The sequence below is a fragment of the Stegostoma tigrinum genome, chromosome 4, assembly GCF_030684315.1.
Source record: "Stegostoma tigrinum isolate sSteTig4 chromosome 4, sSteTig4.hap1, whole genome shotgun sequence".
NCBI classification, from domain to species: domain Eukaryota; kingdom Metazoa; phylum Chordata; class Chondrichthyes; order Orectolobiformes; family Stegostomatidae; genus Stegostoma; species Stegostoma tigrinum.
In genome coordinates, this window is record NC_081357.1 from 39,903,966 (window position 1) to 39,976,054 (window position 72,089).

At 41.4% G+C, this 72,089-nt stretch overlaps 1 protein-coding gene across 10 annotated transcripts; it reads right to left on the minus strand.

The window, feature by feature from the left end:
• Positions 1-2,110: 2,110 nt before the first annotated feature.
• On the minus strand, positions 2,111-39,574 carry cnr1 (cannabinoid receptor 1). 10 transcript variants are annotated; one of them, XM_059645284.1, is made up of 5 exons: positions 39,443-39,574; positions 38,315-38,428; positions 17,264-17,301; positions 16,763-17,077; positions 2,111-5,917 (listed from the first exon to the last, which is right to left on the minus strand). In XM_059645284.1, the coding sequence occupies exons 4-5, from the start codon at positions 16,878-16,880 to the stop codon at positions 4,449-4,451; spliced, it is 1,587 nt and encodes a 528-aa protein (XP_059501267.1). In that variant the 5' UTR covers positions 16,881-17,077; positions 17,264-17,301; positions 38,315-38,428; positions 39,443-39,574; the 3' UTR covers positions 2,111-4,448. The 10 variants fall into 10 exon arrangements, 9 of the variants coding, with proteins under 9 accessions (XP_059501267.1, XP_048386853.1, XP_048386852.1 ...); XM_048530896.2 differs by having other exon boundaries at positions 39,364-39,470; XM_048530895.2 differs by lacking the exon at positions 39,443-39,574 and adding an exon at positions 38,775-38,882.
• Positions 39,575-72,089: the final 32,515 nt, after the last annotated feature.

Below are 72,089 nucleotides of genomic sequence, written 5' to 3' on the forward strand. Positions count from 1 at the left end.
GCCTTGCAAGATACTCAGTTCCAGGACAATTAGAAAAGAACAATAAATGCTGGTCCAGCCAACAATACCAAATACAACAAAGTGATGTCACAGCAGTTTCAGCAACGACATCCTTACTGAAGGACAGTTGTTGCACGTACTTTTCCTCCCTGAGGTTTAGGTAGGGTCACTGGCCCCTGAGTATCCTGGGTGGAAATGGCCTCATTCCAAGAGCCATTGTCGACCATTAACTCAGCCTGTTCCTGCCCCACCGAACTCATCTCCACCTATCTAGATTCCATTTTCTCCCCTTTGGTCCAGGAACTCCCTACCTACGTCCGTGACATGACCCACGCCCTCCACCTCCTCCAGAATTTCCAATTCCCTGGCCCACAACACCTCATTTTCACCATGGACGTCCAGTCCCTACACACCTGTATTCCGCATGCAGATGGCCTAAAGGCCCTCTGCTTCTTCCTGTCCCACTGGCCCAACCAGTCCCACTCCACCGACACCCTCATCCACCTAGCCGAACTCGTCCTCACCCTCAACAACTTCTCTTTCAACTCCTCCCACTTCCTACAGACTAAGGGGGTGGCCATGGGCACCTGCATGGGCCCCAGCTATGCCTGCCTCTTTGTAGGTTACAAGGAACAGTCCCTCTTCCGCACCTACACAGGCCCCAAACCCCACCTCTTCCTCCGTTACATTGATGGCTGTATCAGCGCCGTCTCTTGCTCCCCAGAGGAGCTCGAACAGCTCATCAAACTTCACCAATACCTTCCACCCCAACCGCAAGTTCACCTGGGCCATCTCCAACACATCCCTCACCTTCCTGGATCTCTCAGTCTCCATCTCAGGCAACCAGCTTGTAACTGATAATAAAATGTGAGGCGGGATGAACACAGCAGGCCAAGCAGCATCTCAGGAGCACAAAAGCTGACGTTTCGGGCCTAGACCCTTCATCAGAGAGAGAGAGCTCTCTCTGATGAAGGGTCTAGGCCCGAAACGTCAGCTTTTGTGCTCCTGAGATGCTGCTTGGCCTGCTGTGTTCATCCAGCCTCACATTTTATTATCTTGGAATTCTCCAGCATCTGCAGTTCCCATTATCTCAGCTTGTAACTGATGTCCATTTCAAGCCCACCGACTCCCACAGCTACCTAGAAAACACCTCTTCCCACCCACCCTCCTGCAAAAATTCCGTCCCCTATTCCCAATTCCTCCGCCTCCGCTGCATCTGCTCCCACGATGAGGCATTCCACTCCCGCACATTCCAGATGTCCAAGTTCTTCAAGGACCGCAACTTTCCCCCCACAGTGGTTGAGAACGCCCTTGACCGCGTCTCCCGCATTTCCCGCAACATATCCCTCACACCCCACCCCTGCCACAACTGCCCAAAGAGGATCCCCCTCGTTCTCACACACCACCTCACCAACCTCCGGATATAACGCATCATCCTCCGACACTTCCGCCATCTACAATCTGACTCCACCACCCAAGACATTTTTCCACTCTCTCCATGACTCCCTTGTTCGCTCCACACTGCCCTCCAACCCCACCACACCCGGCACCTTCCCCTGCAACCGCAGGAAGTGCTACACTTGCCCCCACACCTCCTCCCTCACCCCTATCCCAGGCCCCAAGTTGACTTTCCATATTAAGCAGAGGTTCACGTGCACATCTGCCAATGTGGTATACTGTATCCACCGTACCCGGTGTGGCTTCCTCTACATTGGGGAAACCAAGCGGAGGCTTGGGGACTGCTTTGCAGAACACCTCCGCTCGGTTCGCAATAAACAACTGCACCTCCCAGTCGCTAACCATTTCCACTCCCCCTCCCACTCTTTAGATGACATGTCCGTCATGGGCCTCCTGCAGTGCCACAATGATGCCACCCGAAGGTTGCAGGAACAGCAACTCATATTCCGCTTGGGAACCCTGCAGCCCAATGGTATCCATGTGGACTTCACCAGCTTCAAAATCTCCCCTTCCCCCATCGCATCCCAAAACCAGCCCAGTTCGTCCCCTCCCCCCACTGCATCAAACAACCAGTCCAGCTCTTCCCCTCCCCCCACTGCATCCCAAAACCAGCCCAGCCTGTCTCTGCCTCCCTAACCTGTTCTTCCTCTCACCCATCCCTTCCTCCCACCCCAAGCCTCACCTCCGTTTCCTACCTACTAACCTCATCCCACCTCCTTGACCTGTCCATCTTCCCTGGACTGACCTATCCCCTCTCTACTTCCCCACCTATACTCTCCTCTTCACCTACCTTCTTTTCTCTCCATTCTCGGTCCGCCTCCCCCTCTCTCCCTATTCCAGAACCCTCACCCATCCCCCTAATATCATCCTATGGAAATGCCAATCAGTGCACACATGTCTCTTTGCAACTGTTTTCTGCTGAAGCTTTGAAGTTAGCAATAAACCTCTTCTGCAACTGTCATAGAATCATAAAATCCATGCAGTATGGGGGCAGGCCAGTCAGCCCATCAAGTCCACACCGACATTCAGAAGAACATCCCACCCAAATCCACCGCACTACATTATAACCCTGCATTTCCCATGGCTAATCCAACTAGCCCTCACATCCCTGGACAGTATGGGCAATTTAACATGGCCAATCCACGTAACCTGCACATCTTTGGACTATGTTAGGAAACTGGAGCACTCAACAGAATCCCAGGCAGGCACAGAGAGAATATACAAACTCCACATAGACAGTCACCCAAGGGTGGACTCAAACCCAGGACCCTGGTGCTGTGAGGCAGCAGTGCTAACCACTAATACACCTTGCCGCCTGTCATGCTACTTCCTGTAGAACTTGGAAACTGAATCACTAATAAAAAGAAGTCTAATACTTAAAAGAAACCAGAGGAGAAATTAACCACCAGCTAACATGCAAGCAGTTGATGATCCTTTGAACCAGAGAAGAGGTTGTGGTGGTGTAGCGGGGCAAGGAAAGCATACATTCAGATATGCAAGCTTAGGAGGAGCCTTAGCTCCTGCGTTGAGCTTCAAAAATCTACTGCTGACATCAGCATTGCTTGTGATTGATATTGTGACCTTTCTGCTCTGTATACTTCCAATGGATGCTCACTCGGTGCGTTAATGTCAGCACAATTCAGCTTGGTTCATGAGCACCACTTTGATGCTCTAAGGGAATTTCATTGCACCCAGAATTCAAGTGCGAATGAGCCCAATTTAGTAGCCCACCACACAATATTATTTTGAAAAACAGCTTCAAGTAACTTTTCAAAATAGCTGTGCCCCTGAATACAGAACCACCTGAGTATTTATTTCGATCGACAACCAAATTTGAAGAATAGTAGCATTTAACCATCATTGTGACATTTTACTGAAATATATCAATCATTGGACCATTGCTTATTTTTAAGATTACTCCAAATTAATGTAACTGTTTGATGCTACTCTGAATGCTTTTATCTCGGATATCAACATACCTAAATTCAAATTATAAATCAATCTGTGGCAACCAATAAGGAATAAAATAGTCCATTAAATGGCCCATTGGCACTGAAACCATTAGTTAGTTTCATAATTGACTCTTTTTTGTCTAAATTGCTTAATCCAATATTTGAAAAGTAATGGATCTGGCAATTAGGTTATGTCACACATCATATGACAAACTTGTGTATCTTTATGTGTATAGATATTATATATGTGCAACATGCACTGTTACACATTCAAAGAAATCAGCAGGGTCAATATCTGCTACATCACCAAGAATTAAAATTTTGCTTAGCTGCTGGTAGGCAGGGAATAAATTATTTCATTTTTAATAAGCAGATAATTAATTTGTGAATTTAAATATTAATTCAACAGGGAATACTCCTCTGGTTACATCAATAATGAGTCAATTAGTGATTTGTCTCTTATGATCACCATATATTGTAAGGGCAACTCACTGTGTTGCTTTATTCCGACAGTTATAATTGGAAAGATGTAGGCTTTGCCAAATTTAGTTCAGTCCTAACTAGGTGTGGGTAAACAAGCCAAATAAATTACCAGGACCAGGACAGAAAAGCAGCAACACAAAGATAGCATCATCCACGAAGTGAGTGCCCTTGCAATACTAGAAGTAGCCACATCAATATTGCATGTGACAGATATTAACTTCCTTGACATTCTTAAAAGAACATCCTTGTTTCAAGATAGTTCAGGGACTATCCTTGAGAATGGCTTTTTAGTGAGACCTACTATATTGCCACATATAGTTCTGTTTCACTTTTACTGTACAAACCAAGTTGTCAGTGAAAAGCTTGGTTTTGGTTTGCCATGCAAAAGCCAATTGGATGGATGCGGTTTCTAAATTGGCTTTGCTGCATTTCCAGAGCTACTGCTAATGATATCATTGCAGAAGAGCTGCCTAAGTTCTTTTCGATACGATCTTTACAGGAAAATAATTAAACCATTAAGAATTATTGTCATTGTGAATGGTCAGACTCCTCCATTCAGACAGCCTCAGCTGATGTCTCTGTGGAGACTGAAATAGCCACTTGAGCTACTTTTACAGTGCTCTTGATGCAGGTCCTGGCAGCTGTTTGCATGGTGCCGGGATGATTCCCTTGTTTCTGTTGGCAGTCTGACTCCAGGCTGTTTTCTAGTGGCTGAGCTGATGCCCCCTTGCAGGAACAGAGCATGCTGCGAAATGCATGCCTCAGATCTTTGCTCCTTAGAGCATAGATAATAGGATTAACTGTTGAATTAAGTAAGCACAGCATACTGCAAAAGGCAAATATCGTCTTTACCAGCTTATTCATCTTCCCAAAGACATCGTAGACCATGATGGCTAGGAGTGGACCCCAGCAGATGATGAGGACGACCAGAATAAGGACAAGTGTCTTGGCCAGTCGGATGTCCATGCGTGCTTGATCAAGACGAACAGTTTGCACTTTGCCACCCTCTGTCACCTGTACGATTATACTCTTCTGAGTGCCACGCTGGATCATGCGTACAGCATGAACATGTGCCTTCCACAGAATGTACACATAGGCGTATATGATGAAAAGCAGCAAAATGCTTGTAACACCGATCCAGAACATCAGGTAAGTCTCATCAATGAGAGGAAAGATATCTGAGCAGACAGAGTTCAGTTTTTTACAGTTCCAGCCCAATAGAGGAAGCACTGCGATCATGATTGATATGGTCCACATGACAGTAAAAGCAATGACTGCCTTTGGCCGTGTGACAATCCTCTTGTAGGCAAGGGGCTTGTGTATAGAGATGTATCGATCAATGGCCGTCAGGAAGAGGCTGCCCACTGAAGCTGTGAACGAAGCTGTAACACCACCAAGTTTGAACAGGAAGACATTGGGACTGTCTTTCCTTTGGAATACATGGAAGTCTACAAAACTATACACAAAGATCACACTGCCCAGGAGGTCAGCCACTGCCAGGCTGCCTATGAAGTGGTAGGATGGTTTGTATCTGAGACTGCGAGATCGGATTATAACACACAGAATCAATACATTCTCCAGCACTGTGAACGTTCCCAAAGTCAAAGCCAATACAGCAATTGCCATCTGTTGGGTAGGTGTCAGAATCATAAAGCATTCCATGTCCATAAAGTTTTCTCCACATGTTATTGTCGATTCATCATTTGTAACTGATTGGTTGTACATGTAATTAGTACCATTTATGGAATCATGGAGGTTGGCATTGTATAAAAGCTCCTCTCCTGCTGTCATTTTTTCTAGATAGGCGTTGCCTTTTCCTAGGGAAGAATGTAAATTCTGAGTGACATATCCAAGTTTTGTCATGTTGAGGTCTACTTTAGTGTCATCATACTGTACTTCATTGGATGCAATGTAAAGGAGATCAGTAGTGATGGTTCGGAAGGTTGTATCCGAAAGAGCTTCGAGTAGAGACTTCATAATAGCTTTCAGTTTGTGAAACGTGTAGGTCGTTTCTTTCCAAAAGGCTACAAGTTGAAGTGGGAAAAAAATTAGGAAAATAGAAATTACTGGACTGGAATTTTTAAAATAATATATTCATTTACATTGCTGCACAAAGTTTATTCTTTGCAAATCTTACTTTACACTTCTGGTAGAATGACAGAGAGAAAATTTTCATCTGAAGAGGTCAAACGTTTGTTCATCAGAATAACTGCATATAACCAGAGTATGCACGTAACTATGATTGATTGCACACACACAATTCATATACGAGACCATCCTCCTATGAGACTCACTGCATTTTTCTTGAGAGAAAAACAATTTCTATTGTGCTATTATCCTTTCCTCATCTGCTTGAAGTGTCACATTGCTTTTATCAAGAGAAATAATACCCCAATTCTTTCTGTATTTTGCAGAAACATTTTAAATATTGACTATTAACATTTCACTGTAATGTACTATAATCAAGTTTATAATACATTATTAATATTTGGGATCTTGGGTGCTAAACTAGAGGAAAATGGACTTAATGTTTCAGTCCTGCAATGGTCTGACTGCCCTTTTTAAAAAGTCGGAATATCATTTTGAACAGTGAATTCAATAGCATTTACAAGAAGTCAGGTGATTTGAGCCAAATGACCTGCAAGCCACCAGAAGAGATAATTGCAAAGGTGTTTGCTGACTTGAGTTTTACAATCCAGAGAGAGAGGCAAGCTGGCAGTAGGTTTATGTACAAAAAACAGGTCCATAACAGCAGAGGTGCAGTTAGTAGCAGTCTCCAGGTACTCACAGCTGGTTGGAAAGCCTGAGAAACTTAGAAGTGTGAGAAGAAAGATCCAAAAGCAGAAAGTGGTATCAGAGAGGAAGACATCTTACAAGACTTTTGAAAACATAAGTTAGTGAACCTATGTTAAGGAACAAATGAGCTGAGTTTGTAGACTTTTTTTAAAAGAATCTCGGGGAGAGACATTAGCGCAAGAAGATAGTGTCAAGTGAATGTGCAGCAATTTTACTGAAAGGAAATAAATTACTGATGTCCTTGGTGAGCAAGATGCTTTAGTAATGAGATAGGAGTGATGCTTCACTGGTAGTTGAACACGTGTAAAGTTATTGCTCGGATGAATGGGATGAATCTTTCTTTCTGACATTTGTATTGTGATTTATCCGAGAGCTCTTGTCTTGTGTTATACTGTTTGTGTTTTTCTTTTGTGCGATGAACCCTTATGTACTTCTGTTAAAAGTGCATTGGAATATGTTTAGTGTCTGATTTCCATAGTAAATCAAAAGTAAAATAACACTTACGGCATCTCAAGTCAAGTTTTTCACTCTGGGATCTGATGTGTCCAGTATTGTCATCAGCTGGGATAATACTATGCTGGTAGGTAGAAGCCATTCAGTTTGTGAACAGATTTTGCTGTAGACTAGAGTCCTTTCCATTAGTCTATTGTAAGTCCCAACACATTTTGAATTCATTGACAAGGTATTATGTGATAATTTAAAGTCCACTTCTTCGAGCATGTCTAATTCTAGGTCAGAAAATTGAAGTGATGCCCAATAATGCTAGAACATAGGTAAACATGTATTCTTACTGTGTCAGGCATGACTTGTTAGAAGCACTCTTGCCTCGTTCCAACAGCTTATCAATTCAAGTTTCGTTCCAGAGTTTGAGCACAGCTTTTTAAGCTGACAACCCAGTGCAGTATTGACTGAGATGAGACATTAACCATTTTGGAACGCTCAGACAGATCTAAAAGAACTCCTGCAACTATATTGAAGCAGAACAGGAGATTAATTCTGGTGACATGACTCCAGACATCACAAAACAGATATCTGATCAGTAACATGTTGTAACTTTACAACAGTGACCGCACTTCAAATTCACTTCATTGGTTGTAAGGCGCTTTGTGAGTTCCTGAAGTCATGAAAGCAGCTACACAAATATAAATTTCTTCTTTGTCTGTTATAAATTCTTAGAGAGAAGTAACAGCACAGAAGCAAGACAATTTGACCTGACAGATCTATATTATGTTTAACATGAGCCTCTTCCCATCTCATTCATCCAATCCCATAAACATTACCTTCTATTCCTTAATTGCTGATGTGCTTATGTAGGTTCGCCTTAAACATGTCTCTTATACTTGCCTTAATCACTCCTTATGGCTCTGGATGTGAGTTTGCTCGCTGAGCTGGAAGGTTAGTTTTCAGACGTTTCGTCACCATTCTAGGTAACATCATCAGTGAGCCTCCGACGAAGTGCTGGTGTTATGTCCCACTTTCTATTTATCTGGTTAGGTTTCCTTGGGTTGGTGATGTCATTTCCTGTTCTTTTTCTCAGGGGATGGTAGATTGGCTCCAAATCACTGTGTTTGTTGACGGAGTTCCGGTTGGAATGCCATGCTTCTAGGAATTCTCGTGCATGTCTCTGTTTGCCTTGTCCTAGGATGGACGTGTTGTCCCAATCAAAGTGGTGTCCTTCCTCATCTGTATGTAAGGATACTAGTGATAGTGGGTCATGTTGTTTTGTGGCTAGTTGATGTTCATGTATCCTGGTGGCTAGCTTTCTGCCTGTTTGTCCAATGTAGTGTTTGTCACAGTTCTTGCAAGGTATTTTGTAGATGACATTCGTTTTGCTTGTTGTTTGTATAGGGTCTTTTAAGTTCATTAGCTGCTGTTTTAGTGTGTTGGTGGGTTTGTGGGCTACCCTGATGCCAAGAGGTCCGAGTAGTCTGGCAGTCATTTCGGAAATGTCTTTGATATAGGGGAGAGTGGTTATGGTTTCTGAACCCGTTTTGTCTGTTTGTTTGGGTTTGTTGCTGAGGAATCGGCGGACTGTGTTCATAGGGTACCCATTCTTTTTGAATACGTTGTATAGGTGATTTTCCTCTGCTCTTCGTAGTTCCTCTGTGCTGCAGTGTGTGGTGGCTCGTTGGAATAATGTTCTAATGCAGCTTCGTTTGTGGATGTTGGGATGGTTGCTCCTGTAATTCAGTATTTGGTCCGTATGTGTTGTTTTCCTGTAGACGCTGGTTTGAAGTTCCCCATTGGCTGTTCGCTCTACTGTGACATCTAGGAATGGCAGTTTCTTGTTGTTTTCCTCCTCTTTTGTGAATGTTATGCCAGTAAGGGTATTATTGATGGTCTTGAAGGTTTCCTCTAATTTGTTTTGTTTAGTGATGACAAAGGTGTCATCCACACAGCGGACCCAAAGTTTGGGTTGGATGATTAGCAGAGCTGTTTGTTCGAGTCTCTGCATTACTGCCTCTGAGACTCGAACAAACAGCTCTGCCAATCATCCAACCCAAACTTTGGGTCCGCTGTGTGGATGACACCTTCGTCATCACTAAACAAAACAAATTAGAGGAAACATTCAAGACCATCAATAATACCCTTACTGGCATAACATTCACAAAAGAGGAGGAAAACAACAAGAAACTGCCATTCCTAGATGTCACAGTAGAGCGAACAGCCAATGGGGAACTTCAAACCAGCGTCTACAGGAAAACAACACATACGGACCAAATACTGAACTACAGGAGCAACCATCCCAACACCCACAAACGAAGCTGCATTAGAACATTATTCCAACGAGCCACCACACACTGCAGCACAAAGGAACTACGCAGAGCAGAGGAAAATCACCTATACAGCGTATTCAAAAAGAATGGGTACCCTATGAACACAGTCCGCCGATTTCTCAGCAACAAACCCAAACAAACAGACAAAACGGGCTCAGAAACCATAACCACTCTCCCCTATATCAAAGACATTTCCGAAATGACTGCCAGACTATTCAGACCCCTTGGCATCAGGGTAGCCCACAAACCCACCAACACACTGAAACAGCAGCTAATGAACTTAAAAGACCCAATACAGACAACAAATAAAACGAACGTCATCTACAAAATACCTTGCAAGAACTGTGACAAACACTACATTGGACAAACAGGCAGAAAGCTAGCCACCAGGATACATGAACATCAACTAGCCACAAAAAGACATGACCCACTATCACTCATATCCTTACATACAGATGAGGAAGGACACCACTTTGATTGGGACAACACATCCATCCGAGGACAAACCAAACAGAGACATGCACGAGAATTCCTAGAAGCATGGCATTCCAACCGGAACTCCATCAACAAACACATTGATTTGGAGCCAATCTACCATCCTCTGAGAAAAAGAACAGGGAATGACATCACCAACCCAAGGAAACCTAACCAGATAAACAGAAAGTGGGACATAACACCAGTGATTCATCGGAGGCTCACTGATGATTTTACCTAGAATGGTGACGAAACGTCTGAAAACCAGCCTTCCAGCTCAGCGAGCAAACTCACATCCAGAACCTCAACCTGAGCTACAAATCTTCTCAAAACTCGCTAACTCCTTATGGTATTAAGTTATACATTATAATGACTTTCTAGATAAAGCAATTTCCCCAGAGCTCTCTATTAGTTTTATGAGTGACCATTGTGCATTTATGGTCTCTTGTTTTGGTTTCACCCACGAATGGAAACTTCTTCATCATAAATATTCTAATCAAACCATCTCATTACATTAAAGCCCTCTATTTGATCGCTTCTAGAGAACAGATCATCTGCCTATTCAATACTTCCTGAAAGGTATAACCTCTCAGTTCTGATTGTATTCCACTACATCTTTATTGCATCTTCTCCAGTGCCTCTATGTTCTCTTTTATAACATGAAGACCCAAGTTGATTGCAACCAGATAAAAGTTGGAGGAGTGATGATAGAGGTGGATAAAGTAGCTAAGTAGTTGACAATGCTGGGGTGTAGTGCGTGAGCTGAAGTAACTGATGCTGAGTCAAGTCAGACATCACAAAATCTTTAGCTGTTACGTCTAAGTGAGGTAAGAGAGTATGGAACACCAGCAACATGGCTGAGAACACCAAATTGTGAATGAATAACCTGCAGGATATTCCTGCTCATTGGTGAGACCAGGGCAATGTGTACTAGGCAGGCGGAAAGGCTGAAGAGCTCCACCTTCATTATCTCAGGTGTCTTCTGAGCATCTCTTGGCCAAATAAAGTCAACCAATTCAGAGGGGTTAGAGTATGCTAATTCGATCAACATGCACTCATCACCAACCCAATACAATTTCTCCCCATTTCTAAATGATGTACTATATGTGCTAACTCACTTCGTCTGCTCCTTCCCATCTGCATCTCATATTCTAAGTCTGGTGAACTCTTACAATTATTCACTTCAAAGTTCAACTGCATTCCCAACAATCTATCATCTCTCAACCTTCCTGTAGAGGTTAAAAAGTTTATAATTGTGGTATCATTAATTATGTCCACGCCCACTATTTCTTTACTCTCTCTTTAAATCATTCATTCAATTTTCTATTCTGTCTAAAGCATCAGAACTACTGTTAACAAAATCATCACAAAGTTTGTTAGTAATTGTAGAGCTTAGATATGTGAAATTATCAACAACCTCAGAACTACATTGTCAGTGCTGATAGATAGCTCCGACAGTAGCAATATCCTGGACTGTGACATTTGCCTTCCTGATGCATATTACCAAACTAAATTTTTATCAGATTGCCTGTCTATTTGCTGGTGAATTTATTCCTCAGTATGGCATGCTAGTACAACATTGTCGATGGAAAGAAACTCCATGAAGAATATATGATGTACATCTGCCTTGGATCTTAAAGATAAAGGCTGTACAGCTTTCTAATTGTTTTAGTATGTGAGTTGGGATCCTTTGTAGATGACCTGAATGCATATGACAATGGCAAAGAGAAGAATACAGCAAACAGAGTAATTGCCAGAAAACAACTTTTTGATTCCACTGCAGATCTCAAAGGTTCCAATGTTGCCTGCTCAAATCTGATCATATCCATCCATTTATTGTGGAAAGAGAACAAATTAAGCAACTTTGGTAGGTAGCCAATTTTCTGCAGCAACTTAAAGAGATCGGCTCACATGGTTGACTGTCTCACTGAGATTGTTGAGGGCAATATGTCGTGGTCTCCTTTGTTCACAGCATTTCTGTTGCAGCCTGGACTGAGAAATTATACTAATTGCAGATCATTCAGTTCTGAAACCTGCTGGGATTCTGTGTAGATGTGTTCAGTCAAGATCTGCAGGCTGGCAAGCAAACAGGAGCGAGTACATTTTTTAAGATGGTCAGTGATGAGACTCCTCAAAGCCATTTCAATTGCTGTGGTCACCCTTGTTCTGGTTCTTTTACAGATCCATAGTCTTTCATCACACATAATCTGGGCACTACAGATGCTGCAGGAATGCTGGTTTCTTGCATTGTATGAGATCAGGTGATATATCTTCAGCATCTGAAAGATTTGCTCATGGATAGCAAGTGACTTGATTTGCTAAACTTCTGTATCATTGGTTTGATTGCTGGCTCTGCTTTGTCTAGAATATCCTCAGTGACATTCTTCTTCCCAGCATACAATTTATGGCATTTTACCGATTCTCCGATTGTTTATTGCAGATAATGACTACCTGTCCTCCCTCTATTTTCAATTGAGCCATTTTCTTTACCAATGGACCTGATGTCATTTTGATACCTTCATAAACGCCCCTGATAGTTCCTGCATCAAAGTATATCTGGATATCCTGGCAAAGTATCATCCAGTAGTCATTAGTTTATCACCAAGCAGTTTGTTGAATGTTGTTTTATGCAGTTCTTGGTTTATTTATCTCCATCTCAGTTGGAACCCTTATGACTATTAAGAGCAGACTACTTGACTTTAGTGACCAAAGTGATGTTAGTCTTGAATCAATCAGCTTTCCTGCTCCTCTGATGTTGCTTGGCCTGCTGTGTTCATCAAGCTCTACACTTTGTTATCTCAGCACTTGTCAGCTCTTTCGTGCCATATGTTGAGGATTTTGTATTATAGTTGGTGTCTCCAAGTATTTTTCATTTCAGTTTTGCATTCTTTGAGGAAATGCCTGAAAGCATTTGTTTAATTAACTCAAAGAATTTTTTCCTAATATAGGTAAGTGGTACAATTGATATTGATAGAAGGAAAGTATTGCTGCTCAGACTTAAAAATTCATGTGTTGCATCCTAACGCTGGTTGAGATTAGGGAGCAACCTGGTTTGCAGTCAGTGCTGTGGTAACTGTGAGAATGCCATTCAACAAGTCACATTGGGAATGATCAGCTCCAGTTGATGCCAATGCCCTGGTAGTGAATAACTACCTAGTTGTCTTGACTTGTTCTGAAAGAAAGTATATGCTGTATAAAGCTTTTGTCAGACCGTAATGCCCAGGGCAGGATGGCTGTGCCCCACAGTCCATGCCAACTATGAAATTCCCCAGTAGGTAATGAATAGGTTTTTTCCCTGGAGGATTGAAGGCTGAGCGGTGACCGTATAGAGGTTTATAAAATAACAAGGGGTATGGATAGGGTGAAGAGCCAAGGTCTATTTTTCCTAGGATGGGGGAATCCAAAACCAGAGGGCATTGGCTTAAGGTGAGAAGAGAAAGATTTAAACAGGACCCATGATGCAACCTTCTCACGTGGAGGATGGTGCATGTATGGAAAGAGCTGCCAGAGGAAGTAATGCAGATGGGTACATTTAAAACATCTGGATGGATCTATTATTAGGAAGGGTTTAGAGGCCCAAATGCTGGCAAATGGGATGAGGTCAGATTGGGATGCCTGGTTGGCGCAGAGAAGTTTGACCAAAGCATCTGTTTCCTTGCTGTATAACTCTCTGGCTCTATTTCCCAAATAGTAGCAGGATCAAACTTCTAACAGAATTGGTCTTTTGATTCTGTACTGGAGCATTTGTGATGTTAACTGGTCCTGCTTGAGTTGAGAGGCAGTTGTAGGGGCCACATTCTGAGCAGCTGTGAGGCTCTATCATCAAGAATAGTATATTCCATAAAGTAATGCCTACACCTTATTCTTTCATTTCCTCTGAACTCTTCCCTGCCAGATGTACATGTAATGTTTGTGTTTTGGCGATCTGCTCTCAGTGAGCCTGGCAATGAAGCTGTGTCCACAATCATTCTATTCAGTTCCATGTTGATTACATCTGCCATGCATGTCATTGATCAGCTGTGAGTTGTCTGTCGTTCGTAAGCTCATCCCATGCCTAATGTTCCAGTTTGTCGATTGAAGAGTTGGCATCCTCTTTTATTTTGTTTGTTTGCCTGATGTGATGGATCCTGTCCATTAGTTTGGCAGGCACTCTAAGCTCCAAGCACCCAACAGAAGCAGATGGAAACATGGTGGGTTAGCACCTTACTGGGTGGGACTACACAACTTGAGGTCCTAGCTTGCTAGCCAGTGGGACACAATGGTTCCTCCAACTGTCAGAGCCAGCTTGTAGCAACTGTTCCTCCACTGTTCAATTTGGGCATCTGCGGGTAATGGTCTTCAGCAGAGCTCAGAGTATCCTCTACAGGCTCAAGACTCGGCCAAATTTATGAAGTCCACAGGCTGCTCAAAAGATAGGGTCCTCTGCATGACCTCCCCAATTGAGTTTGCAGGAATTTAAAACGCAGAGTTGCCAGAAAAGTGACAAACTTGGCCCGAAACATCAACTTTTGTGCTCCCAAGATGCTGCTTGGTCTGCTGTGTTCATCCAGCTTCACACTTTGTTATCTTGGATTCTCCAGCATCTGCAGTTCCCTTCACCTCTGATCACAAACTGAACGATCAGTCTGGCTTTGGGCTGAACTCCAGCTTATTTGTCAGCATTCAACTTCCAAGGCAGTGAGGCCATTTACCATTTTGGTTGACGAGTGCCTGGGTGTCAATGTACAGTGGGCCTGCTCGCTGCATGTCTAGACGTGAAGCTTCCTCCTCCTGATTTCTTCTGAAGCTTTAGCCTGGGGCAATGAGGTGCTCAGTTTCTGTGGGTAGCTATGAAGAGGCACAGCCAAGATCTCACCAATGGAGATGCTCCAATTTCCTCGCACATCGCTGCTAGCCATCATATGGGTTAAAAATAAGCAGCAACTAGTGCAGAAAAGCAGAAAGCGTGTGAACACTCTTCACCCACACACTAAATGCATAACTTTGCTCTGCTGGGACACAGACGTATCAGCAATAAGACAAATACATGAAATTTATGATATTGATTTTTGTACTTACAATGTACCCTCAAAGGCTTGCAATCTAATCAAAGATGTATAACAGGAAGATTGCTGTTTTTGCATAATGTTAGTGTAGGATGCAAATCCTGCTCATGATTATCTATGTGGTAAATTTTAATTATAACTGGGATTTCAGGATAATAAATATCTTAAAAAAATAAGGAAACCATTGAACGATTCACTTACAGGCCCAGTGAAGGAAAGTGGGATGAATGTAGGAAGTATATTTTTGGCGATACAAGCTCAATGGGGCTCAACTGCCTCTCTGTGCCTCTCTGTGCTGTATGATTCTATGGTGACAGCAGATACGCATGGACCTGTTTTGGATCCTCACCTTAGTCATCTTATTTATTCGCAGTTTAGATAATGGAATGGAAAGTCATGTACCCAAATGTGATGATAGCACAAATGTAAGCAGTTTCAAAAGCAGCGTCAATGGAAGCTTAACCTTATTATGTGATTTTGTGAAATGATGTGAATGGGTAAACCTGTGGCAAATGAATTTCAAGGTCAGCAAGTGTGAAATTATTTATTTTGGATGTTGAGAGAACAGACTAGGGTACTTTCTGAATAGTGAAAAGCTAGAAGCAGTGGAAGTCCAAAGAACGCAGGAATCCAGGCGTGTAGAGCATTAAACTATCATGCGCAGAAATGGGAAATAATCAAAATAGACTAAAGACCAATAGAATTAGCACCTTTATGGGATGATACATGCAAGGAATAGATGTCATATTGCAACTGTTAAACCACGTCTAGAATACCGTCAGCAGTCCTGGACACTGCATTTTAGGATGAAGAGCAGCATAGATTTATTAGAATGATGCCTGGATCCAAGTATTAGATCACAGGAGAGATAATACAAACATGGGCTGTATTTAAAGGTTAATGGATGGGGTGGCAGAAGTTATCAAGATACTAAGTGGAAAAGACAGGGACGATAGAGAGCAAGTATTTCCACTGGTTGGCAAGTACACAACTGGTAGACATTATCTGAAAATTAGTGTCAAACGTGAAATTCGGCAATACTTTTACACGCAAAGTGTGGCAAAAATTTGGATCTCTGTCCCACAAACATCAACTGATGTTTGATGAACTGTTGATTTTAGATCTGAATTTGACAGTCCTTGGTCAACCGAATACATGAAGGGATATGGGGCAAAGATACAAAGAGCTCAGTTGCAGATCTGACATGATCTCTTGAATGGGTGGAACCAGTTCCAGGAGCTAAATGGTCTACTCCTGTTCCTATGTTTTGTAGAGTTGGAAGGAGCACGAAGGTAGAATCCATTTCCCTTTTCTTAGCTGGAAATGTGAAATCCTGCAGGGACACCTAAAAAAGGGACAGAGAACATATTAGTTTTGAGTGGGTATGTTCAGATAGAGCAAACTGCTGCTAATTGGCACTAGTTGCCATTAACTATTAATATTTTTGGAGAGGATAGAAGGAGTCTGAGAAACAAAAGCTCTGTTTTGACGTTTGGAGATGGTTGGAATTAGAGCATGTCATTTGTCAGATTGCAGGGTGTTTAATTTCATTAAACATATCCAAAGAATATGACTACCACAGCATGACCACACAATGGCCATTACCAAGCAAAAATTTAACCACTGACCCTTAATATTCAGTGGGACTACCATCACTAAATTGCCCTGCTATCGAGGTCCCGTCACTGATCATGATCTGGCTGGTCTGGAACAGCCATATGAGTACTGTAGCTACAAGAACAGGTCAAGGCTAGAAATCCTGTAGCAAGTAACTCACCTCTCGACTCCCCAGAGCTGTTCACCATCTGCAAAGCACAATTCAGGAGTGTGATAGAATACTCGTTATTTGCATGGAGGACTGTAGCTCCAGCAGCACACAAGAAGTTTGGCATCATCCAGGTCAAAGCAGCTGCTTAACTGGCACCACATACACTGCCATCAACATTCACTCCCTTCACCATCAATAGCAGCAGTGTGTATCGTCTATGAGAGCGCCTGCGGCAACTCAGCATGGATTTCCTGGATGCTAATCTGCTGGAATGGGTCACTTGTCACTTTATGGAAGCTGTTACACAATTTCCAATTACCAATCCTTAATAATCAAAATAATAGCAAAGAGTTACAAAGTGTATAACAGAACTGTAGGCATTCAAAGGGGAATAAAACAGGTTAGCATTTCATCGTTATTAAAAAAATTATTCACAGGGTTTGTGTGTTGCAAGCAACACCGGCATTTAGTGTCCATTTGTAATTGCCTGTGAGAAGGTCCTGTGGTTACCTTCTTCAACCTCCGCAGTCCTTGTGCTGTAGGTACATCTGTAATGAAATGAGAAGGGGAATTCCAGGATTGAGATTCAGCAACAACAAAGTAACAACAGTGACATAGTTTCCAATCAAGATGTGTATGCCTTGCAGTGAAATTTGCAGCTAGTCGTGCTCCCAGGTTCCTGCTGCCCTTGTCCTTCCAGTTGGTACAGGTCATAAGTTTGGAAGGATCTGCTGAAGGATCTATGGATAGTGTCAGCAGAGGCTCCAACTTGTTTCCACGATACGGACTGACCAGGAATCTCACCCTTTCATAACATTGGCCACTGGCATGTGCCGAAAGGATTTACAAGATGATTCTTAGCTTCTTTGATATGTCCTTGATGGCCCTTCCTTAGACAACAAGTTCTGGAGTGGGATTTGAACCTACAGATTTCAATTCAGATGCATGGATGCTCTTTACTCCACTACAAGACACCCTTACATAAGATTGAAGCAAATAAATTATATTGAAGTTTTAAGACTGCACAACTATCCTTGCTCTACAATCAGGAGCATCAGACGTGTCCAAAACCCATAGTTATATTAATGGTAACAAAGCATACATTTCAAAATAATTGATTCTTCAAAGGTTAATTAATGATTAATTATTGAACTCAGCCGTAAATCGAAGCTTAAATGTTTTGTCATTTTGAATTGTTATTTCAAAAAGGCTATAAGGCATGGGGAATAAATGCTGGTCCAGCCAGAGACACCAACCTCCTATGAATGAATAGGCAAAATAATATTCAGCACATTGTACCAGCAAAGTTACAAAAGCTGAAGTTTGAGAGTATTCAATTAAATGTTATTTTAATATATTTTGTGTAGTGTGTAAAAATAAGATTTGCAAACTCTGAAACAAGTTATTAGATGCTTTGCTTTCTTAATTTATTTTCCAGGAATAATCATTCTTTAGTTAACTTTTTATTGCTCATCAAGTGAAGGATGTCACTGCTGGGGAATGCAACACATATCCATTCTTGCATGATTCACTGCTGGATCACCAAGCTCAAAGTGCAACTACAGAATTTCTCAGCAGCAATTCTGGTGGCTCCTCTAGTGTGAGATATTTCTTAAAAGCCTGTCTAGAGATATTATTACACACCTCTGGAGCAGGTGAAACTTGAACCATGGTCTTTTGCCTCAGAGGTAGGGCCAATACCACTGAATCACAAAAGCACACACTCCCTTCCTGTTTCTAGTATTACAGTTCCTCGCTTCTGCTTAGTGTGTTTCATTTGTGTCAGTTAGTCAAGCTTATTGCAACATATGCACATACATAACTCTGAAATTCAAAAGAACCCAAAGCTGAATCATTAACAAAACGTTAGTAATGTTGATTGCCAAAGGAGTTGGATTCATGGTAAGTACAATGGTAATTTTGAGGCATGTGATAACCCTGTATTGCCTGAATAAGACTTTTCTACATATTTAAATCAGAACTGCTTATTTCATTGTGACGTCATTAGTGGACATTTCACAAACACTACAACAGAGGAGAGCAGTAGAATGTCATTCTGTCGGCTTTGTGCATGGGAATTTGTGTCTCGCTAACTTAATTAAGTTTTTTGAAGATGTAACAAAGAGGATTAATAAAATGTGAGGCTGGATGAACACAGCAGGCCAAGCAGCATCTCAGGAGCACAAAAGCTGACGTTTCGGGCCTAGACCCTTCTGTAATTAAATCTGTAATTAAAGAAAAAAGGATGAAGGGTCTAGGCCCGAAACGTCAGCTTTTGTGCTCCTGAGATGCTGCTTGGCCTGCTGTGTTCATCCAGCCTCACATTTTATTATCTTAGAATTCTCCAGCATCTGCAGTTCCCATTATCTCTAACAAAGAGGATTGATGAGGGCAGAGCGGTGGACATGATCTACGTGGGCTTTAGTAAGGCATATGACAGGGTTCCTCATGTTAGACTGGTTAGCAAGGATAGATCACATGGAATACAGGGAAAACTAGTTATTTGAATAGTGAACTGGCTCAGAGGTAGAAGACAGAGGGTAGTGGTTGAAGGTTGTTCTTCAGATTGGAGGCCTGTGACCAGCGGTGTCTCACAAGGACCAGTGCTGGGTCCCCTGTTTTTTGTCATTTATGATTAGTAAGCTTGCAAATGACACCAAAAGAAGATGGTTACCTCAGATTACAATGGGATCTTGATTAGATGGGCCAATGGGCCGAGGAATGGCTAAAGGAGATTAATTTAGATAAATGTGAGGTGCTGCATTTTGGAAAGGCAAATCAGGGCAGGACTTATACACTAAATAGTAAGTCCCAGGGAGTGTTGCTGAACAAAGATACCTTGGACTTCAGGTTGATAGTTCCTTGAAAGTGGAGTCACAGGTAGACAGGATAGTGAAGAAGACATTTGGTACACTTACCTTTATTGATCAGTGCATTGATTATAGGAGTTGGCAGGTCATGTTGAGGCTGTACAGGACATTGGTTAGGCCGCTATTGGAATACTGTGAGCAATTCTGGTCTCCCTGCTATATGAAGGATGTTGTGAAAACTTGAAAGGGTTCAGAAAAGATTAACAAGGATGTTGCCAGGGTTGGAGGGTTTTTGCTATAGGGAGAGGCTGAATGGGCTGTGGGGTTGTTTTCCCTGACCGTCTGAGGCCAAGGGCTCACCTTATAGAGGTTTATAAAATCATGAGGGGCATGGATAGGGTAAATAGACAGGGTCTTTTCCCTGGGTTGGGGAGTCCAAAACTAAGAGGGTATGGGCTTAAGGTGAGAGGCGAAAGATTTAAAGCGACGTAAGGGGAAATATGTTCTTGCAGAGGGTAACGAAGATAAGAGCAGCAGGAGGCCATTCAGGCCTTTGAGCCTGATCCACCATTCTTCACAATCATGGCTGATCATCCAACTCATTAGCCTAATCCTGCTTTCTCCCCATAACCTTTGATTCCATTCACCCCAAGTGCTACATCTAGCCGCCTCTTGAATACATTCAATGTTTTGGCATCAGCTACTTCCACGCCCATGCCTTATAGCCTATTTGAATTCTACAGGCTCACCATTCTTTGGGTGAAGAAATGTCTCCACATCTCTGTCCGAAATGGCCCCCCCGATTCCTCAGACTGTGATCCCTAGTTTCTGTAAACACCCACCAATGGGAACATCCTCCCTGCATCTACCCTGTCCACTCCTGTTAGAATTGGTGCTGTGTGTAAGGAATGAACTGCCAGAGGAAGTGGTGGAAGCTGGTACATTTATGACATTTAAAAGGCATCTGGATGGGTATGTGAATGGGATGGGTTTAGACAGAAATGGGCCAAATGGGGCTAGATTAATTTGGGATATCTGACTGGCATGGATGAGTTGGACCAAAGGGTTTGTTTCCATGCTATACAGCTCTGTGACTCTATTTATAACCAATTAGATAAATGCGACAGAAAAATTCAAGCATAACAAAATGTGACTGATTATCAGTGCAGTGCCAAGTTCTAGTTGCTTTGTAGTATGTAATTCTGCACAATAGGAAATGGTTGATTGAGTTGATGTAGAATCTTTATAGCCAACAAAGCAAGAGTTCAGTATTCACCACATTTGGACATAATCCCAGACAGTGGTTGGGGAAACTGAGCATGGCCATAATTGGAGTAAAGTGAACAATCCTTGCACGTGAGTGGGCAGGCCGGAGGCACACATGATATTGAACAACAGGTTTCATTTTCATCATGTCAGCAGACTGTGGAAACCTTGTAAATAATCATTGTTAGTTCATGGTGAAGATAACTGGTTTATTATAACATTAATGAACAGAAATATATCCAACACTAGCTATTAGGAAAACAACAAAGAGCAAATGAAATTTGTTTCTCTGAATATTTGCACGACTGTCAGCAGACTGAAATATTAATGGTGCCTTAGAAATATTGACAGATATGAATATTTTAGCAGAATATTGAAACTACAAGTACAAAACAGACTGCAGCAATGTACTCACGGCAGACACTGGAGAATAAGGCATACGTGTTTATGCATGAAAAAGATGTCAAAGTAGTCACAGAGTTCATTGGAATACCGGAAGAATACATTAAAGCACTATGTGAATGTATTATGAGGAACTCACAAGTGTCCACCAAGGCAAAGAGATCTGGTAGACCAAATTCTCATCAAAGGCAGGGCTTTTGTATTGTAACACAAAATTAAGATAATACAAATGCTGGAAATTTGAAATTAAAACCAAAAATACTGGAGAATCTTTGCAGGTCTGGTGGCATCGGTGGAGTTAGACACAAAATTACTTCAAGTGGATTGTGAGAAAGATGTCGTGGATCAAAGGTACAGAGGGCTTGGGTTAGAAATGCACAACTGCAAGCAATATGCCTCCTGGCTTGCTACACCCACGTAACATCTAGCATGAGGCACTGGGAGGGCACATCCATCTTGCAGCCAAGTTCAATAAAGAGAAAATACTGGCAGCACATATCAGATTGAACACATAACAACATGTTGTCAGGATTGGAGCTGGGATGGAGTGTTGGAAAGCTGTATCGAGCAAGACAGGAGGAGACAGGAATGTTCAGGGCTGTGAAAGCTCTAAAAGCCACTGAAGCATGAGTAAGATTCAACTATGACTGCAACTATTCATCTTCCAGACCAGTTGAAATGAATTGTAATACAAAACAGAACTGGCACTTTTTCCACAGGCAGTAGCACAGTTAAAAATGGTGAAGATCTAGTTAACCAGCCATAGCAGCTATGAGTAGCTGTACACTTATTTTGACGATAGCCTGTTTCAAACTGTACACCATCTCAAATCTGTCAGAAAACATAAAAACAAAACTGCATGATTTTATTGGCTTGCAGCCATGCCATGAACCCCAAAAGAAATAACTTATGAGTAGTATGAGTTCAATATTAAGGTCAGGATGAAAAATAATCCATTGATCAATGCATAAACTCTGTAAAACATTTCAGACTTCTGTAGCACGGGGAATTAAAAGATGATCTAGTTAAAGACAGATTGCATCAGGCTTAAGAGACCCTACAGTGAGAACAAGACTAGTGAGAGAGGAGAAATATTTTCTCAAAAAAACAATTGATGTGCAGAAGTGTTGATGTTGTAAAATAGGAACTAAGCAGATTCATGGCAGAACTGACAAAACCTTACATTATATTCATAGAATCACAGAATCCCTATAGCACAAACAGAGACTATCTGGCCCATCCTGTCTGCACCTAATCTCTGAACAGCATCCCACCAATACCTACTCTTCCCACTCTATAACTCTGTGTTTCCATGGCTAATCCACCTAGCCTGCACATCCCTGGACTACAAGGACAATTTAGCATGGTAAATCAACATAACCTGCACATCATTGGACTGTTGTAGGAAATTGGAGCACCTAGAGGAAACCCACACAGCCACAGAGAACATGCAAACTTCACACAGACAGTCACCCAAGGCTGGAATCAGACCCAAGTCCCTGGCATTATGAGGTAGCAGTCCTAACCACCATGCCAATAGACATTCTGGGCTAAAAGAACTGAGAGAACGTGGGCAAAGGGAGGGATGCAAATAGTATACAGGACATCACACAAAAGAAAAGAAGGTTTGTTCAGTGCCATGAAAGCAATTTTCTCACAGCAAGAAGTTAAAGTACTTTGCATGCGGGTGCAGGGCTAGAAATAAGTGTGACAAATGCATACAGACGAATACTAGAGAAACATCAGCTGAGGATTCTGACAAATCTACACCAAGCAATAGATTGGCTCAGTTGATAAGTAATAAATGGTTTGTGACTGTAGGAGCGATGACAACAGAAGGAGAACGCCGAGTCAACCTAATGTGTCATATAAACAGCAATGAATCCTGCAACATCATGAGCTTCACAGGCATGAGTGAAGTGACTCAACATAGCGCACCAAAAACTAAGCTCTCAAAAATAAGGCGAAGGCTGTATAATTAAACACTACTTGAATACAGATGAGAGAAAACGGAGTCCAACTTAATGAGTGGAACAAAGATCTAGATTCCTAGATCACAGATGGCAAGCAAACGTAACTCCATTCAGCCAGAGCAAAGCTTGACTGGTAACCTGGACATACCTCAACAACTTTATGATGTGCTGCAGCTTTGACCATGGAACAGATCCTAGAGGTGCACAATAGTACATTTATTGGTCTAAGATGACTTTCTGGATTTTATCATCTCAAAGTAGATGAAAGTGTAGAGCACAAAAGCCGACGTTTTGGGCCTAGACCTTTCATCAGACCCTTCACTTCCTGGCACTGAACAAACCTTCTGATGAAGGGTCTAGGCCCGAAACATCAGCTTTTGTGCTCCTCAGATGCCGCTTGGCCTGCTGTGTTCATCCAGCTCCAAGCTTTTGTTATCTCGGATTCTCCAGCATCTGCAGTTCCCATTATCCCTAGATGAAAGTGTAATTCAGCACCTGCTGAGACATGTTTCAGCTTCCCTAAAGGCCAGCCTGAAAGAAGATATAGAAGAACTGGAAAAGATGGGAGCAAGCAAGGAAGTGAAGATCTTGTGACAGAATGGTTTAGCTACAAAACAGCATGTAAAGCAGTGGATGTGCATTGACTCAAAGGAATTAAATATTGTTCTGAGGAGATCTCAGTCAGTGTCCTAAGCCACAAAGGAATGTTGTCGCAACTTGCAAAGGCAAAATTTTCACTACTAAATGTGATGGATGGTTATTGGATTCTGTTCGCGAGATACACATGGTTTCACATGCCATTTGCATTTCCATAGCTCTAGAGAAATATCAATACAGATGACATGAAATAATTAGTGATCTTCCTGGAGTTGGAGCTATATCGTGAATGATCTGCTAATTTGTTGTGGCAGCACATTGGAAACTGCCCTTGTAGATAACAGTCAAAAACTAGTGTGGCTACTAGAGAAAGCCCCAAGATGAACCTCAAGCTGAACAGAAATATTGCACTGAAAGGAGCCCAAAATCTAGTACACAGGTCACGTACTGACAGCAGAAGGTTTTCATCCATATGATGAAAAGATAAAGGCTGTAACAGTGATAAAGCAGCACAATGATTTTCAGGACTTCTAACTAATTCTTGCCAAATTATATGAACTATTATGCCAACTCACTAACAAGGAAGTGCGGTAATATTGAGATATAAAACAAGCAGCATTCATCAAAATCAAGCCAATAAGATGACAACACCAGTGCTGAAACTGATAGCCTGAAATGGCATATTGTACAAATGAAATTGAGTCATTATGTCTAAAGGGTTGAAAGGAAAGATGCTAAAGTGCATGCATACAAGCCATCAATGAGTCAAATCAAGAATGAGGAATGCAGTTGATGTGCTCTAAGACCAAACATAGCAACAAAATCAAATACCTTATCAGCCAGTGCAGTGCTTGTGATGAAGACTAAGCTAAACAGGTGAGAGGACCACTGATGACACGTAAAATTCCAGACAGGCTATGGATGTGCATAGGAGATGATTGTCACCATAGGCTACTATTCTGACTGGAAGTAGACCAGCTGACTTCAACAGCTACTGGTGGGATCGTTGAACACCTTGACAGCACGTTTCAGCTGTTATAGTATCCTTAACATTGTGGTGAGTGACAATGACTTTCAATTCAAGAGTGAAGAATTCAGCCGCCTCAAAGATTTGAGAAATTCAACATAATCTATCATCTTCATTCTATCCCGAGTCAAACTGACAGGCTGAGAATCTCCAAAGGAACCAGAAAATGATCAAGAAAATCCAGCATATGTATATACAAAATAAACCTCAAGAGGAAATATATATCTACTGAAGGCATGGAAAGTAGTCATATAAAGGCTAATGTAACACCAAATCCAAATGTTCTTCCAATAGCAAAAAATCCACTGAAGCCAGAAGTAGAGAGTGACAAAATTGACGTGAAATGGCAGTAAGACAGATTTAACTTTGAGAAAGCAGTTAAACTTTTGCTGGAGTTGAGCATTGGAGGGACAGTTAGAGTATAAACCTTCAATGCTCTCAACAAGAGTCAAACCAAGTGACAATTTGAGACCAGAATAAATCAGTTGTCAGTTAAATTGTATGCAGTGAAAGTGAATGACCAGATATATTACCACAATCGTAGACCAACTTAGAAACTGCTCTTCTATTGAAGCCATTTGATCAGGCAGATGTGAATTCACCATCTGCACAGATAACAGATTTACAATCGGTTCCAGAGGTCCAGAACACCCCAACAGCAGAAATGGAACAACAGTAGGTACCACAGCATTAACAAATGATGCATCCTAGGGAAAGGACATTACCCACTTACACTTAAATGTTGATTTTTTTTTTGAAGGTGGTATTGCAATCCCAATACTATGGGTAATGTACTTGATGCTATGCAGTTGGATTTTCAAAAGAGTTTGATGTGGTTCCAAAGCTGGAATTAACAGCTAAGATAAATGGCCAAAGAAAAATATTTGACAGGAAATGATTCAAACCCAAGCAGGGATGACAAGCAAAAGGTTTCAGGACCCAGGAGTCAGTTCTGTTACATTATATTGTAGGTAGAAATGTAGTTACATTCAGAAGATTCAGGAAGTAAATGATAATTGCTGTTCAGAGTGTATCTGCTTGGCTCAACTGGATTGGCTGGTTGTGGATTAAAATCCCATATTGTGGTTAATCCATAATCATACCCAATACTGCAGGACAATATTGGAGAAGTGTTGAATTGCCAATGATCATATACACTGGAAGGACTTAAAGAAAGGAAAGTGCCTATAATATGATTTTATTAAAATGGTATCAGGGTGACAGGTCATGGTTTCAGGATGAGGGGCCAACCATTTATAATAATGAGAAATGCCTTTATTCAAAGGTAAACCTATGTACTTCTGCATTCAGGGAGCTGGGAATGCTCCATTATTTAGTGTTCTCAAGCCAGAGATCAATTTATTTTTGAATTGGAAAGGAAAATGAGATTTTTCTTTCTTATTTACTCATGAGATGCAGGTTATTGTTAGCTGTTTTGTAATGCTAGAATGAGGAATATGCTGAGCTATGAGGTTACAGATCATGACTGAATACAAGAGATAATGGCAACTGCAGATGCTGGAGATTCCAAGATAATAAAATGTGAGGCTGGATGAACACAGCAGGCCAAGCAGCATCTCAGGAGCACAAAAGCTGACGTTTCGGGCCTAGACCCTTCATCAGAAGGGTCTAGGCCCGAAACGTCAGCTTTTGTGCTCCTGAGATGCTGCTTGGCCTGCTGTGTTCATCCAGCCTCACATTTTATTATCTATGACTGAATACAATCCTGCCCTGCTGGTGGCCCACAGAAACTCGTGCATGCCCAATCTTGAGTCCTTACATTGGTTTTACATCTATCTCATTCAGCACAGTCGGAATGGGTATCGTTGGGTGAAGGCAGGACATCATCACTACAAAGACTATGCGGTGGTCTCTTTCCATATTATAATGGACAGGTGCATCTGCTACAGGTAGATCGGTGACGATGAAATCAAGGTGGATTTTTCTTTCTTGTTGTTTTCCTTACTACCTGTCAGACATCCAGTCTAGCAGTTATTTCCTTTAGAAATTAATCAATCAATGACAGCATGATGGTAGTCCGGGGCCAACAGAAGGAAAATTAGTTAGCTCATTCCTGACCAAATTGACATTCCTTAACTGCCCATGCCACTTCTTTGCCACAATATCCATTTAAAATGTGTCACGTTCATTAAGGACATTGGTATACCTTTGAAGTGCAGAAGCCTTCACAAATGGTGTAAAGTCAGTTCAACTGTATAACAGTGTGTGTCTTTTCATCATGGTATTGTAGCAACACAGACAAACTCAATGTATTAGTGCATTCCTGTAAACATCTCCAATTGTGTAAGAGAAGAAAACTGCCAATATTAACCTCAAAAATGATGTGACGTCTTGGAAAGCAATAAAAATGTAAAAGATAATAAACATCTTCTCAATGTTTTTGAAGCATTAAGCAGATAAGCTGCTGTAAAATCATCAATATTGCAAAAATGAGTGCAATATGACATACGTACCTTCCGCAAGCTGGCTGCTCTAAGTATGTAACCCGCAGGACAATTAAGAAACAATAGCAGCTGGTCCTGCAGAAACTGAAAATACCAAGCAGGGTTTTGGAACATTGTTTGTGTCGCAGTCACTAGAGGTCGCCCTTCATGCAGCGAGGGGGCGGGAACTACTGATACGACTGCACAACAAACATTGTATACATGCTGCAGAACAGAAAGCAAGTGCATGCATTGTTTGCCTTCTCTGTGTTTAATTGTCTCTCAGAGCGTTATCCAAGCTTCCTCACATGTCTCATGGTATGCAATTGACAGTGACTAGGGTGCAATTATCAAAGTATCACTCACATATCCGGAGAGCTGCAGACACTTGGGAATATAATGGCCTGTTCTTATGAAGTGTATATAATGCTGGTTGTGCAGTTTGGTATTTCCATGAAATTTCTGAGAAGAGGCTTGCATCATATGGAAATCTATTTGTTTTAACCACACCAGTTTTGTTGCCTGATATTACTGTGTGATTATGAGAGATCGTTCCACATAATGTTCAGTTTCACTGAGCATAGAAGTGGAGCTTTGTACTACTTTGCGATTACTAAATGACACCCACAGAGGGAGTTACAGACACTTAGCTATAATTTCCTCCTGCGTTCAATGATATGTTTCTAGAATGTAGTTAAGCCCTGTGTTTGTCTTGGGAATTTAGACCTAGAAATAAAATCACAATAGTCAACTTAAAAACATGTTTCAAGATTATCAGTAAACTCAGACAGAATGATGTCTTTTAACCGCCTTCAATGCCAAAATAATACACAATTAGTTAAAAACTGCTGTTGTGGAAAACTGAAAATAAAACTGGAAAACGCTGACATATTTTGTGGCTTGGCAGCATCTGTGTAGCTGGAAAGAGTTAATATTTCAAATCGATGATATTTCATTAGAATTAGAGATGTAGGAGGTTTCAGAATGTCCAGGGATACGAAAAGGAGGAAAAAAACAAAAAGGATAACTCTATGAAATGGTGAAAGTCAAAAGTAGCTGAATGACAAACAGGAAACTCAGTGCGAATTGGGAACACTTGGCTTTAGTCGCCTCCTGAGATTAATGATAGATGGAAGGCAGTGTAAAGAAATACCACTTTTTAAACAGTTTTCCAATTTCCTTCAGACTTGAATGGAAATGCTACATTTTGCTTATGTAAGCTCAGTAGTGCAGATGTACTGAAATAGTTGGTGAGCCCCAATTAGTGTTTATGTTTACTCGACATAGTATCTAACAGTTTGGGACCATATGGTGGTGTAGTGGGAATGTCACTGGATATTGTAATCCAGAGGTTTGAATAATGCTCTGGGAAATGGCCCAACATGGAAGCTATTGGAACTTTAAATTCAATTATAAGGAAAAACTTGCAATTACAAGATTGTTAGTGGTGCCATTAAATGATTGCCATTTGTCAAAAAATCCATCTGGTTCAATAATGTATTTAAGGGAAGTAAATCTGCAATCTTTACTCAGTGTGGGGCTGGATGAACACAGCAGGCCAAGCAGCATCTCAGGAGCACAAAAGCTGACATTTCGGGCCTAGACCCTTCATCAGAGAGGGGGACGGGGAGAGGGAACTGGAATAAATAGGGAGAGAGGGGGAGGCGGACCGAAGATGGAGAGTAAAGAAGATAGGTAGCGAGGAGAGTATAGGCGAGGAGGTGGGGAGGGGATTGGTCAGTCCAGGGAAGATGGACAGGTCAAGGAGGCAGGATGAGGTGGTAGGTAGGAAATGAAGGTACGGCTGGAGGTGGGAAGAAGGGATGGGCGAGACGAAGAACAGTTTAGGGAAGCAGGGACAGGCTGGGCTGGTTTTGGGATGCTGTGGGGGGAGGGGACGAGCTGGGCTGGTTTTGTGATGCAGTGGGGGGAGGGGAAGAACTGGGCTGATTTTGGGATGCAGTGGGGTAAGGGGAGATTTTGAAGCTTGTGAAGTCCACATTGATACCATTGGGTTGCAGGGTTCCCAAGCGGAATATGAGTTGCTGTACCTGCAACCTTCGGGTGGCATCATTGTGGCACAGCAGGAGGCCCATGGCGGACATGTCGTCTGAGGAATGGGAGGGGGAGTGGAAATGGTTTGCGACTGGGAGGTGCAGTTGTTTGTTGCAAACTGAGCGGAGGTATTCTGCAAAGTGGTCCCCAAGCCTCCGCTTGGTTTCCCCAATGTAGAGGAAGCCGCACCGGGTGCAATGGATACAATATACCACATTAGCAGATGTGCAGGTGAACCTCTGCTTAATATGGAAAGTCATCTTGGTGCCTGGGATAGGGGTGAGGGAGGAGGTGTGGGGGCAAGTGTAGCATTTCCTGCGGTTGCAGGGGAAGGTGCCGGGTGTGGTGGGGTTGGACGGGAGTGTGGAGCGGACAAGGGAGTCGCGGAGAGAGTGGTCTCTCTTATCTTATCTTATCTTGGATTCTCCAGCATCTGCAGTTGGGAATGTTACTGATACAATCTCTACTCAGTGTGGCCTATACGTGGCTCCAAAACCAAAATAATGTGATCCGTTCCTACCTATTCTTTGAAATGGCCTGACAAACTATTCAGTTCAAGGACAATTAGGAAAGAGTAACAAATTCTGGCTTTGTCACTGATGTGTTCTTTCATAAAAAAAATGCTACCATCAAAATTATACTCAGTTGCGGACCTACTAGCAAAATGATTGTACTTTTGTTCAGCTGCTCTGCCAAGAATAAGAGTAATTTAAATTGGCAATAGACATTTACACAGAGTATTTCTACATATGTATATATAGAAAAGAACACATTATTTGACTTAACTGACCTACATCAATCTATGATCTAAATTAAACTCCTCCCATCCTGCTTCAAACTATATCAGCATAACCTTCTATCTCTATCTTACTTGAAATTATTGACTATTTCATTTAAGCTATGTTCACATTCAAGGTATTTATGACATCTGGAAATGAGATCATGCTATCGCTAAGATAAAAACTAACAATTAAATAGTTATAATCTTTAATAAGTTTTATAGGCTTCGTCTGGAATATTGTAGCCAATTCTGGGCACACAATCATTATGTCAATAGCTTGGACAGCATGCAGAGGAGATTTAATGGAATCATACAATGAATGCTGGTCTTCAGGTATATGTTGTAATTAGAGTATTTTCTGAAGAAGGGTGCAGACCCAAAACGTCAGCTTTCCTGCTCCTTTGATGCTGCCTAGCCTGCTGTGTTCATCCAGCTCTACACCTTGTTATGTCAGACTCCAGCATCTGCAGTTCCTACTATCTGTAAAGTTGTTCTCAGATTTGATGTGATAAATGGGGGAAGTTGTTTTCAATGGCAGGTGTGTTTGCTAATCAAGGAATACAGGCTTTAAGATGATCGACAAAGGAACCAGGATTGAGAGGAGATGTGTTTTAATGCACTAAATTGCTATGAACAGGTACACAGTGTCTGTTGAAATTTATGTAATAGGAACCTTCAAAGGAAAGTTGGTATATATGTGATAAAGGAAATGTCAGGCTTTGGAAAAAAAAGAAGGGGAGTGGAACTAATTAGATGACTCTTTTAAAGAGCAGACACAAAGTTGTTTGGCTAAGTGGCCTCCTTCTGTGTTGTATGATTCTTTTTGTAGGCAGTTTGCATGGAGACGATATCCCAAAATGCTTTCCAATAAATAGGGAAGAGTGTATTGAAAAGTGAAAGACTATTGGCAAGATCAGGAACAGGAAGTCAAAGTCAAGTCTTTCAAAATGGATTGGCATCTAGTAAAGATAGATAAATCTGAATTCAAGCAGGGAGGAGCATGGTATCTGAAGAAGCATTTTGCAATAGCAGGTTAAAGTGAACTAGAAGAGAATGTGCAGAGTCAAGAGATGAAGGGCAGGCATGACAAAAGATGAACTGCTCATTTAAAGAACAGGTGAAGACATGATGGACCAAAAGGTTTCCTTCTACACCATTCAGTGACTCTGAGTCAAGGGGAACTTAAGAGTAGCAGAATAGAATTTGCAAGCCAGAAAGCACAGCAGGACTGGATTACAAAGTACAGATGGAACAAGGCTATGAACAATTTTGGACCTGACAGGCTGTTCCAAAGGCATATAATGGAGTCGAGGATAATAACAGTACAGCATTTAGTTTAGATGTGGGCAGAGTCTGCAATTTTTGGAGGAAATGAAGCTTGTGAAATCATATGGGAAATGGGAAAAATCAAAGATTTGAGGTGATGAAGACCTGAAGTATGACTTCAATGTGAGAAGTGATAGGGACATTATGTATTGTAGAGATTGACTTCAAATATAAGTTTACCAAACTTTTGGACAACTGTCCTTGTATGTCCTCATGTAGTTCAATGTCAAATTCTGTTTGATAATATTCCTCTGAAGCACTGCTGAATGATTTACTATCTGCTTATTTACTGTACTTAATATATACCCTCCCCTGCCCCGGAACCTGATGAGTTATTAAAAGGAGTAATGACTGAAATAGTGGACATACTGGTACTAATCTTCCAAGAATACTTAGATTTTGGAAAAGTCCCATAGGATTGAAAAGCTCTCAGCATAACACCTTTATTCAAAAAGGGAGGAAAGACAAAAGGCAAGTAGCAAAGGCCAGTTAACTTAATGTCTATTATTGGGAAAATGCCAAGAGTCTATTATAAAGTACATAATAACAAAGTATTTAGAAATACATATGATCAAACAGAGTCAGCATGGTTTCATCAATGTGAAACCATACCTGACAAATTTAATGGAATTCTTCAAGGAAGTAACAAGCAGAATAGATAAAGGAGTAATCAATGATTATATACTTGGATTTTCAGATGGCATTTGATAAGGTACCACGCATGAGGCTACTTAATAAGATCATAGGCCATGTTATTGTAGATAGCATAGTAGCAAGGGTGGAGGGTTGTCTAAATAATAGAAAACAAAAAGTAGGGATAAGGAGGCAATGTCAGGGCGGAAACTTGTAACTAATAGAGTGTCACAGGTACAAGTCCTGAGGCCTACAATTATTCACAGTAAATATTAAATTACTTAAATGGGGAAATTTAATGAAGTTTGAATCCCTTATCCAAGATATACTGCAGAAGAGGCAGTCTAGAATACTGATGATCAGTATGAAGGGCTTATAAGGAGAGGTAAGTATGTTTGGCCTGCACTCATTGGAGTTTAGAGGAATGACAGGTGATCTTATTGAAATATACAAGATTCTTAGTGACTTGACATGGTAAATGTGAAAGTTTATTTCTCCTTGTGGGAGGATCTAGATCTAGAGAGCATAATTTCATAATTTCAGGAAGGAGTGATTCAAGTTTCAGTAAATTGAGATGTTTCTCAATGAGAAAACATTTTGCAGAGCTATATGAAAGGCTTATATTAGACATTCATTAGATGGATTAATGGCAAGAGGAGAGAGAGGTGACACAACTCTTGCTGAGGGTATGCTAAACTGGGGTGAGGGCAATGAACAAGGAAATGGGAATAGGTTTAGAAGATCGGTTTTGAAGTAGCAACATTGATGTTAGAGGTCTGGGACATGTCAGTGAGGCAATTTTAACAGGCAAGTCAATGGAATTGACCACTCCTTCCTCCCTATAAGGTCACACATCTGGCTTAGTGTGTACTTCATTCTAACTGCTGTAGTGGCATCATGATACACACTAGAAGATCTCAACTCATATTTGCTTCCTGGTTTTCTTAATTTGGCTTTCACACCTCCACCACTTACATATTTCCCTTAAAATACTACATTTTATTAGCACCCTCATCCCAACCTTCATTCACCTTTTGTGTTGAAATATTTTATTTCTTCTCAGATTTATCTTTGAAACGAGTTATCATCCATTTCTTCCTTCACCAACCCATGTTTGCCTCATTTAGTTTCATCCTGCACCTAAGATTTCTTTTTGGTTGTCAACCAACGATCAACCACTCCAATCTTGTTGTCCTCATAGGAGTTTTAAAAGCAACAATTTGCACCTTCTATCAAACTTTTAATGTAAGAACACAAGACATAGGAGCAGAATTAGACTATTCAGTCCATTGAGTCTCTTCCGCCATTCAATGAGATCACGTCTGATCTATTAATCCCCAACTCTTTTTCCCTATTACCTTTGAATCCCTTACAGATTAAAAGTCTGACCATTTCAGCCTTGAATAGATGTAACAACCCAGTCTCGACAGCCCTCTGCAGTAAAGAATTCCATAGATTCACCACCCTCTCAGAGAAGAAATACTTCCTCATTTCTATCTTAACTGCAAACCCTTGTTCTGAAATTATGTTCTTTGGTCCTAGACTCTCCCACAGAGAAATAAACTCTCCACATTTACCATACCAAGTCCATTTCTTAGTTAATAGACTTGGCACTACCATGGCATATGAATATAAGAAATAAGAGCATGTAGTCCCTCAGGTTTGCTGCACCACTTAAGATCTGAACACCATTTTCCTGCCTATTCTCCTGTTTCCCCTCCAGTTCAAACCTCTATCTCAGTTTTGAATGTATTCCATGTGCCCTCTTCTGCAGCACACTGGACTGGCTAGGGAATTCCAAAGATTCATGACACCTTGAAAGAAGAAATTTCAGTACACCCAATCCCAGTTCTAGATTGCTGCACATCCACTAAGCATCTTCTCTGTAAAGTACCCTAGGAACCTTTTATGTTTCAATAAGATCCCTTTCATTCTTTAAAGCTATAATGAATATAAGCCTAATCTGATCAACCTTTTCAAATAAAATAATTCAGGAATCAACCTAATGAATCTTCACTATGCTACCTCAACTAGAAGTATCTTATCTCTTCAGGTTTCATGCCCTAAAAGGACACTGCTTACCAGAGACCTCCCTGTTAACTTTGCTCTGGAGGAATGGATCATCCTCATTGGTGTATATTCATCCAATTTTCATGGTTTTCCTTTAATAGGGAGAGCAAAACTGGAAACAGTACTCTATGTGTGGTCTCACACACACCCATAAAGTCATAGCAAAATTTTCCTACTTTTATATTTCATCTATCATGGAATAGGGATTAACTTTCCACTTGCCTTTTTATATATTTGCTGTACCTGCATGGTAACTTTTTGTGTTTTGTGCATGAATGCACCCAGGTTCCTGTGTCTCAGTATTCTGGATTCTCCCTCTAATTAGATTTTGCTTTTCTTTCATTGTAACTAAAATCAACATTCTCACATTTTCATGCTGCATTTTCCAAACTTTTGTCTACGCACTCAACATCCATCCATCAAATGAATGCTTGCCTTCCTCAGAACTTGTTTTCTTTTGATGCTCGCATCATTAGCAAGTCTGGTTACAATGGACTCAATTCCTTTATCCAAGTGAGCAGTGTAAATTGTACACGCTGAGGCCTCAGCCCTGATCTCCGTGGCAACTGACAAGTTATGGGTTTGCTAAGCTTAAAATCATCCATTTATCACAACTCTGCTTTCTTTTAGTCAATCCTTTATCCTTGTTTATATATTGATACCAACATTGTGAGTTCTTCACTTTGTACAGTAGCATTTTATGTCATATCTGGTAATGGTGAGTGCCAACCTTGAATCAGAAAGAGGTTATGAATGTCTAGAAAGGTTCCAGACATAGTGAGACAGAAATGGCATGGAAAAAAAAAGTGGAGGCTAATGGAAAAGCAGCAAAGTGTGGGCCAATGAGTTAAAGAGGGCCATGGGCAGATTGTTTAGAAGAGTTGGGAATATGCATAAGGGGATAGAGTTGGTGAAGGTGAGGAGGCAGGAGAAGGTGACACTGAGGGAAAGTGCATACAGGATTAGGAGTCCTATACTAGTAGCCATTGCGTACAGCAATGAGGCACAGTCTAGGATTAGCCATCATCATAGCATACCATAAGATCATATGGGTATAATGTACAACAACTTTAGATTTGTAATGGTCACTTGTTCCAATATTCACTAAAAACATGTACACTATTTGGATTATTGTAAATTTATGGACTGAGACCGCCCCCCAACCCCATGTTAAAGCAACAAGCACGTGTTCATCCACCATATGCACTTTCAAGATACACATATCCTGCTAAAATATTACACTTCACATCATTTACCATTTAAGAAACAAGAAATTAAAGAAAGAGTTTGCAACCCATACAGCGACTTTCATAATTTCAGGATTTCCCATTGTGCATCAGAAGCAATTGCATTCTTCTGTGTTATCATCACTTTTGTAATGCATGAAAATGGAGCAGTCAACATGTGTATAGCAAGATCCCAGGTGAACAACTGAGATAAGTAACCCGAAAATCCACATTTGTGATGTTTACAGAAGGATGAGTATTGAACAGCACCTTGGGGAATCCTCTAATTTACTTCAGAAAGTATCATGAGATCTTTTGTTTCCATCCAAGAAGGAAGACAGGACTTCAAGTTAAATTTGCAATCAAAAGACCAGCATCTGCAATAGTGCAGCACTGCCTCAGTACTGCATTGAACTGTCAGCCTAGGTTCTCGACCATAGGCTCTGCAGGGGGCCTTTGATGGACCCCCACCCCAACTTACCCAGCCAAAGAACCAAGATAAACATCTACATCAGTATCATATGACTGCCTGCCCTGTTTCCCAGGAATCATATGCACAAAATAGTCAACTGAAATCCATAGGAACAAATTCCGATGGAGAACAAAAGTCATTTCCCATAAGACATGTAACATAAATGCTCTCCCTTTGCACTACAAGGAATTATGAGCTCTTCTCTTGTTATACTGGGTACAAAATGTATTTGTGTTTCCTTTCAATTATTGCCTATGCCTTCAAGCACCAGACGATGCATCTAATCAGCCAGGAACCCTTTGTGGGTAAAAAAAAATGATTGACATGAATAATATGGATTTGCTGTAGACTTGGGCAGTTTGAGATTTCTTTTGTGTGCAGTCTCTTTATGTCAACTGTTTTAAGAAGGGTACTTTAAATGAATGGATGTGAAGGGTTATAGTCTGTTGGGAAATGTTTTAAAAATTGCAAAGTCTTTTTTACAGCTGGTTACAGCGATAAATGGAAATTAAGGTTATTATTCCACATGAGTAGATTGTGAGGACTACGTTGCAAAAGACAAATGAAACTTTGTTCTCGTGGCGACATTTCATAAAGTAACAGACCATCCCTCTCTAAATCCTATTGTTCTGTCATAACCCAGCCTTTGCCTCAATATCGATGATCGTCAGCCACTCAACTGACGCCCAGTACAATATCTGAAGCCCTTTCGTCTATATTCTCACCTTGATTTGTCAATTTAGGTTGCCTTGTAGCTACCAATGAAATATCGGTTGGTGTTGATTGTGAATAATAAAGTTGTACAGTTAGGTCTAGGTTTAAATGGACTCTTCGTCCTGAGTTCTAAGAGACATTGATTGATGTTCCGTGGTAAATTCGGCGATCTTTCCGGTATTGAGTCAAATAGCCTCTCACTAGGTGTTCATTCTGAACAAACTGACTGTAAAGACACTTTAAGAACATGCGTGTATGCAAGCTGATAACCGGATCTGGTGGTATGTGAGCTGTCTTAAATTGTCACTGGTGAAAGATGTCGTTCTTCTGAATCACGATTCACACTGATGATTGATAGACTCGGGAGTGTCTGTGGCAACTCGCAAACACGCATGCCATGCCAGCACAGAGTCGACACAGTTTAAAACTAATCAGCGATAATCTAGGGCCAGTCCATGGGCGTTCAGTCAGACGTCCAACAGGGCGGCAAGCTGTCCGGCGATTTTTAAGAGCGAGAACAATTTTTTTTAGGAAAAAGAGAATTTGTTACGCAGATATCAAACAATTTAATTCCTCTTAATTGCTGGGTAGCTTCCCTGATGTTAGTTATGTTTTGTTGAGGTGTCAATCAATCTCTTAGGTTTTAAGGTTGATGGGCGACTCGCCCATTCATTCAATGGCTGACTGATCATTACTAAGACAGGATCATGTGATGATTGATTGTTTTGGCGACATGAAACATTTGGGATCAAGGTACTGGATGGCTTGTACTATCGAGTGCATTAAATGAATGAGTTACATGCACGCACGGGATAATCATCGCTATAACATTTCACATTTTCAATGCTTGATTTTTTTGCACGATTTATTTTTCAAACGATTGTACTTTGAATACTACACAACTCATTCTTCCATTGCAGGGAGAAAATTCTACAGCTCCTTGCTGCGAAATTCTACCTAGTCCAGTCTCTTAGTTTTTAAAAGAGAATCCCAGGTCTCAAAAACATATTTTATAAAAAGTTAATGACAAGATCAGGTCTGATAGCATACTTTTTTTTCCTTTGCGTCTAAAGTCGTTTTCAGATATATTTAGATGAGCCATAAATAATATTTCTGCCTTTTGAAGATTAGTGATATGATTACAGGTTAAAATGTTCTTTTGACAAAGGTAATTTTTTGATTATGTTAACCACTAGGATTTGTTTATGTAGTTCTATTCTGTACAATAGTTTGACGCGGCTGTGGCATTTCTGTGCCAAAACACACAACAGTTTAACGCTGGAGACATGAAAGAGGTGGATAGATTTTTTCGCACCTGCCCCTCCAACAGAAGGCTTCAGGCAGAGGAAGCATTCACTCACACAAAGGGTACAAGAATGCACAGGGACCCAGTGCCGAAAAAGATGATCACCTTGGAGAGCTTTCTCCATTTGTGACTCCTTCTTAGAGTGGGTGCAATACTTAACATTTTACAAGGGACCAAAAGTTGAACGGAGCATTGCATCAGAAATGTCCCTTTGTTTTGGTTTTAAAACTCTATACTCTCAATCTAATCAATTTCGACATCAACGTCGTTTCGATAGCAATCGTAGCAAACATCATTAAACTACAATGCATTCAACCGGATCACGAGGGAAAATATGCTGAAAAACCTTTCTTGCCTGGAAAATATAATTCACAACCTCATTGCATTCGAAAGTTGCGTTATTTTGAAAAGAAAAACGCATATCAGATGTAAATAGGCGTTCAGTCAAAATGAACTTACCGTTAGCTGACGAATTACATTTACAGCTTCGGGATCTCTTTTGTCAGGTTGGATTGATCCGGCTCTCAAGCACTTTGTGTGGCGTTCTTTACCCCCTCCTCTTCCAAGAGATTTCTCTAGTGAAAGGAATTGGAGATTGGATTAAAACGCTGCTGCCTCCCATACTGCGCTCGGTCGATTAGATTTCCATAGTTGATTTGCTGAGAGCTGATCGCGGTCTCTCGCTCTCTCTCTCTCTCTCACACACACACACACACACACACCTCTTCCCCTTCACATCTATTCACTCTCTCTTTTCTGTCTCTCCCGGGAACCTCACACCGCTTCCGCCTCCCGACCTGGGCTTTCTTTTGGGATTCTCTCCCTCCCTCCCTCGCTTTCCGCCTCTATTTCTCTCTCCAGCACATTTATGAAGACTTGTCACTTTATCACGTGTTGACACCCTGTCAAGGAGACTTACAGAGTCGATACGCGCCGGGAGCTATCTGCAGGACTGTGAAACTCGCATGTAAATCAATGTCGCTTTTAGAAGGGGCGGTGGGAGTTTGGGGTGTGGGTGGGGGCGGTGATGGTTGGGAATGCTGCGAGTGGATGAAATGCACAAAAAAATCTGAAATTCATCCTGTCACCTTGCTCAAGGAATACATCCAATGACCTGTTTAGAGCTTCCTTAACAAATAGAATTCCTTCTTCACCCCCCCCCCCCGACAATCTTAAAACAGCCCATTTCAGTTTGGGAAGATCGAGATCTGGAAAAATAATTTGTCCACATGGTTCTAATATGTTGCTGTTCAATTAATTGGTGTTGGTTTTAGTGCTCAGTCACAGACGAGCGCTCTTTGAATGAAGACTTTGAGGGAAGGCTAACAGCAGACCGCAGTAGTGAGAGAATTTGGACCGGGGAGGGGAGTGGGGTTGGAAATGTTGAGGTTGGGGGGGCTACCCAGATCGACTCGCTGTTCGTGTCCTGCATGGTATCACGACCAATTCTCCAATGTTATTTAACGCGGCAGAGCGGGCTCCCGCAAATGCCCCGGGTCCAAGTTTACTTGAGGGAAAGATGCTTGCAAAAGCCACAGGATGCCGAAGGGAGCCGTGGAGATCGGAAAACAACGGTGTTCTGAAGACCTGACTGAGAGGCGTGCTGTCTTTTTTCATCTGATCTCCGGCCGGTGCTTTGCTGTCTGAACCGAGAACGCGCTGGCTGTCAGAAATGCAGCGCTAACCCTCGACACAACCCAACGGGGTGTTGTCAATAACATGTAGAACCATCGCCAGACGCAGTAAGACATTCGCACCTTGAGGCGTTTCTGAAACAAGCGCCCTGCCATCAAAAAGCCCTGGTCCCCTTACCTCCTTCGACTTTGTAACGCAGTCATTCTCTTGTGAACTTTAGGTCAACATTTATACACATCCCCCCTCCCCACCAACCCACCCAACTACATTTGAAAGGCTGTCGAGCGGACTTGCTAACTCTGTTTCTCTTCACAGAGGCTGCCTGACCTGCTGAGTACTTGCGGCAGAGTCCCTCCGAATCCATCCAAGCACAAGCCGATCAATTTGCCTCTTGCTACCTGGAATGATGGAGGAGGGCGCGCGGGGGTGGGGGGGGGGGGTGGAATTCAAAGAGGAGCTAATCATTATTGTGGCGTGACTTGTTTTACCCAGCAGCATGAGCTTTGTTTATAACTGGTTATTTTTACAGTTCTGCTGCGATGTCTCTCACTGTCCCGTTGTATTTTATGAAAATGAATCAACTGATAATGTCTCCAGTGTTGAGGGCAGCTTGGAGTAACGGGGACCCCCTGCACACCAAGTCATCATTGATCACAAGCTCTCCCCACCCTTCAAAAACCCAAGCCCCACTCATCCTGCATGAGTCTCTATAATGTCCCACTAGACTAGAGTGGACAGTAAATTTACCAACAGCTCATTTGCAAGTGAAAATACAGGACCGAGTGTGCACTGCACTGCCGCTAGTCAGTGCAGCCTCCGAGCCCTTCCATTGTCTCCTGTCAAACATTGAGTAAAGCTGGGTATTCATGTCGCATTACTGTCAGTAGGAAGTGCGTGTGGTCATTCAAACGGGCTCCAGACAAACGTCAGGATTTCAGAGAGGGCTGCTCTTATCACATTGCAACATGCGTCAATCTCGCGCAAACCTCTGGCTGATTGACATTTTAGGACGTGGACTAGACACAAAGAGAGCACAAGAACTCCACAATGTGTTTGCAAAAGGAACATGGGAGTAGAATTCCTAACCCACTTAAAATTGAAACATTGAACCTGAAAACACTAAACGCTAAAAAGGATATCTCAAAGCATCAGAATGAACCGACGTGGATTGACCAAAAATATCTCACTTGATAAGCTGCGATGAGATTAGTGTTCACATTGTTTTAGAATATGATATATTGTAAAAAAAACACAAGTTGTTCTTTATTGAAAACTTTTTGGAAAGTTTAAACTCTGATTATGATTGATATTTTTCTCAGGCGTTTTAGGCTTCTTTCTGAAATTTTTTTGCAGTAAGTGTTATATACTGTGGTAGCTTTGTATGTTCGACAACTGACTGATTTGTTCTGTGCCAACAAGCTGAAAGGGTGGCGATATTTCAAAATGGTCCTGAGAACCTGACCCTGCACGTGGAATGGAGGAAGAAAACATTTTCCAGTGTACTATCGCTCTCTTCGCAAATTTCCGAGTAATGTGATGTAAAATGTGCGAAACAGGTGCATCATACAAAGTAGTAATTATAACCCAAACGAAGAACCTTCCAAATAGATGGATCAAGAAATTAAATTGCTTGGAAGGACAGAACTTGCGTATTGCTGAAAGAAGATACATTTTGTTGAAGATTTGCATCTTGCACTTACCGGGACAATACACAATAAATATCAAACAACAATACAAATGTTGTTTTCTCTTTACTTTGATACTTCTTGTGAAATATTCTAATGAGGGCATGGTGGAAATCTTCAACGAATTGTCTCTTTTTTCAGCAATTCTCAAATTAAATTTAAAAATTACATTTTAATTTTAAAAATCTGCCACACCTACTGAGGAATGGTAAGAGTAGAATCTTGAAAGGAGTATGGAATATTTCTTAAGGAAATTAACACAGATGGCACAATCCAGAATAATGAGCGAATGCAGCAAAATATATCAAACATTTTTTCTGGATTACCTTGGTGCAAAACTAAAGAGAGTTAGAAATCTTAAAGTAGCAGCAGTAGACAACTTGAGATTCAGGAAAAATGTTGAATTGACACCCTTATTGAACAAGAACAAAAACAATACAGCACAGAAACAGGCTCTTTGACCCTCCCAGCCTGCACAAACACACTTTGCCCTTCAATTTTAAAATTGTTTTCGCTTACAGGATCGGTATCTCTCTATTCCCTTCCTATTCACGTATTCATCCAGGTGCTTCTTAAATGCTGCTATTGTATCTGCTTCTACCATCTCCTCTGGCAGCACATTTCAATCACTCACCATCCTTTGTGTGAAAAATGTGCCTTGCAATTCTCTTTTAAGCTCCCCCGCCTTTGCACCTTGAACCTGTGTCCCTTAGTAATTGTCTTAAAAGTATTCACCAAAGATCAAAGTGCTGATGTGCTGTTGTGCACGAATAGTTCAGAAGATGTGGAAAGACATAAATTTTGGGGTACTGGCAAGAACCATGAAAAAATCATTGGGCTCTGATAGAATTCCATTGGATTTGTAACAAATATGTGGGCTATTTTAAAACACAAAGTAAAAACTCGATCCACTTTAAAGACTTCTAATTAAACTAACAACTGCAGCAATCCAGCATAAAATGGGAGATTAAGTATATAGTTGAGGGATGTGGGTGCTGGGGTAATGACATGGCAGGCACTTGTGAGATGTAATTATGAGTTGGGAGCTGGGAACTCTTCATTGATGGTGCTGGAATGAAAACACTTCCCAACACAGATAACTTGGTCACAAAACTATTTGCAATTGTGTTGAATTTGTAGACTGAACAAAAACAGAAAAACAGTGGAGATAAACAGTCTTTGTTACCAATTTACAGAGGAATTTAGATTGGTAATTGAATAGATAGAAAGAGATAAAACTTGTACTAAAGCCACAAGATAAACATTTTAAAAAAATTTCGAACAGCGTAGCTAGATAGGGGAGGCATGAATTCAAAATTGAGCCAATTGCAAGAGAAGGGTGTCGATACTTACAACTGGCTACACAATTATATATGACAAAGAAGGTGTCAGCTTTGGATTGATTCTTTAACAGGGTCAATATCTGTGCTCAGAAATTAATTAAGCCATGTTCAATAACTGGCACTAGCTGTTCTAGCAAGTATGAATATTAACAGACTGGGGATAGCTGATCTCAATTATGTTGATGATTGAAATCTTAATAGGAGAGTTTTGAGGAAAGCAGCAGCACTCTGACATTAGTATCTTCCCCACAAGAGGACGTCTGGGTCGCAAAGTTTGGTTGTGTGACTTCTGTGCTTTCAGTGCCAAGGAGTGCTATTTCAGATGCAGACTGGTATCCAAGGAGCAGACGCACTCTTCTCATGTCTGCCACACAGATGCCATTTTGGTAGGGGCAGCTACAGGATGTATACACTGAAGATATACAGTCTATGATGTTGTGCACTGTTCAGGGCTGATCTCATGCACCTAATGAGCCCTCTTTAACATCTCACAATTGAATGTGCAATCGGCGTAAAAAAGACCCCTCTCAATGGTGTTTTTTGAAGGGATTATCAACTGCTTCCAGATTAGTTGTTGATGTATTTTCACTGGCTGTTGCTGAGCTTGGAGAAATACTTGGTAATTTGCAATGTTATTTAGCACTGCTGAAGTTACAAGCATTGAATTGATGTGTACTGATAGCCTTCATTCTGACTTTGTTCCGCTCAAGACATTTGTCCTGGATAGGGTCCAGTAGTTTGTATATCCCCGGCCAGCAGTATGATGGCAAGCATGAGCAGAAGTGATGCAGAGGAGAACAAGTTGCTCAATGGAGGAGGCAGAAGAGGAAGCAATTAAAGGATGGAGACCAAATCTGCCAGGGCACTACTGTTTAATCTCAACCTCAGTGAAATTTCTATGCTCTCCATGTCAGAAGTAACTGGTAGTATTTAATGTCTCCTTCCAAATCTTGGCCAGGAGTCAGCACCATTTTCATATGACAAACCCAACCAATGTAAGTGTTTGTCAGGATTTCCCTTGGATTTTGGACCATGGGAATGGAAATCCCGCATGCCAAGAGCTGTCAGCATCATCAGCATCAGTGGCTGATAAATTGTTCCTGATCTCCAAGCCAGTCCTGGATCCTGGACTGAGTGAGGGCTGGATGAGAGTTTCAAGGAGATGGGCAAGTGCATGACAGCAAAGAGCAGAGGGTGTGGCTTTCTACAGCCACCCTGATTTCTAATGCTGGCTCCCTTGATTAGACACTGAAGGACCCCACCCTGAAGGCTGGAGGCATTTGGGATGCACAGGAAAGCTTGTCTCTTGCATTTAATGCTGGAAACACTACACATGTCTGGCAGTATCAGGGATGATTGATGTCAGTTGACCTAACTGACATCTCACCATGACAGACCACGTTCCCCATGTTAATTACAGTAAAGAACTGTGGATGCTGGAAATCTAGAATAAAATCAAAAGGTGCTGGAGAAACTCAGCAGTTCTGTTGGCATTTAAGAAGATAAAAGGAGAACAAAGAACAAACATACTGCACAGGAACAGGCCCCCGAAGCCAGTGCTGACTCATTTTGCCCTTCCATGTTAAAACTGTGTTCATTTACAGGATCCATGTCCCTCTATTCCCTTCCTAATCATGTATTTGTCTAGATGCTTCTTGAATGCTGTTATTGTGCCTGTTTCTACCATCTCCTCTGGCAGCAGGTTCCAGGCACTCACCGTTCTGTAAAATTGCATATCTCTTTTAAACTCCACCCCACCCCCCACCAACCTCGCACCTTGAACCTGTGTACCCCAGTAACTGAATCCTCCACCTGAGGCAAAAGCCTCATTTTTCATTCTATCCATGCCATTCATAACCTTATAAACTTCTATCGAGTCACCCCCTCTACCTCATGTGTTGCAGTGAAAACAAACCCACTCTGTCTAACCTTTCTTCGTAGCTAAAGTCCCCCGTACCAGGCAACATCCTGGTGAACCTTTTCTGTACCCTCTCCAAAGCATTCTCATCCTTCTGGTAGTGTGGTGACCAGAGTTGTATGCAATATTCCAAGTGTGGCCGAACTAACATTCTATAAAGCTGCAGCATAATTATGCTCAATGCTCTTCTAGTGAAGGCAGGCATGCTAAAGGCCTGTTTTTTACAACCTTATCTACCTGCATTGCCATCTTCAATGATCTGTGGACCTACACACCTAGATGCCTCTGCATGTCAATACTCCTAAGAGTCCTGCCATTCATTGTATAATTCTCACCTGTACTTTACTTTCCAAATTACATCGCCTCACATTGTCTAGATTAAACTCCACTTACCATTTTTCTGCCCATGCCTCCAACTAGCCTATATCCTGCCATATCCTCTGACAATCCTCCTCACTATCTGCAACTTCACCAATTTTTGAATTGTCCACAAACTTACTAATTAGACCAGTTTTCCTCCAAATCATTTATGTACACCATAAACAGCACAGGTCCGAGCACTGGTCCCTGTGGGACAGCACTAGTCACAGCCCTCCATTCCAAAAAGCATCCTTCCACTGCTATCCTCTCCCTCTAATGACTAAGACAGTTTTGTATCCAGTTGTGGAGTGATACATAAAGTTAACATATCAAGTCTGAATTTGACTCTTTCTCAAGCTCGCCCTGAAGAGAGTCACATTGGACTCACAACATTAACTCTATTTTAACGTCTGTGAAGAAAGTCAGAGTTAATGTTTCAGGTCCGAAGGAAGGGTCATCGAACCTGAAAAGTTGATTTTGATTTTTCTTCACAGATACTGTAAGATCTGCTGAGCTTTTCCAGCAACTTCTGTATTTGTTCCTCATTTACAGCATCAGCAGGTCTATTATTTTTTATTAATTCTATTCCTCTCTTTGGAGGTACTATCAGAGTATTTGAACTTCTCCAGCATTCCCTGTTTTCATATGAGTTTTTCACATCATCCAATTCCCGCTTCTAAATTAATCTGGAGAATTTTTCTTGCCTTTGGACGAATGACTTGTGACCACTCCTTTGTTAAATTTCCTGTCACGGTACATTGAATTAAATTTGGGGCTGAACTATGAGGAGAGGTTGGGTAAACTGAGTCCATATTCTCCAAGGTTTCAAGAGAATGAGAGGCAATCACATTGAATCCTACAAAATACTTAAAGGGACAGTCAGAATAAATGCAAATAAGATGTTACCCCTAGCTGGAGAGTCTAAAACCCAAGAGTCACACAGAATGGAAACCAACCCTTTGGTCCAACCAGCCCATGCCGAACATAATCCCAAACTAAAGTAGTTCCACCCGCCCGTTCCTGGCTCATATCCCTTCAAACCTTTCCTATTCATATATCTATCCAAATGTCTTTTAAATGTTGTGATTGTACCCATATCCACCACTTCCTCAGGAAGTTCTTTCCACATGTGAACTACCCTGTGTGTAAAAAAATTACCCTTCATATCTTTTTAAAATCTCTCTCTTCTCACCTTAATAATGTACCACTATGTCTTGAAATGCCCTATCCTAGGGAAAAGACAACTGAAAATAAATCTCTGTACCCCTCAGTATTTTATAATCTTCCATAAGGTTAACTCTCAACCTCCTTCGCTCCAGTGAAAAAAGTCCCAGTCTATTCAACCTTCCTTTACAACTGAAGCTTTCCATACCTGGCAACATCCTGGTAAATCTCTTCTGAACCTTCTCCAGCTTAATAATATCCTTTCTATACTTGGGCGACCAGAACTGGACACAGAATTGCAGAAGATGCCTCACCAATGTCCAGTACAACCTCAACATGACTTCGAAACTCGTACATTGAAATGAGTGAGCAACAGAGGCAAACGTGTTAAATGCCTTTTTAAATGTCTCTGTTTGACACAAACTTCAAAGAATTACCTGAACCTCTAGATCACTCTATTCTGTAACAATACACAAAGCCCTACTATTCATTGTATGAGTCCTACACTTGTTTGTTGTACCAAAATACAATACCTCGCATTTATCCCAATTAATCTCAGCCATTTTTCAGCTCATTGGTCCATTTGATCAAGATCCCTTTGTAATCTTAGAAAACCTTCCTCAATCAAGCTTGTGAGACACAATTTTTCGCACAAAAAACTATGCTTACCATCCCTAATCAATTTTTGCCTCTCTAAATATTCATAAATCCAATCTTTTAAAGTCATTTCCAACAATTTACTCACAACTAAAATCAGACTCACAGGTCTATAGTTCCCAGGTTTCTCCTTACAATCTTTCCTAAACAAAGGTATAACATTAGCCACCCTCAAGTAATCAGGCACCTCACCCGTAATTATTGATGATGCAAATATTTCTGCAAGGGGTCTTGTGATTTCCTCACTTACTTGCCACAATGTTCTAGGTTACATTAGATCAGGTCCCAAAGATTTATCCATTTCTATATTCTCTTAGACCTCCCGAACATCCTCTTCTGTATTGTGTACTGTTTTTAAAACATCAAATTTTATTTCTCTGTATTCTCTAGCCTCCATTTCATTCTCCATAGTAAAAACTGGCATGGAGTATTCACTTAGTATCCCTTCCATCTCCTGGGATTCAACACAAAGACAACCTCCTTGATCTTCAAGAGGCCCCAACCTCTCTCTAGTTATCTTCTTACTCTTAATGTATTTGTAGAATCTCTTTGGATTATCCTTAACCCGATCTGCCAGTGCTATCTCATATCCCCCCTGCCTTCCGGATTTCTTTCTTAAGAATATCCCTACACTCTTTATATTGATTAAGAGATTCAATTGAACCATGTTGTCCATATGTAAGGGTCACAATCTAAAAATAAGGAGAATGCCATTTGGGACAAGGAGAGGAGATTTCTTTTTACACAGTATAGTGAACCTTTGAAATTCTCTATTCCAGAGATCTGTGAAAGACCATAAGACCATAAGACATAGGAGTGGAAGTAAGGCCATTTGGCCCATCAAGCCCACTCCGCCATTTAAATCATGGTGATGGTCATATCAAAACCACTTCCCTGCACTTTCCCCGTAGCCCTTGATTCCTTCTGAGATCAAGAATTTGTCGATCTCTGCCTTGAAGGCATCCAATGTCCCGGCGTCCACTGCACACTGCGGCAATGAATTCCACAAGCCCACCACTCTCTGGCTGAAGAAATGTCGTCTCATTTCAGTTTTAAATTTACCCCCTCTAATTTTAAGGCTGTGCCCACGGGTCCTAGTCTCCCCGCCTAACGGAAACAACTTCCTAGCGTCCACCCCTTCTAAACCATACATTATCTTGTAAGTTTCTATTAGATCTCCCCTCAACCTTCTAAACTCTAATGAGTACAATCCCAGGATCCTTAGCCATTCATCATACGTTAAACCTACCATTCCAGGGATCACCTGTGTGAACCTCCGCTGGACACGCTCCAGGGCTAGTATGTCCTTCCTGAGGTGTGGGGCCCAAAATTGGACACAGTAAGCTCAGTTTTTGATTGTATTTAAAACTAGAGATTGATAAATTTTTGATTATTAATGGCATAAAGGGTTATGGGGATAGTGCAGGTCAAAGGCATTGATGCACCCAATCAACCCTATTCATTTTAAATGATGCAGCAGGCTGAATGGGCCGAAAGGCCTGTTCCTGTGCCTATATTCCACAGCTCTTTGTTAATCACCTATGAAAGTCTTTGTGACAGTTTTCTGCTTATATTGAATTTCATGGCCCTGACCTCTTTGGATGGATTGCTTGCATTGTTGAACAGATAATATGCTTTATGAAAATCAAAAAGCAGCCGTGTTTTGAGCCCTTGTATCATGTGTTTCTATTTTCGTTGCCTTAAATAGTATACTTCACAGAACTTGCTGTGATTTACTATCTGTATTATATTTTATTCGGAAATAAAACTGTCTGAACTGTTAGAACAGACTTGAGGAAAAACTTCTTCACCCAGAGAGTGGTGGATATATGGAATGCTCTGCCCCAGAAGGCAGTGGAGGCCAACTCTCTGGATGCTTTCAAGGAAGAGATAGATAGAGCTCTTAAAGATAGTGGAATCAAGGGTTATGGGGCTAAGGCAGGAACAGGATACTGATTGTGGATGATCAGCCATGATCATAATGAATGGTGGTGCTGGCCCGAAGGGCCGGATGGCCTACTCCAACACCTATTGTCTATTGTCTATTGTCTATTGTTGGTTTGTTTTAGGCTATGCATATTGATCAAATGGTGTGGCATTTTCAAACCTACTTGATCGGCAATATACCACTGCATATATGTATTTTTAAAAAGTAGGTTTTAGTTCATGGGGTCATGATTTGCTTATGGGAATTGCCTTACTGCTATGAATGTGACATAAAAGTGTTCAGACATCCAAACAGTAAGAATGCGTATATAGTGATACAGAAAGGAAACTAGGTGTAATACCTTATTACTTTCGATGTCAAGAATGTGTACAATATCAGTGAAAATACTAACAAATTGAATTAATAACATTTGCATTTTGCAAGCAGGATCTAATGCTTCACGAAGTGAACAACATTTGTTATTATGTGGGCACATACAGCAGGCATTCTCAGCATTTTTTGCAATTTGTAGAGTCATGAATTGCCAGTATCATAAAAGTCCTCAGAGGTTTTGTTAACTTGTACTGCATAATTAGATTACACTAGAGTGCTGAATATGTTTTAACTTAATAAACCCCAAGTTAGACATGCTACATCAAAGTGCAGAGAAGAGCAAGAAGGATTATGCCAGTAGAAGGGGATTCAGTCATAAGGGCAAGTTGGAGAACTTACACTTCCTGGACTACAGAGGGCAACTCAGCAAATTATATACACATTTAAATGAATGCTATAGATAAGACAAACACTGGAACGCTTAAAAGTAAGACAGGCCATTCAGAACAGAAAGGATAAATATAAAATAGTGAAAGTTAAAATGGAAAAGGTGTACATATAGGAAATATGCATCAAATTCAAGAGTAATCAATAGTTGGAATATTCTAACATAGTAGGCCTATCTTTTTAATCACTTTCACTACCCAGAGTTGGACTATGGATTTCCATTGGATTGGTTTATACATATGGGAAAAGTCTTGCAAAAGTTTGCCATTGCTTGTATCCTACTGTCCTTGTCCTACCACCTACCGCACGTGCTTTAGTGTGATTTATGAGCTAACAAACAACCTGTTTAACACACACAACAAATGCACCTTCCATAACAACAAACCATGGCATACAACATAAACACCCAGAGCTCTGGTTCAGGAATAAAGACACTATCAATCCTTTATATTAGGTGGGAAGGTAAATATTATTGGAATGAGCCAAATGGACATTGGCCACTTTTGATTTTTCATCTGTTTATGTGTAGATTTGAAAAATGTTCAGTGTACACTTTAAATGATTTGGAAACTTTGTTTTACTGTTAGAAAGATCAAATTAGCATGGAACTATCCATTACTGGTAATGTCACCATCTTTATCCCTCTATCCAGCATGCATGTGAATGCATGTGAGAGAGAAAGAAAACTGACTTTTTATCATGATAATATATAAGTTACAAAGTGAGGCTGTCTCCCAGTTGTCAGTGTCAATGCGTGCTATCTTTATATCTTACTTGTAGCAGTTCCTGAATTGGATGTGTGATGCCCAGAAGGGCGTAACCCAGTGGCTAATTTATGTAAGATAATGACATTTGAGGCTGGATGAACACAGCAGGCCCAGCAGCATCTCAGGAGCACAAAAGCTGACGTTTCGGGCCTAGAACCTTCATCAGGAATGGAAGGGTCATTTCTGAAGAAGGGTCAAGGCCCGAAACGTCAGCCCTCCTGCTCCTCTGATGCTGCTTGGCCTGCTGTGTTCATCCAGCTCGACACCTTGTTATCTCAGATTCTCCAGCATCTGAAGTTCCTACTACCTCTGGTTAAAAAGGTATATGGGATCTGGGGCTTTACAAACAAAAGTAATCAGTACAAAAGTAAATGTGCTATTGTGATTTATTTTATTCAAACACTAGTGTAGATCAATTGGAGTATTGTTTCCATTTCTGGATACCACACATTAGGGATAACATTAAGGGTCATGACAATCATATGCGGGTATCCTCAGTTGAGGAAAAAAGGAAGAAATATTGGCTTCACTGAAATCCAAGATCAGACAATGAAACTGGGAATGTAGATTCGTGGGATATAAACAAAAGTAGCCAAAGTAACTGAGGGAATTAGGGGGCTTACAGCAAATATCGATGGACAGCTCAACCCCAGAAAAGGAGACTAAAAAGTTAAAGATGGGAAGATGGACCAAGTGATGGTGAGACAGCAGTGGAAATTGGAAGCAGTATCTATTAAATTTTCCAGTTGTCAGTGAAAGCAGAAAGCAGGCAAATACAGTCATCAATGTGCCAGAAAAAGGGATGAAAGGGAGGTGATGAGTAATACGGTAACAAGGAATGTTCCACATATTCACTGGACCTATAAATTCCAGACTTTATTTTGGAGTAAGTGAGGGGAGTGAGATGTGCTAATAGGTTTGGCCAGGTGGAGCAGGGTGGTACTGGATTGGCTTCCATTGAAGGGCCCAAAGAACCCTCAAAACATCCTGGTAGGGAATGAAGTTGTCAGCATTGCAGGATATTGTAATAGCCAATAACTTTGTTACGTAGCTCACTCTGCTGCCCCCAATTGTTTTCCTGAGAACAGAGGAGGCTGAGGTACAGCTTAATTGAAGTGTACAAAATTGCGAGGGGCAGAGATAGATGAGACAAGAAAGCCATGTCCTCTTAGGTCAATTATTAGAGAGACAGATTCAAGTTGAGTGGTAGAAGACTTAAAGGGGAAATGAGGACAATGGATGTCTGGTATGTACTGCCTGATTGTTGGCGGAGGTAGAAACCTGCAACCTGTTAAAAGCAGATCTATCACTTCTGGATCTGCACCTGAAGTGCTGGAATCTGCAAAGCCACAGATCTGCTACTGGCAGAGGTTACTAGAATGGGTTAATAACTTTTTTTCAGTTGGCACAAGTACAATCTCTCTTTGCTGTAACTGCCGATGCTGCAGCATTTGAAGTTCTTATTTTTGAATTCTCTATCTCAAAGAAGCATTTTAATTTGGAACAGAACGTAAAGACTACATTGAAGGGAAACATTCTGTTAATCCATCCTGCAGGCCCTCATGACCTTATTCCCTTCTGTAATGAACAGACCAGCTTATAGTCAAGGGCATGTCTGCTGACCCCAGCGCACTGCCACTGCTTAAATTCATGTCGGGGCCTTTAAGTGGGTTCGGGTTTATGGTTAAACCACATGCAGCTGTGAAGTTAAGGGGTTGCCTTCCCATGTTCCCAGTACCCCACCCTAACCCTACATCCATAACTGAGGCAGATCAGGAGAGGGGTGATTGGAAGATGCAGACCGTGAGTGAGGGGAGAGGCCACAGAGAATGAGAGACAGAGAAATGAAAAAAGGTTGGCTGGAGTAGAGGAGGGGGAATGAATGGTAGAAGAGTAGAGAGAGCAAGAAATGGTGGAGGGCTCTTTGGCCTCCACCCCAACCCCTATTCCCAATGTGCCCCCACCTCTATGACCCTGTCTCTCTAACCCCGAGCCTGGGTCCTCATTGCCACCAGATCCACTATGTTATCACTCTCATCGCCGCCCTGCTTACTCCTCACCTACTGCATGTGCCCACCACTTATTCCATATCTTCACACCCTCCTGTTCCCTAAATCTCCACCATACCACATCCTCACTCCCCCATGTCCTCTCTCACCAGCTTCCTCACTACATCCATCTGATTCCTCTAACCACTGTGTCGTGTCCTTGCTCCCCTGTACCACATTCTCTCTCCCTTGTCCAACATCTTCATTCGGTGTCATCTCTCTTCCGCGCCCCCACCCCACAACTATGTTCTCGCTCCGTGTGTCCCTCATTCTCACCATTGTTCCCCATCTGCATCAAACTGCTCCCCGCACCATGTCCTCACTCCTCCGCCTTCTCATTATCAAGCTGTCATTGAAGCAGATAAGGGAGTCCTCAGCACCTTTCCTTGTATGATTGATCTCAGCATATTTCCTTTTCTTTTTGGTTGTCTTTTGTCAGTTTAAAGCATCTTGTTGCAAGTTGGTTCTTTAGCAATGTTGTTCAGGCATCACTTGTAACTCCCCATGGTGTTTGGTCAGCTTGCAGGTCAGATAGCTTCTACAGTCATTTTAAAAGTGCTTTGGCTCATTGAAAAGTGTTTTCCATCAACAAAGGTCCTGGGACTTAAATATTACAAGTCCATGCATTGCACCATAATGACAGAGTGAAAGTGACGATTCATTTTATCACTAGACATTGGTGCAAGTGGGAGTAAGTAGGGAGAAGGCAAGTATAAAGCCTTCTTGATGGAATTAGCTTAAGAAGGTAGTTAATGGGGACTGAGTTAATCGCAACACCAATCAATAACACTACATTTGACATTGTGGAATGTTAAGAGAGGACAGTGTGGCTTTCACCAAGCAGAATCAAATGATAAAATTAGCCATTGGAATAAATCAAAATATTGTGGTCAGCAGATCATACTAATGATAACTTTCTTCCAAGATTTCCCGTGAAATCCAACCACTGAGGTGAATTACTTTACATGCACAAAGGACATGCCAGAGAAATTTGTAAAGAAAGTCACAAGCATATCATGCTCAGTAAATTGTCCAATTATGGCATGTGTGGCTGACCCAAAGAGGAATTGTAAGAATATTTCAAATGTGGAAACAAACTGAGTGTGAAACAAGATAACAAGATGTAGAGCTGGATGAAGACAGCAGACCAGGCAGCATCAGAGGAGGAGGAAAGCTGACATTTCGGGCCTGGACCCTTCTTCACAAATGGGGGAGGGAGAGGGGGCTCTGAAATAAGTAGAGAGAGCAGGAGGTGATGGTAGAAGGTGAATAGAGGTTATCATTGCCCCTCCCCCTCTATTTATTTCAGAGCCCCCTTCCACTCCCCCATTTCTGAAGAAGGGTCCAGACCCGAAACATCAGCTTTCCTGCTCCTCTGATGCTGCCTAGCCTGTTGAGTTCATCCAGCTCTACACCTTGTTATCTCAGACTCAAGCATCAGCAGTTCCTACTATCTGAGTGAATATGGAACAAGGCTGTCTATTAGGTGTTTAAGAGTTTTATTTCAACAGGATTTAAGAGAGATTGTTTGAGGAACTTCATTGGGAGCACACAGGATAGTCCTTTTGAAAGGAGTAACAAGAAGTTATTTTTGACATCTAACAATAGATGGAGATATTAAAGAGTTGGTAAGATGATGGGAATTGTGTCTCAGAATGAGAAGTGATCCAACCAGGCATCATTTTCATTCATTGGTCAAACACAGGAAAACTGTGAGAATGCATACATGTCAATTTCTGTGAAGTGGAAGGAAAAGAGTACCTTGCTTTGATTGATATACAACATTCATCCATTTAATGTGGCCGTGTGCACAAAAAGGTCCAAAACTATTGAGGTTTCGAGGAGGTGGCTTGCAATTTACAGTTGCCAGAAGTATTGGTATTAGAAAATCGTCCTCAGTTTTCACCAGAAGAATTTGAAAAATACCTAAATAAGGATGGAGTCAAACCTGCTTTAATACCACCATATTGCCCATCATTGAATGGTTCTGTTAAAGATTGTGAAGAGGTCTTTGCAGAACTGTGTGCTCAGTCACAAGCTAGACAGTAATTCCCATGTTTCTCTTTGACACAACCTAGCCAAATTTCTGCTCTTTTACAGAAACAGCTGTGCCGATAACACATTGATAACTTTACCAGAATTTTTTTCTTTTAAGTATGCTTTGAGGACATTGCTTGGTTTGCTTAAGCTTGAAGGCAAAGTAATAACAGCAAGATAAAAAAGCAAACACAAGTCATGATACATGAGGCATGATACTTTCGAGGGCAGAATTTTCCCATTCCTGGTGTGGTTTTTTTTTAGGCGAGTAAGTTGAGAAAATGTGAGGAGTATAAAAAAGTCAGATTCTTGACATTGAGAAAACATTCCCCGATTTACTGACAGGGATTAGAAAGTGACTTCAGAATCTCACCACTGAGTAGTGACTATTCTATTTCCATGTATTTGCATCTCAATAAAGTTCTACTCCATCTCAGCTTTATGCCACTTCCAGCTTTCCTCTCCTTCATCAAGAAATCAGAGTGAATACCTGATCCTGTCGCTTGCCTAATTTTGCCCTGACCGGCACCCAACTGCTTCCTCACTGCAACGTCTTTGTTCATTAGTTCCAAAAGGGAGACATTGGATTCAAAATATTAACTCTGTTTCTCTCTCCACAGGTGCTTCTAAACCTGCTGAGTTTCTCCAGGACATTTCTGCTTTTAGAACAAACTGAGAGTCAAGGCTTTATAATTATGTTGTAGAAATTCAATACCACAGTTCCAAATGGAGCTAGTAGTTAAAGTCAACGTTCAGGTTTGAGAGACAGACCTTAGCTAGTGGAGATGAAAGAAGACACCCCGGTAGAAAGAGAAAGAAGCCAAGTAGATTTTCTGAAAGTATGTCGGACGGAAGAAGAAATTTATGCACATTATTTCCTGACAAATAATGATACTTTTATTAAACACATACTGGTGAACATTTTTTGTATGTAAATTATTATGGTAATTTTTGTCGTATATTTTACTTATGACTACAGTAAAAACAAACCCACTTCTTACATTTCAGTATTGTTGATAATGGTGCGGTCATATTATTTTCCAGAAAAGTGTTTATGTATATCATTTCATTCTTCATGTGCATTTTTAAGTATAGTGGGAGCATAGTAGATTCATAGACATTTACAGCACAAAGGAAGCTATTCAGCCCAACATGTCTGCATCAGGCAACAAAAATCCATCGGTATTAAAACCATTTTCCAGGCCATGGCAATGCAAGTGAATATCCAAATACTGTGTTATGAGAGTTTCGAGACAGAGTTATGGGAGCTTGTGTTTCAACCACCCTTTCAGGCAGTGAGTTCCATTCTCCTACTACCCTTTTGGTGAAAAACTTTCTCTACAACTCTCCTCTTGGCCTTCTACCTCTTACCATAAATCTCGACTCCCTTGCTATTGGCCATTCTACTCATGAAAGACATGCCTTCCTATACATCCTATTATGCCCCTCATAATAGGATGCACATACATCAGGTTCTCCCCCCTCCAAAATAACTACATGGAGGCCAGTATCCCATCACCAAGTCACCCTTTATTTACCCATGCACAGTACCCTGGCTGTAGCTCAGAGTCAGTCTGCTGAACTGAATACATTCTAAATCTCCTGCTATATTGGTCAGCCAGGGCTTTCCTGATTGGCCCAGATGAACAACCCCAATCAACAATCTCCGGGTCAGCAAGATCCACCTGGTTCCAATCACTACACACCGTCAACCCTCATTGCTCCAAGGAAAATAATCTCAGCCTAACCAATCTTTCCTCCTAGATCAGACTTTCCAACCCAGGCGGCATACTGCTAAATCTCCTCTATATCCTCTCTAGTACAAGCAAATTCTTCTTATAATGATGAAACCAGAACTACAAGCACTACTTCAGCTGTGGCCTAAGCCAGGATTATATGCAATTCCAGTTTAACTCGCTGCTTTTGTATTCCACGTCTAGGCCAATAAAGGCAAGCGATGACATATATGAATTGGATGAGAGGGCCTGTTTCCACGCAGTATGACTCTATGACTCTGCAGCTCTATAACTGTATGATATGCCTTCGTGATCACCTTATTGTTCTGCCCTGGTATCTTCAGGAATCTGTGGACATCCAGGTCCCTCTGATCTTAAATAATTTTCAGTGTCCTACATTTATTATGTAATGCCTTGCTTTTTAGCCCAACACAAGTGCATTACGTCATATGTTTATAGGATGAATTGGATTTCTCAGCTGACCAGTTCCTTGATAACCTCTGCAGTTTACTGATATCCTCCTTGCCATTTACTAATGATCAATTTTCATGTCATTTGTAAAGTTATTGTTTTGGTGAGGCCAGTTTCAAAAAACTGCATTCAGTTCTGATCTCCCTGCTGTAGGAAATATATTGTTAAATTTGAAAGGAAAAGATTTGCATGGGTATTGCCAGGATTGCAGGGTTTGAACTAAAGGCTGATTAGGCTGGGATTATATTCCCTGGAGTGTTAGAGGCTGAAGGCTGACCTTATAGAGGTTTATAAAACCATGAGTGGCATGGATACGGTGAATAGCCTAGGACTTTCTTCCAGAGTAGGGGAGTCTGAAAATAGAGGGCATAGTTTTAAGGTAAGAGGGGAAAGATTTAAAAGGGACCTGCGGGGCAACTTTCTCACACAGAGGGTGGTGTGTGTGTTGAATGAACTGTCAGAGGAAGTGGTAGAGGCAAGCTTCAATTACAACATTTAAAAGCATCTGATGTGTACATGAATAGTAAGGGTTTGGAGGGATGTGGGAAAATGGGACTAGATCAGTTTAGGACATCTGGTCGTCATGGAGCGATATGAGCCAAATGCGGGCAAGTGGGAATAGTTTAGCTTGGGAACATGTACTAGTTGGGCTAAAGGGTCTGTTTCCATGTTGTATGACTTTATGACTGTTAATCTATGACAAGTTAGACTGAAGGGTCTGTTTCTGTGCTGTAAAGCCCTGTAACTCTATGACTTTATGCCCACTATCTATAAGTCCAAATCATTAGTTTCCAAGACAAACAGCAAGGTGCCAGCCCCAAGCCCAATGGAAGACCACTGGAAACAGAAATACAGTCTCCAGACTCCCCTCTACGATCACCTTCTGTTTCCTATTTCTCAATTTACACTGGATCCAATGTGCCACTTTGTCTTGCATCCTATAGGATCATACTCTCTTTACCAGTCGATGATGAGGCTTTCGAGTATGTGATAGCCCTGCATTAAACAATGAGAAGATGTCTGACTGTGGTTGGCATTGAGGATTGGTATTGGCATTTAGAAAGTTTTTCGAGGTGGAATGTCATTCAGAATGGGTGATCTATGTAGAGATAGGAACTTCCAATGCTGGAGAATCTGAGATAACAAGGTGTGGAACTAGATGAACACAGCAGGCCAGGCAACATCAGAGGAGCAGGAAAGCTGACATTTCAGGCCTAGACCCTTCTTCAGAAACTCATCTTCCTGAACTAGGGTCCAGACCAGAAATGTCAGCTTTCCTGCTCCTCGGATGCAACTTGGCCTGTTGTGGTCATCCAGCTCTACACCTTGTTGCCTCGGGTGATCTATGTAGTTTGGTTCTTAAACAGAAGTTCATTTACAAATTTGCACTTGTGCTTGCTACAAAGTACCAGTTGTGCCACCTACGTGCCCTAAGAAACATTTCCTTTTGGTTCTGTCTTCAGTACCCACACTTTGAAGGGCAACTTCTGAACGGTAACACTTAACCTGGTGCACTCTGAGCTTTAACAATTGGCGTTGGGAATCTCAGGGAGTCCCAGCAGTGGTTTGTACTTTAGACACCGGTGGAAGGTAAGAAAGTGTAAGCAAGACATCATCAGGGAATAGTGCATAATTGCAGGGAATAGGATGAAAAATATTGCAAGAGCTCACAGAGAGAAACACACCTTGAAACTCACCAAAAGTTACGCTTAACCAATTTCTGGTAAAATTCAGAATGAATCAGCACAGTGAAGGCAGGCAGATTTGGAGACTTTAGGAAGAAGGTAGAAACATACACTTCAGGGTTGGGCTCTATCAGCTTATGGAACACAGATTTCTTGAGGGGTTGTGGTCCATGACACTTCTGGGAACAAAGACATGATGCCTTAATGCTCAGGGGCAAGAGCAGGATCTGGGGCAAGGTAGCAAAAAAGTGCTACATTTGGCCTCGACTTGGTAAAGATTGGTATACCAGGTATAACTGCAGTAAACTTGTCATCATTTTGATGATCACGTTAGGATTGAAATTGAGTGAGGGAATGCTCTAAGTTCAGAAGGAGGCAGGTTAAAATGAGGGAGTAAACAACTAAGATCATGTTAGCAGTTCTCAATGAAGGTGTGCAGAGTTGGTGATGGGCCAAAGGAAAAAGTCCAGAAGTGAATAAATGATTACTAGTCTGTTGCGGTAAAACCCCATGCCAGTGAAGTGGACACAGAGGTGAGGATAACTGAAGAAGAGTTCTGTCTCATGCTGATCTTGATATCCACAGACGTGTGGCCAAAGGGGATGGAATTGAAGCCACAGCTAAGAACATATCATTCAGTGTCAGTGAAGGTACACTGAGAGGGTGTTGTGAAGGACCGCAGTCAAAGGAAAGGGAAGAAGTTTCCACAGGAGTGTTGGAACAAATGATTTCTTGAACTCTGTGATCCTTCACATCTGAAAGGAAGGAAACAGCATTTTGGCAAAGAGCTGGATGAGTTGGAAAATGAAGTGAAATTGTGGGTCAGGATTTCCAGCATTTCTTGTTTTTATTACTTCCGTTCCTATGTTCCTCTATCATGTCATTTAAATTGCAGCAGTATCGACATTTATTTCACTGGAAAGTTGCAAATGTATAGCATCTCATATAAAGTTTCATTGCAAAATCGTTGACAGCAAGTCATCAAGAATTTATCTTTATTCCGTGTCTGTGCTCAGGGATGAAACTGGAAGTGGTACAGAATTCTAATTTTGCTCCATTAATTGTTCAAATGAATGTTTTGTTTTAATATATACCAAAGTTTATAATAAAATATTCATTTCCGAGCTGAAATTGATAATGTCTGCTGCTGAAATCTGTGGAGATGGGGAAGGAGAAAAATTCTTTTGGCTGCCAGTGAGCACCATCATTGAGATATTTTCATGACCTGAATACTGTGTTCTTTATTCCCTCAGCTGCAGATGTCGTTTTAATAAAACAATTAACATCATCCATGAAAACCGCTGTGCACGGATGTGTTTAAAAGTTGAAATATCTTGATGATAATGTGCTTTCCCATATCCTAAATTTGAGGTTACCCAGAACAAAAATGATCCATTTCAAATTCTGGAGATGGTATTTTTTCAGTCCTTGTTGTTCTCGACCTTGATGATGTCTTTTGTGAGTCACAGTGGGGAAGTTCTGTTGGAACAGCACCTTTTCACATCAACATTTAATATTAGTTGCAACATTTGTTTTTCTAAGTGTGTTTACCTCTGCTGGAGCTTTAAATAGCACCACGTGCATGTGGATTGTTAGACTGGACCAGTAATTTTAATCAGTGGGATGTGCATTGGCTTGATCGTGTGTATATTTATTCATTATTTTTACTGCTACTGTGACTTGGATGCAACCCGTTAGTATGTTATTTACCCATACTATTTTGTATCTGTGATCTATTAGAGGTTCTACAGCATTGACTGTCTTTCTAAATTACTTGCCAGGTTTCCTTTTACATCCATTCAAGAATGATGCACAGGGTTATTGGTTTATCATGTTCAAAATCAATTGAATGTCTTGTGTTAAATTTCTCAATATCCTGAATCTTTACCACAAGTCAGAGAGCAGTAATAGTTTCTGGCCACTCTCCCCAATAAATCTTATTTTTATTAAGACATCTCACAGTATTAAATTGGGAAGGCACATCAAGAATTTCTTCTTTGAAATGCTGTACTTGCACATTTTTTAAATGCCACACATGGTAAAATGAAAATAATATGTTACCTGATATCATAACAGAGCTCAAAAGCTACTGTATATGTAATTATAGGCAGACGTTATTGTTCTGTTCACAGAATGGTAAAATGCATTGAAATAAATCACTCCGTAATTTGCAAAGTAGCTGTGGGCGTATATCATTTTCAGAGCATCCAGGCACAGGGTTGCAAAGTAATTGATCTCCTCCAACATGAGTAGGGCTGCTGCACAGGAAATGCAATCATTCTGGATCTCTTATTCTTTAGTCTAATTTGTAAAAAAATTAAATGAATCTAGACAATGACAGTGAAGCACAGCATCAGGGAAATGAGGTATTAACCAATAAGATTATTGCAATAAGCTGTCTGATCAAATCCTGCTCATTTATATAAACTTTGGACATCTTTTTCTTCATCACAGGGTCATGTCTACCTAGTGTCTTGATGCAGGAGTCAATGATCAAACTTTGTTCCCAATTATGGGATGCATTCTATGGTGCCATATTATCCTTTGAATCGTTTTCATTTTTAATCATTGTGACAACAACTTGCACTTAATAGCACCTTTATGTAGTAAAACCTCTCACAGCACTTGTCAGGAATATCATCAAACACATATTGACACTGAATCACTTAGAAAGATGAGCAGAACAAGCAAATAACTTAGTCAAAGTCTTGAGTTTTAATGAGCATTTTAAAGGAAGAAAGAGATCCAGTGTGGTTTAGAGATGTCTGCTAGCAGTAATTTGCACAATATCAGAACTTGTCACCAGCAACTATTTGATAGGAAGAACAAGAACAAGGAGGCCAATCAGTGTGAAGGAATAGAGGGACCTGGATCTGAACAGAAGGATCAGAGGGAACTGATACTGAAATCACCGCAATTAGCAACAAAGCTCAGTAAGATCATAAAAAGATAAACAAGTATAGGGGTTCATTCCCAGAAGGGTAGAATTGAAAGAAAATAAGTTATTTTAAACCAGCATCAAACCTTAATCACGCGCAGAGCTGGATGAACACAGCAGGCCAAGCAGTATCAGAAGAGCAGGAAAGCTAAAGTTTCGGACCTAGACCAAAAAGTTTTTCTGAAGAAGTGTCCAGGTCCAAAACGTCTGCTTTCCTGCTCCTCTGATGCTGCTGTGTTCATCCAGCTCTACACCTTGTTATCTCAGATTCTCCAGCATCTGCAGTTCCTGTTATCTCTCAAGCCTTAATCAGATAGGCTAGGTGAGTGAACACAGTTTTGGCAAATGGAAATAATGTGGGAAAATGTAAAATTGGCAATTTTGCAGGAAGGATAAGAAAGCATTTTTCAAAATGTGATGAGAAATTGCACAGATTTGAGATCCAAAGGCATCTGGGTGTCCTAGTACATGAACTGAAAAAGGTGAGTATGCAGGTACAGCAAATAATTAGGAAAGCTGATAGAATGTTATCATTTATCATGAGAAGAATGGATACAAAAGTAGAAAAAGTATGTTTCAGTTATACAGGGCACTGATGTGACCACATCTGGAGTACTGTGTGCAGCATTAATCCCTTCAGGTTTATCAGACCAGTACCTGGAAAGACTACATTGTCTTACAAGGAATGTTTGAACAGGCTAGGCTTGTATCCACTAAAATTTAAAAGAGTAAAAGGTGAAACATATAAAATCCTGAGCATTTTGATAGAGTACATGTTGAGCCACAAGAACAGAAATTGTCAGGAAAACTCAGCAAGTCTGGCAGCATCTGTGGAGAGAAATCAGAGTTAATGTAATGAAAAACCAGCTTTCTCTCCACAGATGCTGCACAGCCGCTGAGATTTTCTGGCAAATTCTGTTTTATTTTCCTGATTTCCAGCATTCACAGTTCTTTCACATGTTTAAGTAAAAACTGTGGAGCAAAATGCTTTGTCTTGTTGGAGAATCTAGAATCAGGCCTCCCTGTCCCTGTTTAAAAATCAGGGATCACCTACCTAAAACAGAGATGAGGCAAAACATTTCCTTTCGAGGCTTGAAAATCTTTGGAGTTCTCTTCCTGAACAGTGTTGGAGGCAAATTCCTCGGCCTGAATCTTACCATATTCTTACTGTATCATTTTTTATCAAGTTTCATGAAAGGTTCTTCCTGTGAAGACTATTGAGTTTTCTCAAGCTATCATCCCAAACTCATTTTATTAAACCATCAGACCTAACACCGCTCATTTGCCTTTTGCTGGCCCTATTCTCCCACTAGCCATGGCCAGAAGTTCTTGCAATTGTCTGGATATCCTAGAATAGACCAGCATCCCTGGAACTGGTGCCATATTCCAAAGACTATTGCATATCCGAACAATTACAAACAAAGAAACAAAGAAACCTACAGCACAGGAACAGGCCCTTCAGCCCTCCAAGCCTGCGCCGATCAAGATCCTCTGTCTAACCTGTCATCTATTTTCTAACGGTCTGTGTCTATTTGCTCCCTGCCCATCCATGTACCTGTCCAAATATAACTTAAAAGACGCTAACGTGTCTGCGTCTACCACCTCCGCTGGCAACGCGTTCCAGGCACCCACCACCCTCTGTGTAAAGAACTTTCCACGCATGTCTCCCATAAACTTTCCTCCTCTCACGTTGAGCTCATGACCCCTAGTAATTGAATCCCCCACTCTGGGAAAAAGCTTCTTGCTATCCACCCTGTCTATACCCCTCATGATTTTGTAGACCTCAATCAGGTCCCCCCTCAATCTCCGTCTTTCTAATGAAAATAATCCTAATCTACTCAACCTCTCTTCATAGCTAGCACTCTCCAAACTAGGAAACATCCTGGTGAACCTCCTCTGCACCCTCTCCAAAGCAGCCACATCATTTTGGTAATGTGGCAACCAGAACTGCACACAGTACTCCAAATGTGGCCAAACCAAAGTCCTATACAACTGCAATATGACCTGCCAACTCTTGTACTCAATACCCCGCCCAATGAAGGAAAGCATGCCATATGCCTTCTTGACCACCCTATTGAACTGTGTTGCCACCTTCAGGGAACAATGGACCTGAACACCCAGATCTCTCTGTTCATCAATTTTCCCTAGGACTTTTCCATTTACTGTATAGTTCACCCTTGAATTGGTGCATTCTGAATCTGTCCTTCAGAGCAGCACACAGTTTGGTGGACTCAATGTCAGAAAAGGGAAAAATGGCACTCAGCTTTGCGGAAGGGAACCTCGAGGTCCTGTTGGGGGGTGTGGTGCAGAGGAGTGACAAGCTTTTCCTCCCAGGACTGACAAAGGAGACCACAACACTAGGTCCTGCTCTCTTGGTATGAGGTCACTGTCCGGTTAATGACATTACCCCAGTGCAGAGGAACATCCAGTAACGTAGGAAGTAGGTCAACAACCTTCTCTGCTCAGCTTAACTGACACCATTTTCTTTCTAATACTTCAGACTCACTCAATCACTGTTGCTGCACCCATCACCCTCACCAAGGCCCTACCGCTCTCACCACTGTATGCAGCATTTGCCCTCACTCGCTTTCCCCCAGCCCAACATCCCCAGACTGCAAACCCTGCATGGCCTCTCTGCTGCCTACTCGCTTACTTGGGACACCTCGGCACCTTCCCAACCACTTGTACCAGCACTAACAGCTACGACACCGAATGACATCTTATTCAATCCCTCCCTTTCATTACATAAGGAAAACAACCAACAATAGGGGCTAGGGCCAGGACAGGTGTTGGGTACCTGGCATTCACCTCTTTACCTATTACAAGGCAAGGATCTTAATCCTCAATGGTGTGGACTGGACAAGGTCCTAGGGAGATGCAGAGACATCCATGTTTTTTTTCCACTGTACTGCAACTCTTACATTAACCTCAGTCTCAGCATATTTTTCACTTGCCACGACTTACAACTCTCAGTCGTGATGCTTTTTCTCTTTCGTGTCCTACATATACAAGCAGTGTGTCTATTTTGGTCATGGTCAAGATGGCCATCCTGCAAGGCATCTTCTTCCACCTCCTCTGAGGAAGCGAGATCAGATTCCTCAGACAAAGCGCTGTCAAAGCTGCTTCCTGTGCCCCTCCTGCCAGCTCAACTTGTGACACCTCGGTGGGCCTTTTATCTGGAATAGAGTTGGGAAAAGTTGTTGAGCGTTTCACTGACACATTTGTGCAGCTGGTCAAGGGAGAGATGCCCTTAGTCACTAGCATTCAGAAGGTTGAAGGAGACTAGGCCTCGGCTCTGTCCCAGGCAGGAGAGGACCCAGTAATGTTGACCCTTTGTGACTTCATTGATTACACCGGCAGGCAGGAGCAAGTGGCAGGTTTGTGGAGGGGCAAAGGCTACCTTTGCACAATGATTGCAGGAAGGTACCAATACCATGGGGACCCTGCTGCCTCAGACCGGCTTTGTGTGGCAAAAATGCCAAATTGCAACTACTAAAGATACTGAGCCTTGTTCCTATACAATATTCCATAGGTCAAGATGTGTTGTGAATGGTTACTGCACCATGAGCAGACAGTGGGGGAATGGCAGGGCCCTGTGGCCATGGCAACCAGGCTCCACCTCTCCTAATGCACAAACAGTGCTATTATACCTTAGGCATCAGTGGGTTCAGTCATCAGCCTGCATGAGGTGGTCAGGAAGGCTTCACCTTGCTGTGCAGGCAAACCGCCAAAACATCAACAACTCCTTCCTGGGTAGTCTTCCATGTGAACTCTATAGATGTCATATCTCTTCAGATCTCTATCTAACCCATGTATTTGAGTTTACCCACCTTTCCTCTAACGGCTTCAGGCAAATAAAATGAACACACTGAACCTTGTAGCTCACTGTCTCCCCCTGGAATCCAGAGTGTTGCTCACCATTGGCATGACCCTTACACACATCCCCCAAACCTCTCATGGTCAATAGTTCCCTCTCCCACCCAGATTATGTTTTGAGTTGCCCCTCTTCACAATTGCCTTCACTGTTGCACACCAGAATTTTGCTGCCACTCCCCACTATTAGGTTCTTCAGCCTCCCTCAGAACTTTTTCCTAATAATGCCTTCCCCCTTGATGTTTAGTGGACGTACCCCTCAGTCTGACCATGATCTACACCCTCAAGCAGCATAACTGGGTAGCCCTGAATGATGAGTGACCAGATGCCTGACTGATATCTGCACAGCGCCCCAACTCTCTTCTTCCAACTCTATGTACTAGTTGTAATGGAATCACTGGGTGAACCATGACCCACTCTCCAAATTGTACAGGTACGGACCCCACCACCTGACTGCAACCACCCCGATTGGAACCTGACCATGCTCAAATTCTGAAATGATATTGGAGGCTGCCATTGAAGTACCATGCTGGGGATCCTGACTAATGGCTATCTTCTGGACATCAATGAGGATACTCCCCTAAGACTTTCAAACACGGCAACATGCTTGCAGCACATGCAGTGTTTTCTTCCACATGGTGCAGGTGTAAGATTGACGTAGCAAAGTGCCATTCCCAATCATAGATGAGCTGCCTGGTTTCCTGTCTACACTGATCAGCAAAGCCATACCACAGTACAATGGGCCTTTAAGGTCTAGCTGAGGGGACAAAGTGCAAAAAGACAGAGATACTGTGAGTGAATGAAAAGAGGCCAAATAAGCAGCTCCAAGATACAGTGATAATGGGAACTGCAGATGCTGGAGAATCCAAGATAACAAAGTGTGGAGCTGGATGAACACAGCAGGCCAAGCAGTATCTCAGGAGCGCAAAAGTTGATGTTTCAGGCCTGGACCCTTCATCAGAGACTCTCTGATGAAGGGTCTAGGCCCGAACCATCAGCTTTTGTGCTCCTGAAATGCTGCTTGGCCTGCTGTGTTCATCCAGCTACACACTTTGTTATCTTAGCTCCAAGATACAGTCTGGTCCAGTCTGTGAGCTGGGTACTCGTTCTAGGGTGCCTGTAAGAAGCCCATAAGAAACAGGAACAGAAACAGGCCAATTAATCTCCTGAGCCTGCCCCCCTATTCACTAGGATCGGACACTCCTCACATCCATTTTTCTGACCTTTACTCATAACCCTTGATTCCCCTACTGATCAGGAATCTACCTATCTTAGCGTTAAGTATAGTCAAGGATTCTACCCCCACCACAGCTCTCCGTGGCAAGGTGTTCCAAAGGCTCAGAACCCTCAGAGAGAGCAAATTCCTCCTCATCTCAGTCTTCAATTGGTTTCCTTTTATTCTGAGACTGTGCCCTCTGATCCTGGACTCTCTCAAGACAGAAAACATCCTCTCAACATTTATCCTGACTAGCCCCTCAAGAATCCTATATGTTTCAAATGCTAAGTGATCTCACTTTGCAGAGGTAAAAGGTACGTGGCTCAGAGACGTACAATGATGCTGCAGAGAGGTTGGCTTATGCCAGGTGCTCGTGTTGTCAATGCGGGGGCTTGTGCAACCACTGCCCTGGAGCATGCCCTGAAACAATGATGCCCAGGTGTCCTAAATGCCAGTCTGGAGAACCAAGTGAAGAGTTGGATTTCCCAGGTACCTGCTCTGATTTTCATGTGCAGAATTCTTGGTGTTCGCTTTCTATCCATGCAGTGGATAGAAAGCTGCTTGTTAATAAGGCGAGATTCAGTGTTAATGACAGTGATAATAAGCAATACTCTCCACTAATAGGCATCTCACTGCTCCCTAGAGAGAATCTCATCTCCACATCCAGAACTCAGTTGGAAAATACAACTTGCTGCTCGCTCCCAATGTCAAGAAAGGCCTCACTTTAGTTTTCACATGATTCTCCTAAAATTCTCATCATAGCCCACATCATGCAGGGCCTTATAAGATTCTATCCCTTGAATATTTTTAAGGAAAATGTTAATCGTTTCTTGTTAAGCAAGAGGCCAATAGGTTATCAAAGTTAGTCGAGAATGCAGATTTGAGGTACAATCATATTAGCCATGATATTATTGAATTTCAGCGATGGCTCTTGGGGCTGAATGGCCTATTCCTGCCCCTTGTTCATATTGGTTCCTCTGTAACTTTGATTACAGCCTAACTGGGAAATTAAGCCCATTTCTAGTCTCTGCATTACAGAAAAGATATGGAGGGACCGGAGAAAGTGTAAAAAAGATTTTAAAAGTTACTTCTGGAGCTGCAAGGTAATGGTTATCAGGAAAGGCTAAACAGGCTAGATGATCCTTCTCTTGAGAAAACAAAATGCTGAGTGGTGACACGATAGAGGACTTTCAAACAATGGAATGTCTGATGAGCTAGTATTTGAGAAAATTTGCAGGCGAGTTCTAAACCAAGGCCATGGATGTATGCTTACTCCCAATAAAACCAATGATAAATTCAAGATAAACATTTTTACGCAAAGATTTCTAAGCATGTGAACTTTGTTCCTGCAAGGTGTGATAATGATGAACAACATAGTTATATCAACAGGATGCTAACTTAGCACATGAGGGAAAATGGAAGAGAAGATTTTTTAAAATTTCAAAATATACTTTATTCATAAAAAAACAACTTTACACACATAGATTCACAAATATAGTTTGATTTTGGAGTAGCATATCAAGGAAACAAACAAATATTGAAAATAACTAGGTGTTGATCTGGATGAACACAGCAGGCCAAGCAGCATCTTAGGAGCAGGAAAGCTGATGTTTCGGGCCTCGACCCTTCATCAGAAAATCCTGAAGCAAACCAGATACTACAGCCACATCACCTTTCTTAGTACCTGCCTACAGAAACAGATCATCCTATGTCCTGAAACAAGTATTGAAGTTTGACTCTATCTGAACAAACCAAAGGCATCTTGAACCAAATTATATATGTGTGCATTTGAGGCACAAGGATGATCTGAAAACTGAATGGACTGGGGTTAGATGAGGAAGGCTAGGAGGAGGTTTGTGTGCAGCAAAAACACAAGGATTTATCAGTTAGGTTGAATGCCTTTTCTGTGCTGTGCACTCTACCTAATTCTATGTAAAGCACTATGACCCTGAATTTAACATCCTCCATTAAAACAACATTTTAAAATTAATCTGGTGGCCAACCTGTCTTAATGACATGTTCCATTTTTGGACACCTGAGTCAGTCATTTCCTCACAGTCCCGACGTGTTGGCAAGTGAGTTTTGGAGCATAAGAGGCCAAGCAAAGAGATCTTTAATTTCAATTTCAGATTCAATATGGGCCAGGAAAAACCAGAGTAAATGTTCCATTTTACTTATTGTCAACTAGAACACACCCAAAGCTTTCCTCACAACTTACTTAAATGTTCTGGAGCGTTCCCATGGGTTTTCATTCCTATTTTTGCAGTCAACTCATGGATTTGGCTGGGTTTGGCCAAGTCATTGAGAAAATTTAAAGAAAAAAATATTGTGGCCTTTCAAATCAGTCAACCATCCACAACCTTGGGCTTCCTGGTATTTTTTGCTCACTTTGGTATTCATATGCATGATACACACCCTCACTTCAAAATTGTCAACAAAAGCAAGTCGTCAGTGTAAGAAGCAGGGCTCGTGTTTATTTTAATCAAAATAGAAACGAGGAAAGTGGAAAGCTTACAAAGTAGGAACTTATAAAATCGTAATTCTAATAGGTAAGTGCACCATGATTGGAACTCCTCAACAATTACAATGATTTACTTGGAACTTTACATAATGTGACTGCCTCTTCATCAACAAAACTGCCACCAATCCTCATTAGTAAGATCAACGGCACTTTTCTTCCCCAAAACACAGCATGTTTATTTCTACTTCTGATTCAATAGTGCACCCCTTGGAGCACTTAAGTACAATTATATCTTAATATCTGTCCTAGGACCTGCAGGTGATACTTCTTTCCTTGAAAAAATGATATGAGGCTGATTATAACATCTAGATATCAGTTCATGTTACAAAATTTCCTCACCCTTAACCTATCATGGAACTGACACAATCATGATAAATCACCATAAGGATATTACAACTGAATACCAAGTAGGGGGGCAGGAGAGTAAAGTGCAAAGTATCGTGATGCCGATAGCACTTTTATTATTACTGCGATAAATATTTTTAATTAACCTGTTCAGATGTGTTATAACACACCTCCAAATGGAGGTTGATCTTGAATCAGACCTTCTGGCTCAAAGAAAGGGACACTACCACTATATGACCGCAGCCCAGGCAAAGATGGCAGATTTGCTTATTTCTAATCAAGCTGTTCACTTGTATTATATAACATGGCACAGAACCAGGTAAGACTTGAATCTGGGTCTTCTGGCTCAGAGGTATGGATACTACCACTGCATGACTACAGTCCATAATTGTTGCCAACTCAGGGAATGCACATTGTTTTAGATCAACTTGTTTGTGGATTTTGGGCTTGAGCCTGGACCTTCCAGCTCAAAGGCTGACTCACTACCACTATACCAGGAGAGCCTCTGATTTTGCTGTGACAGTATGATAGGATTTGAAGTTGGACATAAATATGATTCACTGAGTATTGTCACACTAATCATGGTGTCACAAAACCATGTGACACAAAATTCAAATTGCAATGAGGTGACGGTGATCAATCCCCATCCCTTCCTCCCACCCCAAGCCGCACCCCCAGCTACCTACTAACCTCATCCCACCTCCTTGACCTGTCCGTCTTCCCTGGACTGACCTATCCCCTCCCTACCTCCCCACCTACACTCTCTCCACCTATCTTCTTTACTCTCCATCTTCGGTCCGCCTCCCCCTCCCTCCCTATTTATTCCAGTTCCCTCTCCCCATCCTCCTCTCTGATGAAGGGTCTAGGCCCGAAACGTCAGCTTTTGTGCTCCTGAGATGCTGCTTGGCCTGCTGTGTTCATCCAGCCTCACATTTTATTATCTAAGTGATAAAGTGACAGCTATAAAAATAGAGTTACTATATATTGGTGTTATTCATATTGTTTGTGTGGTACAGCTGTCGGATGCTCCAAGTGGTTTCCTGTATCTTGTATTAACTGACCTTGGCTCAGTGGTAACACCTCTAAATGTGAGGTTCATTCAAGCTTCACTCCAGAGACTGTCGCATGTCCTACACTTCACTGAGTATAAAGTGCATGGTGGCACCGTGAGATAGAGTATGAACAATGTGAGTCTTTCAATGGATTAATCATTATTCTGACCACCTAAATGACATTACAAGAGAGGGAAATTTGATATTGATTTTCTTATAGATTTTATTTAACTTTTGGGGAAACAAAATATTACATGTTAAACGAGGTTTGGGAAAATGTTTAAAGTATCAAGTGAAGTGGTGATTACAATGGCTGCTGTAGAAAGGGTGTTGACAAGGTCATATAGGAATCAAATAACACGTGAATTTGAGCGACTGTGAGAAGATGCTGTCAACATTTTAAAGATAAGTCAATAATGGAGACAAATGCATTTTTTTGTTTGTGACTTCCGCTACATATGTGCTCATAGCTTTCCCTTCCTTACAGCTTTGATTTTAAATCCACGGTCTTAGCTAGGTCCATGTACAAGATTTGCAATACATATACATAAAGCAAGAAAGAGATTTCCCTTTAGCAATCTTCTCACCTTTTATTTTGTGGGTGATGGAACTCATTTATATGATGAACACCAAAGGCTGATGTACAATAGTGAACAGCAAAAAAGTTGCCCATGGAAATGCTCAACGTTGCAATTTGTTGAGACATAGATGACCATTTATAATTAATCTATATCTTTTTTGTTTATTACAGACTTTTCGGGGACTCTTCAATGCTCAGTAAAATTAACTGGTTTAAGTGCAACAACACAAAACATTATTCAGAGATAAATAAGTGAAAAAGAGATTTAGATTGTTAACTAGGGTCAGAAAGATTGAACATTTTATGACTCAGAATGTGTGGGATGGGATAGAACCAAGTCAGGAAACAAAGGCAAATCGTATCATGGTAAAACCATAAAGTCTAGGCATGGCAAGGGAACAAAACAGAACTCAAGGCAAAACTGGAACTGAAAATATGGTGTTGGCACAAGCCCAGCAGAGGAAACAAAGTTCTTGGGATGGAGCCAGGAAAGGAAACAGAAAGCTTGGAAGGCGTTGAGTGATACAGAATGGCAGAGGGCTTCAGCAGAGTGCAGAAGAGCCAGAAGGGTAATCCCACACTTTGCAAAGAACTGAGAGAAAATATATGCAACTTAGAATAGTGTGAAGAAGGACTTGGAGAAAGAACCCAAGAGTCAGAACCAGAGCTGAGGGAAATGCAGATATATAAAAACATGAAGCAGAATCAAACAACTTAAATACAGCCAGAAAAGAAAGAGAATTCTAGCTTAAATCATATGGAAATCACAGATGGCATTTGATGACGATTGTGTGATTAATAGGAATTACGTTCCTCATTATGGTTTCATGTCTAGAGCTACTTTGTTGCAAATTTGGAGTTTACATCCTTTGTGCACTGATTTGATTAAATTAGTTATAACTTACCATTATAAATGGTTCTTATTATACATTATTCAAAGTTCTGTCATTCATACTTCTCTGTACATTCGGGGGTAGAACATGAATATGATGTGAAGATGGATACTTTTTCAGGAATGCCAGTTTTATTGAATGAGTTTGAACTTTAGATGCATTGAGATAACTTAAAAGAAGCAAAACTTTGTGGATGAGATTTAAACTGATCTATTTTATGCATCTGTTTTCCACAGTGTGCAACACTTGAAAATGCATAATAAATAAAGGTAATAGTTAAAATTAGAATTCATGGTTGGTATCAACTGATTGTTGTGTCATTTCCCTGGAAAAGTTGCAATTCATTTTGGTCATGAAACATATGCTTAAATTATTAATGTCTTTTAAAATAAGCATTAATCAGTGAAATAGTTTTCATTGCATATTGGATGAGGTGTTTATTATGGAACCATTCTTACAGCTTGATGCTCTAGAATTTAAGGGTAACCCATTTTGCATCTCTGGATGTGATGCAACACAACACCTCCCACAACGAACATATGGACAATTGTGGAATGTTTACGAGTTCAAGAAACAGAGATGTGCAGAGATCCTTTCTATAGG

What these genes read in the sequence shown, in the direction of transcription:
- cnr1 (XM_059645284.1), bottom strand. Translation starts at nt 16,880, where the DNA reads ATGATGCCAAACTTCTTGTGTGCTGCTGGAGCTACAGTCCTCCATGCA. An exon ending in CAGCTCTGGGGAGTCGAGAG is followed by an intron (nt 5,918 to 16,762) that starts GTGAGTTACTTG and finishes TTCAACTTGTAG; the next exon opens with CCTTTTGGAAAGAAACGACC.